At 40.9% G+C, this 72,089-nt stretch overlaps 1 protein-coding gene and 2 pseudogenes across 3 annotated transcripts; 1 reads left to right on the top strand and 2 right to left on the bottom strand.

Annotated features, from left to right (window-relative positions):
• Positions 1 to 20,175: 20,175 nt before the first annotated feature.
• Positions 20,176 to 21,113, bottom strand: LOC148777153 (olfactory receptor 7C2-like; annotated as a pseudogene).
• A 944-nt stretch (positions 21,114 to 22,057) lies between these two features.
• On the top strand, positions 22,058 to 59,074 carry LOC129559288 (uncharacterized). 2 transcript variants are annotated; one of them, XM_055430893.2, is made up of 6 exons: positions 22,059 to 22,442; positions 51,244 to 51,333; positions 51,851 to 51,977; positions 52,588 to 52,668; positions 53,466 to 53,548; positions 54,019 to 59,067. In XM_055430893.2, the coding sequence occupies exons 2-6, from the start codon at positions 51,301 to 51,303 to the stop codon at positions 55,903 to 55,905; spliced, it is 2,211 nt and encodes a 736-aa protein (XP_055286868.2). In that variant the 5' UTR covers positions 22,059 to 22,442; positions 51,244 to 51,300; the 3' UTR covers positions 55,906 to 59,067. The 2 variants fall into 2 exon arrangements, with proteins under 2 accessions (XP_055286866.2, XP_055286868.2); XM_055430891.2 differs by lacking the exon at positions 51,244 to 51,333 and having other exon boundaries at positions 22,058 to 22,442; positions 54,019 to 59,074.
• Positions 59,075 to 59,795: 721 nt separating this feature from the next.
• Positions 59,796 to 67,483, bottom strand: LOC129558841 (olfactory receptor 7D4-like; annotated as a pseudogene). The gene is made up of 2 exons (XR_016038098.1): positions 63,289 to 67,483; positions 59,796 to 59,907 (listed from the first exon to the last, which is right to left on the bottom strand). The product of XR_016038098.1 is annotated as an olfactory receptor 7D4-like (transcript).
• Positions 67,484 to 72,089: the final 4,606 nt, after the last annotated feature.

The following is a 72,089-nucleotide window of genomic DNA, read 5'->3' as shown; positions in this document are numbered from 1 at the left end:
TTGAACGGTTCTATGAAGACCTACAAGACCTTCTAGAACTAACACCCTAAAAAGATTTCCTTTTCATTATAGGGGACTGGAATGCAAAAGAAGGAATTCAAGAAACACATGGAGTAACAGGCAAAATTGGCCTTGGAGTACAGAATGAAACAAGGTGAAAGGTTGTTGCTGAACGAAAAGACGCCGGGATTCTTGGCCTCCAGAGGAGAAGAATTCAATCCAGGGCCAGAGACAAGGCTTGATCGCTCAGAGCTTTTTTGTAATAAAGTTTTATTAAAGTATAAAGGAGATAGAGAAAGCTTCTGACATAGACATCAGAAGGGGGCAGAAAGAGTACCCCCCTGCTAGTCTTCAGCTGGATGTTATATAGTCACTAGCAGTCTGTTCAGAGAAGGCAATGGCACCCCACTCTAGTACTCTTGCCTGGAAAAATCCCATGGACGGAGGAGCGTGGTGGGCTGCAGTCCATGTGGTCGCAACTGATCGACTTCACTTTCATTTTTCACTTTCATGCATTGGAGAAGGAAATGGCAACCCACTCCAGTGTTCTTGCCTGGAGAATCCCAGGGACGGGGGAGCCTGGTGGGCTGCCGTCTATGGGGTCGCACAGAGTCAGACATAACTGAAGCGACTTAGCAGCAGCAGCAGCAGTAGTCTGTTAATGAAAGAAAGGAATGTCTTAAAACTCAGAATGGCACCAGGCCCCTCATCCATAAAGTGTATTATGGGATAATCTTGGCACCAGATGATTCATCCCGGGCCATGAAACGATTGATGTGAATCTTGTAGAAGGGCAGATTACCATACAAATAATTTCATTTGCATAGATTAGGGGAACAACATCTGAGTATAACATACTGGTTTGTCAAGTAGGTTCTGAGTCATTAGGTAGAACCGACTTGAAGACAGAGTTTGAGGTAAATGCATAGTACATTAACATAGCTTAAGACAAACATTTCCATAAGAAAAATGGATTGGTTAACTCAAGGTTTGAGAATAGTTAACTTCAGGTGTTGGGAAGGATTGGAGGCGGGAGGAGAAGGGGATGACAGAGAATGAGATGGCTGGATGGCATCACCGACTCGATGGACATGAGTTTGAGTGAACTCTGGGAGTTGGTTATGGACAGGGAGGCCTGGCTTGCTGTGATTCATAGGGTCGCCAAGAGTCGGTCAAGACTGAGCGACTGAACTGAACTAAACTGAACTGAACTTCAGGTGAAACCAGGTGTCATTATGGCAACACAGTATTTTAAGAGAAACCGCCTTTTAAATTTGTATAGAGAAGGAAAAAAACATTGCTAGTTTGTTTCCTCCTGCCGTTTCAGTTCAGTTCAGTTCAGTTCAGATCAGTCTCTCAGTCGTGTCCGACTCTCCGCGACCCCATGAATCACAGCACTCCAGGCCTCCCTGTCCATCACCAACTCCTGGAGTACACTCAAACTCATGTCCACAGAGTCGGTGATGCCATCCAGCCATTTCATTCTCGGTCGTCCCCTTCTCCTCTCGCCCCCAACCTTTCCCAGCATCAGAGTCTTTTCCAGTGAGTCAACTCGTCGCATGAGGTGGCCAAAGTATTGCAGTTTCAGCTTTAGCATCAGTCCCTCCAATGAACACCCAGGATTGATCTCCCCCAGAATGGACTGGTTGGATCTCCTTGCAGTATAAGGGACTCTCAAGAGTCTTCTCCAACACCACAGTTCAAAAGCATCGATTCTTTGGCGATCAGCTTTCTTCACAGTCCAACTCTCATATCCATACATGACCATGGGAAAAACCATAGCCTTGACTAGACGGACCTTGGTTGGCAAAGTAATGTCTCTGCTTTTTAATATACTATCAAGGTTGGTCATAACTTTCCTTCCAAGGAGCAAGCGTCTTTTAATTTCATGGCTGCAATCAGCATCTGCAGTGATTTTGGAGCCCAAAAAAATAAAGTCTGACACTGTTTCCACTGTTTTTCCATCTATTTCCCATGAAGTGATGGGACCAGATGCCATGATCTTTGTTTTCTGAATGTTGAGCTTCAAGCCAACCTTTTCACTCTCCTCTTTCACTTTCATCAAGAGGTTTTTGAGTTCCTCTTCACTTTCTGCCATAAGGATAGTGTCATCTGCATATCTGAGGTTATTGATATTTCTCCCAGCAATCTTGATTCCAGCTTGTGCTTCTTCCAGCCCAGCGTTCCTCATGATGTACTCTGCATATAAGTTAAATAAGCAAGGTGACAATATACAACCTTGACGTACAACTTTTCCTATTTGGAACCAGTCTGTTGTTCCATGTACAGTTCTAACTGTTGCTTCCTGACCTGCCTGCCATTTAAGAGAGATAAAAATGTCTGACACTTGCAGCCTATTTCCTCCATTTGGAGACCCCTGGCCTTCCTGCCTGTTACCCTCTAAAGGGCAAAGGCTAATAGAGTTTTGCCAAGAGAATGCACTGGTCATAGCAAACAACCTCTTCCACCAACACAAGAGAAGATTACATATGGACATCACCAGATGGTCAACACCAAGATCAGATTGATTATATTCTTTGCAGCCAAAGATGGAGAAGCTCTATGCAGTCAGAAAAAACAAGACAGAGAGCTGACTGTGGTTCAGATCATGAACTCCTTATTACCAAGTTCAGTCTTAAATTGAAGAAAGTAGGGAAAACCACTAGACCATTTGGTATGACCTAAATGAAATCACTTACAATTATACAGTGGAAGTGAGAAATAGATTTAAGGGACTAGATCTGATAGATAGAGTGCCTGATGAACTATGGACAGAGGTTCATGACATTGTACAGGAGACAGAGAGCAAGGTCATCCCCAAGAAAAAGAAATTCAAATAAGCAAAATGGCTGTCTGAGGAGGCCTTACAAATAGCTGTGAAAAGAAGGGAAGCATAAAGCAAAGGAGAAAAGGAAAGATATACCCATTTGAATGCAGAGTTCCAAAGAATAGCAAGGAAAGATAAGAAAACCTTCCTCCTTGATCAGTGCAAAGAAATGGAGGAAAACAATAGAATGGGAAGACTAGAGATCTCTTCAAGAAAATTAGAGATACCAAGGGAAAATTTCATGCAAAGATGGGCTCAATAAATGACAGAAATGATATGGACCTAACAGAAGCAGAAGATATTAAGAAGAGGTGGCAAGAATACACAGAAGAATGATACAAAAAAAATCTTCATGACCTAGATAATCATGATGGTGTGATCACTCACCTAGAGCCAGACATCCTGGAATGTGAAGTCAAGTGGACTTTAGGAAGCATCACTACGAACAAAACTAGTTGAGGTAATGGAATTCCTGTTGAGCTATTTCAAATCCTAAAACATGATGTTGTGAAAGTTCTATACTCAATATGCCAGCAAATTTGGAAAACTCAGCAGTGGCCATCGGACTAGAAAAGTTAAGTTTTTATTCCAATCCCTAAGAAAGGCAATGCCAAAAGATGGTCAAACTACCACACAATTGCACTCATCTCACATGCTAGTAAAGTAATGCTAACAGTACTAGAGGATAGTTAATGGAATATAATAGAATAATCCAGTCACATGAAGAACAAGTTAGACAATGTATTGTGCATAATAAATCTCCAGTGACTAGTTAAATAAAGGATGCAGCATGAGAAATCAAACAGGAGCCTACTGTAGGGAATATGATTTGCACAGGCCTGTACTATAATTAACACCCTCTTTCAACAACACAAGAGAAGACTCTACACATGGACATCACCAGATGGCCAACACCGAAATCAGATTGATTATAATCTTTGCAGCCAAAGATGGAGAAGCTCTATACAGTTAGCAAAAAAAAAGACTGGGAGCTGACTGTGGCTCAGATCATGAACTCGTTATTACCAAAATCAGAATGAAATTGAAGAAAGTAGGGAAAACCACTCGGAGAAGGCAATGGCAAGCCACTCCAGTACTCTTGCCTAGAAAATCCCATGGATGGAGAAGCCTGGTAGGCTGCTGTCCGTGGGGTCACTAAGGGTCGGACACGACTGAGCGACTTCACTTTCACTTTTCACTTTCACACATTGGAGAAGGAAAAGGCAACCCACTCCAGTGTTCTTGCCTGGAGAATCCCTGGGACGGGGGAGCCTGGTGGGCTTCCGTCTATGGGGTCACACAGAGTCAGACACGACTGAAGTGACTTAGCAGCAGTAGCAGCAGGGAAAACCACTAGACCATTCAGGTATGACCTAAATCAAATCCCTTATGATTATAGAGTGGAAGTGAGAAATAGATTTAAAGGACTAGGTCTGATAGAGTGCCTGATGAACTATGGATGGAGGTTCATGACATTGTACAGGAGACAGGGATCAAGACCATCCCCATGGAAAAGAAATGCAAAAAAGCAAAATGCCTGTCTGGCAAGGCCTGACAAATAGCTGTTAAAAGAAGAGAAGTGAAAAGCAAAGGAGAAAAGGAGAGATATAAGCATCTGAATGCAGAGTTCCAAAGAATAGCAAGGAGAGATAAGAAAGTCTTCCTCAGCGATCAATGCAAAGAAATAGAGGAAAACAACAGAATAGGAAAGACAAGAGATCTCTTCAAGAAAATTAGAGATACCAAGGGAACATTTCATGCAAAGATGGCCTCGATCAAGGACAGAAATGGTATGGACCTAACAGAAGCAGAAGATATTAAGAAGAAGTGGCAAGAATACACAGATGAACTGTACAAAAAAGATCTTCACGACCAAGATAATCACAATGGTGTGATCACTCACCTGGAACCAGACATCTTGGAATGTGAAGTCAAGTGGGCCTTAGAGAGCATCACTACGAACAAAGCTAGTGGAGGTGATGGAGTTCCAGTTGAGCTATTTCAAATCCTGAAAGATGATGCTGTGAAAGTGCTGCACTCAATATGCCAGCAAATTTGGAAAACTCAGCAGTGGCCACAGGACTGGAAGAGGTCAGTCTTCATTCCAATCCCAAAGAAAGGCAATGCCAAAGAATGCTCAAACTACCGCACAATCGCACTCATCTCACACACTAGTAAAGTCATGCTCAAAATTCTCCAAGCCAGGCTTCAGCAATATGTGAACCGTGAACTCCCAGATGTTCAAGCAGGTTTTATAAAAGGCAGAGGCACCAGAGATCAAATAGCCAACATCCGCTGGATCATGGAGAAAGCAAGAGAGTTCCAGAAAAACATCTATTTCTGCTTCATTGACTATGCCAAAGCCTTTGACTGTGTGGATCACAATAAACTGTGGAAAATTCTGAAAGAGATTCCCATCATACCAGACCACCTGACCTGCCTCTTGAGAAACCTGTATGCAGGTCAGGAAACAACAGTTAGAACTGCACATGGAACAAACGGGTTCCAAATAGGAAAGGGAGTACATCAAGGCTGTATATTGTCACCCGGCTTATTTAACTTCTATGCAAAGTACATCATGAGGAATGCTGGGCTGGAAGAAGCACAAGCTGGAATCAAGATTGCCAGGAGAAATATCAATAACCTCAGATATGCAGATGACACCACCCTTAGGGCAGAAAGTGAAGAGGAGCTAACAAGCCTCTTGATGAAAGTGAAAGAGAAGAGTGAAAAGATTGGCTTGAAGCTCAACATTCAGAAAACAAAGATCATGGCATCTGGTCCCATCACTTCATGGGAAATAGATGGGGAAACAGTGGAAACAGTGTCAGACTTTATTTTTTGGGGCTCCAAAATAACTGCAGATGGTAACTGCAGCCATGAAATTAAAAGATGCTTACTCCTTGGAAGGAAAGTTATGACCAAACTAGTTAGCATATTAAAAAGCAGAGACATTACTTTGCCAACCAAGCTGCGTCTACTCAAGGCTATGGTTTTTCCCGTGGTCATGTATGGATGTGAGAGTTGGACTGTGAAGAAAGCGATCGCCGAAGAATTGATGCTTTTGAACTGTGGTGCTGGAGAAGACTCTTGAGAGTCCCTTGGACTGCAAGGAGATCCAACCAGTCCATTCTGGGGGAGATCAATCCTGGGTGTTCATTGGAGGGACTGATGCTAAAGCTGAAACTGCAATACTTTGGCCACCTCATGCGACGAGTTGACTCACTGGAAAAGACTCTGATGCTGGGAGGGATTGGGGGCGGGAGGAGATGGGGGGGGAAGACAGAGAATGAGATGGATGGATGGCATTACCAACTCGATGGACATGAGTTTGAGTGAACTCCGGGAGTTGCTGATGGACAGGGAGGCCTGGCGTGCTGTGATTCATGGGGTCGCAAAGAGTCGGACACGACTGAGTGACTGAACTGAACTGAACTGAGGGAAGAGGTGGAGACTCTCTGGAAAAATACTCTTCACTGGAAGAGGCTCTAGATCCAAAGAAGGGAGAGAAAGAAACAGCAAAAACTAGAAAAGACTAATTTCATTTGAAACTAAAGCACCTTAAAAAAACAGGGACTTCAATGTTACAAACCAAGTAAATATGAGACTCTCCCAGTCTCACTATTCTACAAGTCAAGCCAATGAGAATGGACTGTTTACTGCCACATTAGTAAACAAGGATGTCAGAGTCATCAGCAATTGCAGCCTTCCTTCATGAACCTGTGAGCCCTGAGGGAACACAAGAAGAAAAAGTTTACCTGCAATCTAGCAGCTATCTGAGCACAGCCCCTATGCTGAGCCTTAAGGAAACTCAGGATGTGAAAACTTAGGACACTGACCCTCAGTTCAGTTCGGTCTTTAAGTCATGTCCGACTCTTTGTGACCCCATGAATCGCAGCACGCCAGACCTGCCTGTCCACCACCTACTCCCGGAGTTCATTCAAACTCATGTCCATCGAGTCTGTGATGCCATCCAGCCATCTCATCCTCTGTCATCCCCTTCTCCTCCTGCCCCCAATCCCTCCCAGCATCAGGGTCTTTTCCAATGAGTCAACTCTTCGCATGAGGTGGCCAAAGTATTGGAGTTTTAGTTTAGCTCATTCCTTCCAATGAACACCCAGGATTGATCTCCTTTAGGATGAACTGGTTGGATCTCCTTGCGGTTCAAGGGACTCTCAAGAGTCTTCTCCAACACTACCGTTCAAAAGCATCAATTCAACAGCAATCAGCTTTCTTCACAGTCCAACTCTCACATCCATACATGAGCACTAGAAAAACCATAGCCTTGACTAGACAGACTTCTGTTGGCAAAATAATATCTCTGCTTTTTAATATGCTGTCTAGGTTGGTCATAACTTTCCTTCCAAGGAGTAAGCGTCTTTTAATTTCATGGCTGCAATCACCATTTGCAGTGATTTTCATAGCTGTTATGCATATCAAAGGAATGATCTCTGTAAGCCCGGATTCTTGAATCTTCACAGGCATAGAAAATCACTAAATTCCTAAAGTGGCATTTCAAATTTCTTTCATTAACAATAATCTTTTGACATTCAGACTACTTGCCCTTGGTTATGAAACTTCTATATAACCTGGCTGCCCCCCTCCTCACCTTCTCAAAGTAGTTCTCTTAGAATTATTTATTTATTTATTTATTTATTTTACTGGTTTGGTCATTTTTCTTTTTTATTTATTTATTTTTTATTGGAGGCTAATTACTTTACAATTTATATTGGTTGGTTTTGCCATACATTGACATGAATCTGCCTCAGGTGTACATGCGTTCCCCATCTTGAACCCCCCTCTTACCTCCCTCCCCATCCCATTCCTCTGGTTCATCCCAGTGCACCAGCCCCGAGCATCCTGTATCATGCGTCGAGCCTGGACTGGCGATTCATTTCACGTATGATAATATAAACGTTTCATTGCCATTCTCCCAAATCATCCCACCCTCGCCTTCTCCCACACAGTCCCAAAGACTGTTCTATATACCTGTGTCTATTTTGCTGTCTCGTATACAGGGTTAAGGTTACCATCTTTCTAAATTCCATATATATGTGTTAGTATACTGTATTGGTGTTTTTCTTTCTGGCTTACTTCACTCTGTATAATAGGCTCCAGTTTCATCCACCTCATTAGAACTGATTCAAATGTATTCTTTTTAATGGCTGAATAATACTCCATTGTGTATATGTCCCAAAGCTTTCTTATCCATTCGTCTGCAGATGGACAAGAAAGCCTTCGACAAAATTCAACATCCATTTATGATAAAAAAAAAAAACCCTCAAGAAAATTGGAATAGAAGGGACATACCTCAACATAATAAAAGCTATGTATGACAAACCCACAGCAAACATTATCCTCAATGGTGAAAAACTGAAAGCATTTCCCCTAAAGTCAGGAACAAGACAAGGGTGCCCACTATAACCACTACTGTTCATCATAGTTCTGGAAGTTTTGTCCACAGCAATCAGAGCAGAAAAAGACATAAAAGGAATCCATATTGGAAAAGAGGAAGTAAAACTTTCACTGTTTGCTGATGACATGATCCTATACACAGAAAACCCTAAAGACTCTACCAGAAAACTATTAGAGCTAATCAATGAATACAGTAAAGTTGCAGGATATAAAATCAACACAGAGAAATCCCTTGCATTCTTATACACTAATAATGAGAAAATAGAAATAGAAATTAAGGAAACTATTCCATTCACTGTTGCAACGAAAATAATTAAATACTTAGGAATATATCTACCTTATGACCAACGTAGATAGCATATTAAAAAGCAGAGACATTACTTTGCCGGCCAAGGTTCGTCTAGTCAAGGCTATGGTTTTTCCCATGGTCATGTATGGATGTGAGAGTTGGAATGTGAAGAAAGCTGATTGACGAAGAATTGATGCTTTTGAACTGTGGTGCTGGAGAAGACTTGAGAGTCCCTTGGACTGCAAGGAGATCCAAACACTCCATTCTAAAGGAGATCAATCCTGGGTGTTCATTGGAAGGACTGATGCTAAAGCTGAAACTCCAATACTTTGGCCACCTCATGCGATGAGTTGACTCACTGGAAAAGAGTCTGATGCTAGGAGGGATTGGGGGTGGGAGGAGACGGGGACGACACAGAATGAGATGACTGGATGGCATCACCGACTCGAAGGACATGAGTTTGACTGAACTTAGGGAGTTGGTGATGGACAGGGAGGCCTGGCGTGCTGTGATTCATGGGGTCGCGGAGAGTCGGACACGACTGAGCGACTGAACTGAACTGAACTGAAGGAAACAAAAGACTTGTACATAGAAAACTATAAAACACTGCTGAAAGTAATCAAAGAAGACATTGATAGATGGAGAAATATACCATGTTCGTGGATTGGAAGAATAAATATTGTGAAAATGAGTATACTACCCAAAGTAATTTATACATTCAATGCAATCCCTATCAAGCTACCAACGATATTTTTCACAGAGCTAGAACAAATAATCTCACAATTTGTATGGAAATACAAAAAACCTCGAATAGCCAAAGCAATCTTGAGAAAGAAGAATGGAACTGGGGGAATCAACCTGCCGGACTTCAGGCTCTAGTACAAAGCCACAATCATCAAGACAGTATGGTACTGGCATAAAGACAGAACTATAGATCAATGGAACAAAATAGAAAGCCCAGAGATAAATCCTCGCACCTATGGACACCTTATCTTTGACAAAGGAGGCAAGAATATAAAATGGAGAAAAGACAGTCTCTTTACCAAGTGGTGCTGGGAAAATTGGTCAGCCACTTGTAAAAGAATGAAACTAGATCACTTCCTAACACCATACACAAAATGAAACTCAAAATGGATTAAAGATCTAAATGTAAGACCAGAAACTATAAAATTCCTAGAGGACAACATAGGCAAAACACTCTCCGACATAAATCACAGCAGGATCCTCCATGACCTACCTCCCAGAATATTGGAAATAAAAGCAAAAATAAACAAATGGGACCTAATTAAAATTAAAAGCTTCTGCACAGCAAAGGAAACTATAAGCAAGGTGAAAAGACAGCCTTCAGAGTGGGAGGAAATAATAGCAAATGAAACAACTGACAAAGAATTAATCTCCAAAATATACAAGCAGCTCCTACAGCTCAATTCCAGAAAAATAAACGACCCAATCAAAAAATGGGCCAAAGAACTAAACAGACATTTCTCCAAAGAAGACATACAGATGGCTAATAAACACATGAAAAAATGCTCAACATCCCTCATAATCAGAGAAATGCAAATCAAAACCACAATGAGATACCATTTCACACCAGTCAGAATGGCTGCTATCCAAAAGTCTACATGCAATAAATGCTGGAGAGGGTGTGGAGAAAAGGGAACCCTCTTACACTGTTGGTGGGAATGCAAACTAGTACAGCCACTATGGAGAACAGTGTGGAGATTCCTCAAAAAACTGGAAATAGAACTGCCATATGACCCAACAATCACACTTCTAGGCATACACACCGAGGAAACCAGAATTGAAAGAAACACATGTACTCCAATGTTCATTGCAGCACTGTTTATATTAGCAAGGACATAGAATTCCTTTAGATGCTGCCTCCCAGGCTTGAAGTCCTAAAAATTCCTGCTGAATAAAGCACAACTTTGAACTTTTAGGTTGTCAGTATTTTTAAGCCAACACCCAGTACCATCTCTCTATTCCTTCTTATTCCAGCAGCACATCCTGAGGGATACACTCTCTGATGTTTATCACTGAAGCTTTCTGTTCTCCATTGTCTGTTCTTCGGAAGCTCATTTGTGTTTTCACTTGGCTGGAGTCAGAAAATTATAAGAATGGGACAACAGAAGAGTTTTAAAGTCTCCAGCATCTCAGAGGTTGGATCCTCATAGCTCCTCATTAAATAAACTGTTCTATTGTCTTTCAATTTTCCAAACAATTCAACTCTTTGGGGTGCAAAGATAAAAGAATGGAAAATTTTCAGCCAGTGTGGTGTCCTTGCAAGTAGCCTTGGAGGGAGATGGATTTATTTCCTCCAAGGAGAAATTTTTCTTTCTTTGTCTTGACTTAAAATTACAAGGTGTCCCCCAGAGAAACTTTAATTTCTACAGGAACCAACTTTCTATAATGCTCTTCCTTTGATGAATCTTTGGAGGTTTTGTGGATTATTTGGTGTCCACAATATCATGGAGAAAAAAAATGTCCTTTCTGAAGAAAAATAAACTGGTTAATAGTTTTGGTTTTCTTGAAATGACTATCAAAATGAAGACTGAAAAATATCCCCTGGTATTTGCTGATGTCAGGAGACCTTTCTTGCTATTAGAGATGGCTCCATTTATTATCTCTAAAGAGGACAGAAATAACCCAGGTAAAGTGGGTTGAAAAATATTAAGGACATACATGTGGCAAATATAAAATAACTATAAAGAGAAAAAAAGAGGAAGGTACAGTCTAAAAGGAGTATAAAATATAGGAAAGATTAAAATTTTTAATATAAGACGTAGGAAGAGGTTTAATTTCATAAAGAATGATCATGTTTAGTGTAGGCATTTGAACACACAGGGTGTTCTAACTAATTTGCAAAATGCAGTATACACTCTAAGTCAATGACAATCATTATGTGCTGTTATATCTCCATATATCATATATCTTTATATCTCCAACAGAGTACATGGGTCTCTAAATGAAGAATTTGATGTGGGGAAACAGGCTGATGGAACGTAACTCAGAGATCTGCTGGAGAAGGAATAGGCTACCCACTCTAATATTCTTGGGCTTCCTACTGGCTCAGCTGGTAAAGAGGCAGCCTGCAATGCAGAAGACCTGGGTTATTTTTATCACCCCAATAGGAAACTCTGTACCCATTCAGCAATTACTATTTTGCTCTCTCTTCCAGGCCCTGGAGACCACCAATCTGTTTTCTTTCTCTATGGATTTACTTAAGCTGGATATTTCAGATAAAAGGAGTCATACAATGTGAGACCTTTGTAGCTGGCATCTTCCACGGAGTGTGTTCGTGAAATTAGTATTTCATTCCTTAGAAAAAAATTTCTGGCTGTGTAATTTATATTTAATTGCTCCATTCTTTTTTATGACTGAATAATGTTTCACTGTATATGTGTAACACAGTTTGTGTATCCGTTCATCCAGTGATGAGCATTTGGGTTATTTCCATGATTTTTTAATCAGGAGTAGTGCTGTACATATTGGATTGCATGCATATATTGGTTTGGCCAAAAAGTAACATCTTATGGAAAAACTCAGACTTTTTTGCCAACCCAATATATTTGAGTGTTTTCAATGATTTAGGAGTAGAATCGCTGAGTCATATGGTAATTCTGTTTATCCCCAAAACATGCCCCAAAAAGCTTCCTAAAAGTCTGTCCTTGTCTCAGAATCAGCTTTTCAGGGAGCATGACCCACAGTAGTATGAACAGTGTCCGATGAGAACTTATTTGTGCTGCATGGGGTTCTATAGTTGGGAAAGGCTTCTCTTAAGAAGTGACAGCTAAACTGAGAACAAATTCAATGTTTGTTTCTTCATTCCTCCCTTCTTTTCTTCAGAGGAATGACAAAGATTTTTACACAGTATGTACTTTCAAAATTTTGCATTTGAACCCTGAACTTATTGACAAGACAAAAAATATAAGAAGGATGTTAAGTCTCAAATTATTAATATCACAGAAGCATTATAGTGAGAACTTGGATTGGAAACAATTTATCAGTAAAAACTACGTGAGTTTTTTAAAATAACAATTTTGATAGAAAACTTGAAAAATGAGAGTGTATAGAGAGAATATTGGTTATTTGGGAAATTGGAAGCACTTCCCTAGTGGTTCAGTGGTAAAGAATCTGCCTGCAGTGCTCGAAAGGCGGATTCAACCCCTGGGTCAGGAGGATCCCCTGGAGAAGGCAATGGCAACCCACTCCAGTTTTTCTGCCTGGGAAATCCCATGGACAGATGAGCCTGGTGGGCCAGAGTCCATGGGGTCACAAAAGAGTTGAACAAGACTTAGCAACTAAACAACAACATCATAATATTGATGGGTTACACAAATTCTTCCATTTACTTGAACAAAAAAAAGAGTATTAAGTCAACTTGGATTGCTGTAAAAATAAATACCATAAGTGGGGTTGGGGTGGGGGTTGAAAACAACAAAAATGTATTTCTCACAGTTCTACAGGCTGGAACTCTGAGATCTAGGCACCAGCAAAACTGTGAACCTCAGACTGGGACTTGAACCCATTACAATCACTCACCTGGCGTCTGAACTTACTGAGGCTCGGATTCTTTGTGTCTCTGCACAGATGGAATTCAGCAAGAGGCAAAATAGCAGTCATGAAGTTGATCTGTTAATATAGGACACTTGTGAGAGATGCAAGCAGTCCATGTGGAGGGGACTCCACCCCAAGGATTGGTGGTGGTGGTGGTTTAGTTGCTAAGTCATGTCTGAGTCTTGCGACCCCATGGACTGTAAATTGCAGGCTCCTCTGTCCATGGGATTCTCCAGGCAAGAATACTGGAGTGGGTTGCCACTTCCTTCTCCAGGGGATCTTCCTGACCCAGGAATCAAACCCGTGTCTCCTGTGGCTCTTGCATTGCAGGCAAATTCTTTACCTCTGAGCCACTAGGGAAACCCCTCCCCACCCCAAGGATTAAATAAACTATTTTTATAATCAAAAGAGAGTGGGGGAGAAAGAAAAGACTTCTTTCTTCCTTATTCAAGTAGATGTTAAGCTTTAGTCACCAGCTCCCCCTTCATATGGGGCAGAAGACTGTCTGACCCTATCAGGTCAAACTAGGACTATCATAGCACTTATTCACATCATCAGAAGACTGATAACATTTTTTTCTTTCACTTAATGACCTGGGGCATGTCTCATACTTTATACTTAAGGAAGCCTACTTCATTTCATGAGGTTCCGGTAGCCTTCTTGATCATTAACTAACAAAGTTCGCTAGGTTTCTTTCCCTCTGTTTCTGTAATCCCCTACAAGGATTTCAACAACTATCTGTATGACTATCCTGTTCCATCTCTTTCACCAGTATCATCAAGTTATCTTCCGGTTTGCAGACTGTTTCCTTCTCATTGAGTCCTCACAGGGCAGAGGGCAGAGAGAAAAAGCAAGTTCTCTAGTGACTAACAAGGGTACGAATCACATCATAAAGGCTTCATCCTCAATAGAAACGAGAGCTTCTACCAAGGATGTGAAGCACTGCTACAAAGATCAATAGACCATGTGCTTACAGAAAGAACTACTGGACTGGCCGAAAAGATCACTTGTGTTTTTCTGTAAGATATTATGGAAACAATACAATATATAATAAGTTGCTCACAGAATAGATTCATTTGTCTTCCTCAAAACAGTCTCTGATATCAGTGGTCCGTTCCTAGAAATTTATTCTTCCTCAAGGAAATCTGGGTGGCTCAGAGGTTAAAGCGTCTGCCTCCAATGCGGGAGACCCGGGTTTGATCTCTGGGTCGGGAAGATCCCCTGGAGAAGGAAATGGTAACCCACTCCAGTATTCTTGCCTGGAGAATCCCATGGATGGAGAAGCCTGGTAGGCTACAGTCCACGGGGTCGCAAAGAGTCGGACACGACTGAGCAACTGAATGGAACGGAACGGAAGGAAACCTGTACTCTCATCAAAAAATAAGAACAACTAATGATGCTACATGAAAGACACAAAGGACTTCTCCGGCTCTAAGATTTGTTGATTAAACCTGTTAGTCCAAACTTAGTTCCAAAAGGTACCTCAAATATGGTTTCATTCATTTAACAACTTTTGAGAGGCTCACTATGGCATAGACTTGCTATGCACAGACAAAGTTGGCCAGATATATATCTTGACTCCCAGGGAGCAGACAGTCTAGACTTTAGAAAAGAGTAGGGAAGAGAGTGAGTCAGGGAGAAGCAGGACTAGAAGAAACCTAAACAGGAGGCTTCAGATAATTTATCAATATAATCAAAGGTATTTAGGCAAATTAGGTTAATTTTATTTCATCCCTGCAGACCATATACACTTCCTTTGTTTCTGAGAGTGTTAGCTTATGCAGCCCAGACCCCTTTACAGAGGAGGTGAACATTCTCAGTCTTGCTTTCCTTAAGCCTTGTGCAACAATGTGTTTTGCCTGCAATCTGGCCTTTCTTTAGGAGCTAATGATTACACAGCATAATGTCTTACTCATGGAAATGCTTTTCTTTGGCTCTATGTTAATTATTCTAATTGTAACAAATCTTGTCTGGGAACCTGTGTCTCAAGACTTATAGCCCTGATTACACAGTGTAGAACCTAATGTAGAACTTAATGCTCCTGCAATGCATTTTTGCTTATGTACTTTGCTTGCCGCTTGCTGCTTGTAGAACCAAAGTTACTCCATTTTAGATAAGGTTGTTTTAAGTAAAGATTCCTAGAATTGTTTTTGAGTAAGCCTGTGTAAAGATCCCTGGAATTGTTTGTTGAGTAAGGATGAGTGAGGATTCCTAGGAAGACAGCAACCTGAAAAACAAGTTAATCTTAAACACCAGAATGTGGGTGGTTGTGACACAGAGATCAGGCAAATAAGTCAAAGGGCCAGGGTGGGCTTATCTCGTTAAACCACCAGGAGGTGACGCAAGCCAGAGATATACAGCTGTGTGTAGAGTGTGGAAAATTACTGTGTGTAAAAAGATTACTATGTGTGGATGTTTTGAAACTAATATGGTTTGAAAATGCTATATAAACCCTTGGCTTAGAGTGCTCGGGGTCCCTGTTGAAACCCGCTGCATCGGGCAGACACTTGGACCCCAGCTAGCTGGAAATAAACCTCGCTGTGTGTCTTGCATTATCATGAGTGTCCTCTGTTCCTTTGAGGGAAAGGCAACTCTGGACCCTAACAACAGCAACAGTATATCTTGCTCAGAGAGGTTGCCCAGAACCCGTTGTCTCTGGCTAATCTTGTGCCGAAGTTAACTCAGGATGTATGCCTTGGGAAAGGGTCTGATGGAACTCTTTAAACCTTGAGGTATTATTTTTGTTTATTCTCAGCAGCCAGTTGAAAAGTATATAATGCTCCACTTAAACTAGTGATGCGGGCACTCTTGTGCCCCTTCCAGTGATTCTGTTGGAAGCTTTCTCTCTCACTGTTACTTTAATAAACTTTACTGCACAAAGCTCTGAGTGACTGGGACTGCATGTCTTGGTCCCAGGCTGAAATCATCTCTTCTGGGGCCACGAATCTGTTTGACACTGGTCTCAATGCTAAGCTATCAAATCTAAACTTCGTATAGTAAATAAAACTTAAATTTTGAATGACATATATTAATTTTGAAGAGACAGTTTTCCATGAACACGATGTCACTGCTTTATATAATTGGTATTATCTCATTTTTATCTTCTTAAATTAAAAAAATATGTATTTGTTTATTTATTTGACTGCATCAGGTCATAGCTGTGACTAACAGGCTCTTGCATTGTGGCCTGTGGGCTTCTCCCTAGTTGTGGCTTAGCTGTTCCACGGCATGTGGGATCTAGTTCCCTGACCAGGGATTGAACCCATGTCCCCTGCATTGGAAGGTAGATTGTTAACCACTGGGCCACCAGGGAAGCCCTATCTCTTTTTTATTTTATTTGAGGCATAATATAATAACACACAAAAATCTTAAACACATGAAGAGCTTTTCCTAATATATATCTTTATAGCTACTCACCTCGATGAAGATATAAAACACTTCCATCACCTAGAATGTGTCTTTGTGACCTTTATCAGTCAACATTTCCCACATCCTGACTCCTATGTCCATCAATGAGTTTGCCTGCTCCTAGATTTCACAAAAATGGCATCATATAATGTATACACTTTCATGACAATCTAACTTATGTCTGAAGTTTGTCAATGTTGTTGTGCATAAGAGTATTTGTTCTTTTCATATTAATGTGGAATTTTCTATATTTTGGTGTGCCATATTTTGTTTATCCATTCTAGCACTGATGGGCATTTGAATTATTTCCATTGTGGTGCTATCTTTCAAATTGTTGCTGTAAACATTTTCAGACATGTTTTATGAATAAAAGCACTCATCTCAGTCAGGTATATACCTAAGAGCAGGAGGGCTATGACGTAGAATAGGAGTATAATTAGATTTAGTGCAGGTCTCAGTTTCCAAAGTAACTTAATCCATTTATGCTCCAGTATAAATATCCTAGTACACTAGTAGTGTGTGAAAATCCCCATTGCTCCATGTCTTTGCCAGCCCTTGGTATTTTTAATCTTTTGAACTTTAGCCATTCTGGTGGATGAATTGATGATTTTTTTGCAGGGGGAAGAAGGGCACATAGTGTGCCAGGCAGGATCTTATTTCCTTGACCAGGAATCCAATCCAAAGTCCCTGCAGTGGAAGTAGAGAGTCTTAATCACTGGACAACTAGGGAAGGCCCAGTGATTATCTTGATATGCCTAATGCTATACAAAAGAGACCAAGGATAAACATCTTTGCATGAAATGTTCCCTTGGTATCTCTAATTTTCTTGAGGAGATTTCTAGTCTTTCCCATTCTGTTGTTTTCCTCTATTTCTGTGCTCTGATCACTGAGGAAGGCTTTTTTATCTCTCCTTGCTATTCCTTGGAACTCTGCATTCAAATGGGTATATCTTTCCTTTTCAGGAAATGCCTCCTCAGACAGCCACTTTGCTGTTTTGCATTTCTTTTTCTTGGGGATGGTCTTGCTCCCTGTCTCCTGTACAATGTCACAAACCTCCATCCATAGTTCATCAGGCACTCTATCAGATCTAATCCCTTGAATCTATTTCTCACTTCCATTGTATAATCCTAAGGGATTTGATTTAGGTCATACCTGAATGGTCTAGTTGTTTTCGCTGCTGCTGCTGCTGCTGCTGCTGAGTCACTTCAGTCGTGTCCGACTCTGTGTGACCCCCTAGACGGAAGCCCAACAGGCTCCCCCGTCCCTGGGATTCTCCAGGCAAGAACACAGGAGTGGGTTGCCTTTTCCTTCTCCAATGTGTGAAAGCAAAAAGTGAAAGTGAAGTCGCTCAGTCGTGTCCGACCCTTAGCGATCCCACGGACTGCAGCCTACCAGGCTCCTTCATCCATGGGATTTTCTAGGCAAGAGTACTGGAGTGGCTTGCCATTGCCTTCTCCGCTACCTTCTTCAATTTAAGTCTGAAACTATACCAAAAAAGTCTGAAACTATACAAAAAAAATCCTCATCACCCAGATAATCACGATGGTATAATCACTCACCTAAAGCCAGACATCCTGGAATGCGAAGTCAAGTGGGCCATAGGAAGCATCACTATGAACAAAATTAGTGGAGATGATGGAATTCCAGTTGAGCTATTTCAAATCCTAAAAGATGATGCCATGAAACTGCCGCACTCAATATGTCAGCAAATTTAGGAAACTCAGCAGTGGCCACAGGACTGGAAAAGGTCAGTCTTCATTCCAATCCCAAAGAAAGGCGATGCCAAAGAACACTCAAACTACCGCACAATGGCACTCATTTCACATATATGTTAGCAAAGTAATGCTCAAAATTCCCCAATCCAGGCTTTAAAAGTAAGGAGCCATGAACTTCCAGATGTTCAAGCTGGTTTTAGAAAAGGCAGAGGAACCAGAGATCAATTTGCCAACATCTGTTGGATCATAGAAAAAGCAAGAGAGTTCAAAAAAAATCTACTTCTGCTTTATTGACTACCAAAGCCTTTGACTGTGTGGATCACCACAAACTGTGGAAAATTCTTAGAGATGGGAATACCAGACCACCTGACCTGCCTCTTGAGAAACCTATATGCAGGTCAGGAAGCAACAGTTAGAACTGGACATGGAACAACAGACTGGTTCCAAATAGGGAAAGGAGTACATCAAGGCTGTATATTGTCACCCTGCTTATTTAACTTGTATGCAGAGTACATCATGAGAAACTCTGGACTGGATGAAGCACAAACTGGAATCAAGATTGCTGGGAGAAATATCAATAACCTCAGATATACAGATGACACCACCCTTATGGCAGAAAGTGAAGAGGAATTCAAAAGCCTCTTGATGAAAGTGAAAGAGGAGAGTGAAAAAGTTGGCTTGAAGCTCAACATTCAGAAAACAAAGATCATGGCCTCTGGTCCCATCACTTCATGGCAAATAGATGGGGAAACAATGGAAACAGTGACAAACTTTATTTTCTTGGGCTCCAGAATGACTGTAGATGGTGACTGCAGCCATGAAATTGAAAGATGCTTACTCCTTGGGAGAAAAGTTATGACCAACCTAGACAGCATATTAAAAAACAAAGACATTACTTTGCCAACAAAGGTCCATCTAGTCAAGGCTATGGTTTTTTCAGTAGTCATGTATGGATGTGAAAGTTGTACTATAAAGAAAGCTGAGCACTGATGAATTGATGCTTTTGAACTGTAGTGTTGGAGAAGACTCTTGAGAGTCCCTTGGACTGCAAGGAGATCCATCCAGTCCATCCTAAAGGAAATCAGTCCTGAATATTCATTGGAAGGACTGATGCTGAAGCTGAAACTCCAATACTTTGACCACCTGATGTGAAGAACTGACTCATTTGAAAAATCCTGATGCTGGGAAAGATTGACAGAGGGAGAAGGGCTCGACAGAGGATGAGATGGTTCAATGGCATCACCGACTCAATGGACGTGAGTTTGAGTAAACTCCAGGAGTTGGTAATGGACAGGGAGGCCTGGCGTGCTGCATTCCATGAGGTTGCAAAGAGTTGGACACAACTGAGCGACTGAACTGAACTGATGAACATTTCTACACAGGAAAGAGATCATAAATTTCACTGAAGAAAGTTCTTGAGAATCAGTTGCTTTTGTTTTACTTTTTATTACTTTTTTTAATCTTATTTTTAATTATACTGGGTATTCATTGTCACAGGCTGGCTTTCTCTAGTTGTGGTTCGCAGGGGCTGCTTTCCAGCTGTCATTGGATGACTTCCCATTTCAATGGCTTCTTTTGTTATGGCACACAGACTCGAGGTGCACTGACGTCATTGGTTGCAGCACACAGCCTCAGTCACTGCGGCTCATGAGCTCTATATCATGGCCTCAGTAGTTGAGGTGCTTAAGCTTCGTTGCTCCTCAGCATGTGGAATATTCTTGGACCAGGGATCAAACACACGTCCCCTGCATTTGCAGGTGGATTCTTATCCACTAAGCCATCAGAGAAGTCCAAGAATCAGTTGCTTTAGGAAGTGAAAACTTAGAAGAAACACAAGCTATGGTATTTCAGAGAAAGAGGGACAAAGCATACACTCAATGAAGTTGAAGATTTGGTATTTCTGATTGCCAGTGTATTTATATAGGTTATTACAGTGATTCTCCCATCCCAACATCCACGTCTCCTCACAAGGACAAGAAAGACCTGCTGGCAAGTTTCCTCAGGGCCCCATTCATAGCCCTGTTCCTCAAGCTGTAGATGAAGGGGTTCAGCATAGGGATGAGCACGGTGTACCTCACTGAGGCAATTGCCTGCTTTGAGGAGGAGGGGGAGAAGGCAGAACTCAGATACACTCCTAATCCTGTCTCATAGAATAAGTAAATGACTGTTAGGGGAGACCCACAGGTTGAGAAAGCTTTGTACTTCCCCTCCACCGAAGAGATATTCAATATCGAGGAAATAATCTTTGTGTAAGAGAAAAGGATCCCAGCAAGTGGAGGAATTCCCAGCAATCCAGTCACAGAATACAGTGTGATATAATTGCTGAGAGCATCCAAACAGGCAGACTTGAGCACAGCAGCAAATTCACAGAATAAGTTCAGAATTTCCATGTGTGTGGAGAATGAGAGATGCAATACCATCAGACTGTGCAAGAGGCTGACTACGACACTGAGAGACCTAGAGACTAGAGCCAGCAGGGCACACAGGTGGGGACTCATGGTGACTGTTTAGTGCAAGGGGTGGCATATGGCCACATAGTGGTCATTGGCCATCACAGTCAGGAGGAAGTTGTCCAAATACCCAAAACCCAAGGGAAAAAAAAGGATCTGGATGATACAGCCTTCATAGGTGATAACTTTGCTCTGTGTCTGGATATTTGCTAGCATTTTTGGAACTACAGTGGAATTGAAACAAATATCAGAAAGAGACAGGTGGGAGATGAAAAAGTACATTGGAGGTGGAGGTGGGGATGAGAGCTGACAGTGAGGATAATGAGGTTCCCGAGTACCAGGACCAGGTACATGGACAGGAAATGCCTGAAGAGGAGGGGCTGCTGACCTGGATCTTCTGAGAATCCCGAGAAGAGGAATTTTCAGACAACTTTTTGGTTTTCTGCATTCATGTAGCTGATCACTGTGCCAGGTAACCGACAAAGCAAAGCTAACTCAAACAAACAGGAGTTCCCAAATATAAAAAACTTTTTCCTATTAATGAACACCCTCAGATAAATGGACATGAGTTTGAGCAAACTCCAGGAGATAGTGAAGGCTAGGGAAGCCGCAGACAGTTGGACACGACTGAGCGACTGAACTGAACTGAACTGAACTGAGGGAAGCCTGGCATGCTGACGTCCATGAAGTTGCAAGGAGACACAACTGAGTGACTGAACAATCAGAAAAACGAGGGAAAAACCCCACACATTTTGACTAACAATCTAATATTCATTCCCTGAGAGCATGATAAACACCATTATCTTGTACAGATATTATTTTAGGGAAAATTTCTTCCTTCTCCTAACTTTTTCACAAATGACTGACTGCCTTCAAGACCATCAACCTTTGTGGTGTCCAGCTCAGCTTCAGCCTATTTCAGGTGTAGCATGTCAATGGCTTGAACGTTCTTCCTTCTTTGGGGTGGAGTTTTACCTCTTGGATTATTCTGCTTTTTCCAGAATTTCTGTAGTAATCAAGCAGCTCCATGTGTGTTGATGGTGCACTTATCCCACTTTGCTCTGTGGCCCTAGCCCCTGACAACAACGAATTTGATCAGAAAGTGTTGTCTGGCCGAATCTGGCCATCTCAAGGATTGCCAGGTTTGTCAATATGGGAGAATCTAATTTTAAGCGCTCCAGGAATCTGAGAACAGGCAGGCAGAAAAGTCTTTGAGCAGCATTGTTTTGGGTTAATAACTATTGCCAACCTCTCCCTTCTGCCCTCTAAACCCAGAACTGTTACCCGACCCAAAACTCGCCTCCAAAACTATATCCTGGTATGGGCACCGCCTTCTGCTCGCAGCTCCGCCCATAGACTCAGTTCTGGTCTCCACCTCTTCCGCTGGGCCTGCTTCTGCCTGCAGTCCGCGTTCTGAGCTGACCTAGGGGTCCCGCTCCAACGTGACGAAAACTACCGTATCGCTGCTAACAGGGGAACTTGCCAATCAATCGAACTTGAATGGCAGCCAGCGTCCTGGAACCCCGCCCCTCTACAGCCGCCGCAAGAAGCGGAAGTGGCGTCACTGGCTCGCGACCGCATTTTGGTCGGGCTGCTCTATGCCAGGTGGGAAGAGGTAGGCTAGTTGTCCTGTGTTTCACGTTGTTGTGGGTGAGTCTTGCGTGGAGGCAGGGTTCTGGGATGCACCGAGGTCGTTATACAGCATGTTGCGCCTGGCTTCCGAGGGGACTCCTGAGAGTCCCCTCCTTTCGCGTCCGCTGGATCTGAGTCACCGTCGGGTGGTAAGTGCTGTGAGGGCGCGTCTGCGGGGTGTCGACATTCACTGTGCTTCCCTATTCGAAAGCCTCCAATGAGTTCTTTGTGACTTTCATCCACGAGGAAAAGAATTTCCACTGTTCCAGTGTACGTTGCTCCGTCCCCCACGTCCTCCGGGTGTTAAGAACCTGGCTACCCTGCCCTGTTGCTCAGAGTATTGGGGAGAGTTGGTTTAAACGCCTGCTTCTTTTGTATGAAAAATAACGTTTCACCAATTTGAATTTCTCTTTGCGCGTTGTTTTTGAATATTACATAGAGGTACAGATTCCTCGGATATCAAGGCTGCGCATATTACTCTGTTTAAATGTATGTAGATTACAGAACTTGTTTTAGAAACAAACAGAACACACACACACACACACACACCGAGAGCAGTTAACTCATCTGAAATACCTAGGGTCTTAAGATCCCACAGTCAAACACGGGTCTCCAGAAGATATGGTGGAGGCTTTTTGATACAAGTGCAAGAATGAGAAACCATAAATAACTTGTTTGGATTAAATGTGTATTTCCCCACATTATGTGATTGTGTAACGCCTAGAACCTCAATAAAATGTGACCTTCAAGTACAGAGAATGTTCGTTGTCGTAGATTCATTTAGTTTTAGTGTTTTCCATGCTTGTTCTCTCCTCGATTTACAAATACACCGTGGTGAGCTGTTTGAGAATAAGTTGAAAATAAATCGCATACATGGTGACTTGCCTTTTAAATACTTGGTAATACTTCTTCTAAAGGTATGGGCATTATCCTACTAAATATCAGAATTCCATTATTTCACATAAGAAAGGTAAAAATAATAATATTTTGAAGTATCTACTATAATAAGTTAGCCTCTCCACGTGGTTCCAAAATGTGATTTTGGTACTTTGGGTATCTAGAACCCAATCAGGGCTTATATGTGACAACTGTTAATGCCTTTTAGTCTTTTTTAATTGAGATCACTTGCCTTTGTTTGTCTATTAAGTTCATTATATTGACACGTTGAGGAGTCACACATTGTTTAAAAAGTCACAGTTTTTTATTTGTGCTTTTATATTCACAGTATGTTTAAGTTTTCCTTCATGTCGCGTAGTTTCTGTCAGTTGGTAATTGGTTCAGAGCCGTGGTTGGCAAACTTACTGTCTGAAAATGTCCAGATAGTTAGTGTTTGATGTGTGAGGAGCAATAAGGTATGGAATTACTTAACTCTGCCTTCAGTTCAGTCACTCAGTCGTGTCCAACTCTTTGCGACCCCATGAATCACAGCACGCCAGGCCTCCCTGTCCATCACCAACTCCCGGAGTTCACTCAGACTCATGTCCATCGAGTGGGTGATGCCATCCAGCCATCTCATTCTCTGTCGTCCCCTTCTCCTCCTGCCCCCAATCCCTCCCAGCATCAGAGTCTTTTCCAGTGAGTCAACTCGTCGCATGAGGTGGCCAAAGTATTGCAGTTTCAGCTTCAACGTCAGTCCTTCCAAAGAACACCCAGAACTGATCTCTTTAGAATGGACTGGTTGGATCTCCTTGTAGTCCAAGGGGCTCTCAAGAGTCTTCTCCAACACCACAGTTCAAAAGCATCAATTCTTCAGTGATCAGCTTTCTTCACAGTCCAACTCTCACATCCATACATGACCACTGGAAAAACCATAGCCTTGAGTAGACGCACCTTGGTTGGCAAAGTAATGTCTCTGCTTTTTAATATGCTATCTAGGTTGGTCATAACTTTCCTTCCAAGGAGTAAGCGTCTTTTAATTTCATGGCTGCAATCAGCATCCACAGTGATTTTGGAGCCCCAAAAAATAAAGTCTGACACTGTTTCCACTGTTTCCCCATTTATTTCCCATGAAGTGATGGGACCAGATGCCATGATCTTAGTTTTCTGGATGTTGAGCTTCAAGCCAACTTTTTCACTCTCCTTTTTTACTTTCATCAAGAGGCTTTTTAGTTCTCTTTACTGTAGAATAATACTGCCGACTTAGGGAAACAAATGGGCATATCTGTGATCCAAAGAACTTTATTTACAGAAACACCTATGACCAAAATGTGCCAACTCCTGGTATAGAGTATTCTACTGGTTATTTCTTAGACATATTTTGAAGGTGATGTTGTGTACATCAAGTAGGATTCCATCAGGAAATGTAAATTTAGGACATCCCTTGGTTGTGTTGCTAAGTAGGACTACTTGCTTAAGCTAGGAATCCTCAGAGTTTTCTATTTTAAAGGTAGACTTTCCTATAGTAAAGTCCTATGTGCGGTGATATTCTGATCCTCTGAATAACTTGTTTCCCAGCACCTTCTTATAATTCCTTTTAGCATCTATTATTAACTTGTGTGAATAAACCTCTCTGTATATTGTTCCATCTTTTGGGGGTATATTTTGAGGGTCAGCTTCTAGATTGTTTTTCTAGGTCATCAGACAGATATATATTTACTTAAGTGGATATTTAATTCTCTTGCTCAGATATTGTGCCATTCTGTAGTTTCTGATCAACTTTTAAAAGGCATATATGAAACTGATTATGGAGAAATGCAAGGAACAGATTTTAGTTTTGACATCAGGACACTTGTTTTCAAGAAGAATGTCCCAAAAGAATTTTTTCATCTTCAATGAAAAATACACACTTTTTCAGAACTATAGCATTTTGATTTATGTGTTTTTGTTCCGAGATATTTCATGTAAGTCTTTATTTTTAAACTGCAGTTCTGTTTTTTATATTCCCTCAATTGTGTGTACTGTACTAGAACATTTTGTGGAAAGTGGCAAATTGTCTGGCAGTCCACAAGTGATTGTGGAATCCCTTTAATGAGTTAGACTATGTGCCAGGGGCAGAGAAACAGGGGTGATATGTATACCTGTGGCTGATTCATGTTGATACTAACACAATATTGTAAAGCAATTATCTGCCAATTAAAAATAAAAAATAATAAGTCTTGTTGTTCAGTTACTCAGTCATGTCCAACTCTTTGCAACCCCATGGACTACAGCATGCCAAGCTTCCCTATCCTTCACCATCTCCCGGAGCTTGTTCAAACTCATGTCCACTGAGTCGGTAATACCATCCAACCATCTCGTCCTCTGTTATCCACTTCTCCTGCCTTCTATCTTTCCCAGCATCACGGTCTTTTTCAGTGAGTCGGCTGTTCACATCAGGTGGCAAAAGTATTGCAGCTTCAGCATCAGTCCTTCCAGTGAATATTCAGGACTGATTTCCTTTAGGATTGACTGGTTTGATCTCCTTGCAGTCAAGGAGGCTCTCAAGAGTCCTTCTCCAGCACCACAGTTGTAAAACAAATTCTTCGGCACTCATTCTTCTCTATGGTCCAACTCTCACATCCATACACGGCTACTGGAAAAACCATAGCTTTGACTATACAAACTTTTGTTAGCGAAGTAATGTCTCTGCTTTTTAATATGGTGTCTAAGTTTCTCATAGCTTTTCTTCCAATGACCAAGACTGATTTTATGGGTGAAATCACCATGCGCAGTGATTTTGGAGCCCAAGAAAATTAATCTGCCACTGTTTCCATTGTTTCCCCATCTATTTGCTATGAAGTGATGGGACCAGATACCATGATCTTCAGTTTCTGAATGTTGAGTTTTAAGCCAGCTTTTTCAGTCTCCTCTTTCACTTTCAACAAGAGGCTCTTTAGTTCTTTGCTTTCTGCCCTAAGGGTGGTATCATCTGCATATCTGAGGTTATTGATATTTCTCCCAGCAGTCTTGATTCCAGCTTGTGCTTCATCCAGACCAGCATTTCTCATCATGTACTCTGCATATAAGTGAAATAAGCAGGTGACAATATACAGCCTTGACGTACTCCTTTCCCAGTTTTGAACCAATCTGATTTTCCATGTCCAGGTCTCATTGTTGCCTTTTGACCTGCATACAAGTTTCTCAGGAGGCAGGTAAGGTGGTCTGGTTTTTTTAATCTCTTTAAGAATTTTCCAGTTTGTTGTGATCTACAAAATCAAAGGCTTTAGTGTAGTCAGTAAAACAGAAGGTGTTTTTCTGGAATTCCCTTGCTTTTTCTATGATCCAATGGATGTTGACAATTTGATTTCTGGTTCCTCTGCCTTTTCGAAATCCAACTTGTACATATGGAAGTTCTCAGTTCACATACTGTTGAAGTCTAGCTTGAAGGATTTTGAGCATTATCGTGCTGACATGTGAAATGAGTGCAATTGTGTGGCAATTTGAATAATCTTTGGCATTGCCCTTCTTTGGTGTTGAAATGAAAACTGACCTTTGCAGTCCTGTGGCCAATTAAAAATAAAAAATAAGAAATTTAAGACAAAACAACAAAAAAAGTCACATAGCATTTTTCTTATCTGGGAATTCATTTTTTAAGTGAAAATCAGGCCTTTTGTGACATGAGAGAGTGCCTTACTATTGGAAGGGGTTGATATTTAACTTCTGAAGCAAAACATGGGTTGTTGTTGTTTAGTCCCTCAGTCGTGCCTAACTTTTTGAGATCTCATTGACTGCAGGATGCCAGGCTTCCCTGTCCTTCACCATCTCCTGGAGCTTGCTCAAACTCATGTCCTTTGAGTTGGTAATGCCATGCAACCATCTTCTCCTCTTTCATCCCCTTATCCTCCTGCCTTCAGTCTTTATCAGCATCAGGGTCTTTTCTAATGAATCAGCTCTTCACAACAGGTGACCAAAGTATTGGAGCTTCAGCATTAGCATCATTGGAGCTTCCAGTGAATATTCAGTGTTGATTTCCTTTAGGATGGACTGGTTTGATCTCCTTGCAGTCCAAGGGACTCTCAAGAGTTTTCTCCAACACCACAGTTCAAAAGCATCAATTCTTTGGTGCTCAGCCTTCTTTATGGTCCAACTCTCACGTCTATACATGGCTACTGGAAAAACCATACCTTCGACTATACAGACCTTTGTTGGCAAAGTAATGTCTCTGCTTTTTAATATGTTGTCTAGGTTTGTTACAGCTTTTCTTCCAAGCAGCAAGCTCTTTTAATTTCATGGCTGCAGTCACCATCTGCAGTGATTTTGAAACCCAAGAAAATAAAATCTGTCACTGTTTCAATTGTTTCCTCATCAGTTTGCAATAAAGTGATAGGACCAGATGCCATGATTTTTGTTTCTTGAGTGTTGAGTTTTAAGCCAGCTTTTTCACTCTCCTCTTTCACTTTCAACAAGAGGCTCTTTAGTTTCTCTTTGCTTTCTGCCATAAGGGTGGAATCATCTGCATATCTGAGGTTATTTATATTTCTCCCAGCACTCTTGATTACAGCTTGTGCTTCATCCATCCTGACGTTTCACATGATATACTCCGCACATAAGTTAAATAAACATGGTTACAATATGCAGCCTTGACGTTAAGTTAAATAAACAGGGTTATAATATACAGCCTTGTTGTACTCCTTTCCCAACTTTGAAATGGTCCTTTGTTCTATGTCCAGTTCTAACTGTTGCTTTTGACCTACATACAGGTTTCTTGGAAGGCAGGTAAGGTGGTCTGATATTCCCATATCTTAAAGAATTTTCCACAGTTATGATACAGTCAAAAGCTTTAGTGTAGTCAATGAAGCAGAAGTAGATGTTTTTCTGAAATTCTCTTGCTTTGTGATCCAGTGGATGTTGGCAGTATCTATTCAGGTCACTGAGCAATAGTAAGGATTTATAGAGTGGGTAAAAATTGTCAGATGAAGGGAACTTCATAAGTAACATACAGTGTAGTTGAAAGTGCAGTGTATGTTTTACTGAAGAAAGAGTTTGCAGAAGCAGAACAGATAGTAATGATATTTAAAGTGGAAAACAAGGACAGGACCCAGGAAGGAGGTGCTCTGGGCATATTCTTAAGTCCATGTTCATTTTAGAAACATTGAGTCTGTGTACATCTTAAGTGTAACTGACTAACTGCTACTTTGGAAAAAGACTTCAGGGAAGATGAGACCAAAGGCATTGAGTCAAGCTAGAATCTTATGCTGATTAGGTTTTAAAAGACATTCATGTTTATAGCGATGTCATGATTATTATAGAAAATATGGTAAATGTTTTGAGAGTTTTGTAGAAGGTAAAAATGAAGGAATCCAATGATTTCCTATTTCCATTTACTAGATGACATGCCCTACTAAAAGAATGCTTGATTAGCACTCAGTGAAAAAATAAAATCCAGGGCTGTCTTAGAGAGCTTTGGGGAAGGCAACCATGCATTGTGACTAATTGAATAGAGCTCTGGAGCTAAATAGAGGATAGTATTCTTTATCTTTATATGGTAGTAGGTGAAGGAAAGAAGAGAGAGTTGACACTGAAATCATAAAAAGACAAAACATTCAAATTTGACATATGGGAATTGATGGGAGTAGGAGGACAGGAAAACTTTGTGTATTTTGTTGATTCCATTTCTAGGGTGGGACAGTGAAATGCGTGAAGGCTTACCCCCAGTTTTGATGAGACAATTTATTTGACTGGGAAAATTGCTCAGGGAAAAATTTAATTTTCAGTATTTATCTCTCCGGATCAATAAGAAATATCTTTTTTTTTTTCTTTTTTTGCCCAAACCCTGCAGCATGTGTTGTTGTTGTTGTTTTAATTTATTTGGCTAATTCTTAGGATCCATGTAAAATCTCATCCTGATGAAGGCCCTTTATGCAAAATTACATAGTGAAATAAAACTGCATAAATGTAAGTAGTGTGGGAAACCGTTCCATAATTCTTAGAAACTTTGAAGCTATGAAATCTCATAGTGAAGAGAGGCCATTTCCATGTGACAAATGTGGAAAATTCTTTAAAAGTTTTTCATATCTTAAGAGTCACAATAAAATTCACACTGGAACAAAACCATATAAATATGAGGAATGTCGTAAAGCCTTCATCTTGTCTTCTTTACTTACTTTACATATGGAAACATGATAGAAAGTTTTCATGTGAATACTGTGGTGACTTTTTTGTTAGATCTGAGATTAGGACGCATCGAAAATCTCATGTTGGAGAGAGTCCTTTTTTATGTAAGCAATGTGGAAAATACTTTAAATGTTCCTTATGCCTTCAGTGTCACAAAAATATTCACTCTGGATTAAAACCCTACAAATGTGACAAATGTGGGAAAGTCATATTTGTCGATTGGGTTGTTTGTTCTTCTTTTTTGATAGTGAGCTCCATAACCCTTCTGTATTGCTTTCTTAGAAAATTTTTTGCTCCCAATTGAAGGGTTGCCTTTTTATCTTCTCTATAGTATCCTTTGCTTTGAAAAGTCTTTTAAGTTTAATTAGGTCCCATTTGATTTCTTAAATTTTCAGTAATTTACTAGGTAAGTCAAAAAAGATCTTATTGTGACATGTCAAAGAGTGTTTCTCCTATGTTTTCCTCTAAGAATTTTATAGTGTCTCAGCTGATGGTTAGGTCTTTAATCCATTTTGAGTTTATTTTTGTGTAGGGAGTTAGGAAGTGTTCTAATTTCATTCTTTTACATGCAGCTGTCCAGATTTCTCAGCACCACTTATTGAAGAATCTGTTTTTTCTTCATCAGATATTCTTCCCTTTGTCACAGATTAAGTAACCAAAGGTGGGTGTGTTTATCTCTGGGCAAGAATACAGAGAAGAACTATACAAAAAAGGTCTTAATGACCCAGATAACCACGATGGTGTGGTCACTCATCTAGAGCCAGATATCCTGGAATGTGAGGTCAAGTGAGTCTTAGGAAGCATTACAACAAACAAAGCTAGTGGAGGTGATAAAATTCCCGCTGAGCTGTTTAAAATCCTAAAAGGTGATGCTGTTAAAGATTATGATGCTGCACTCAATATACCAGCAAATTTAGAAAACTCAGCTGTGGCCACAGGACTAGAAAAGGTCATTTTTCATTCCAATCCCAAAAAAGGCAATGCAGAGAATGTTCAAACTACAGCACAATTGCAGTCATCTCACACGTTAGTAAAGTCATGCTCAAAGTTCTCCAAGCTAGGCTTCAACAGTATGTGAACTGAGAACTTCCAGATGTTCAAGCTTGTTTAGAAAAGGCAGAGGAATCAGATCAAGTTGCCAGCATCCGTTGGATCATAGAAAAAGCAAGGGAATTCAAGAAAAACATCCACTTCTGCTTTATTGACTACACGGAAGCATTACCTGTGTGGATCACAACAAACTGTGAAAAATTCTTAAAGAGATGGGAATGCCAGACCACCTTACCTGCCTTCTGAGAAATCTGTATGCAGGTCAAGAAGCAACAGTTAGAACTGGACATGGAGCAACGGACTGGTTCCAAATTGGGAAAAGGCTGTATATTTAACTTATATGCAGAGTACCTCACGTGAAATGCTGGACTGGATGAAGCACAAGCTGGAATCAAGATTGCTGGGAGAAATATCAATAATCTCAGATATGCAGATGACACCACCATTATGGCAGAAAGTGAAGAGAAACTAAAGAACCTGTTAATGCAAGTGGAAGAGGAGTGTGAAGAGCTTGCTTAAAAATCAACATTCAGAAAACAAAGATCATGGAATCCGGTCCCATCATTTCATGGCAAATAGATGGGGAAGCAGTGACAGACTTTATTTTCTTGGGCTCCAAAATCACTGTAGATGGTGACTGCAGCCATGAAATTAAAAGACACTTGCTCCTTGGAAGTAAAGCTATGACCAACCTAGACAGCATGTTAATAAGCAGAGACTTTACTGACAAAAGTCCGTGTCATCAAAGCTATGGTTTTTCCGATAGTCATGTATGGATGGATGTGAAAGCTGGACCATAAAGAAAGCTGAGCACTGATGAATTGATGCTTTTGAACTGTGGTGTTGGTGAAGACTCTTGAGAGTCCCTTGGACAGCAAGGAGATCAAACCAGTCAATCCTAAAGGAAATCAGCACTGAATATTCATTGGAAGGACTGATGCTGAAGCTGAAGCTGAAGCTCCCATACTTTGGCCACCTGATGCAAAGAACTGACTCAGTGGAAAAGACCCTGATTCTGGAAAAGATTGAAGGCAAGAGGATAAGGGTTCGACAGAAGATGAGATGGTTAGATGGCATCACTGACTTGATGGACATGAATTTGAGCAAGCTCCAAGAGTTGGTGCTGGACAGGGAGGCCTGGCATGCTGCAATCCATGAGGTCACAGACAGTTGGACAGGACTGAGCAACTGAACTGAACAGTCCACAAAACATTAAGAAATTTTTGGAATTGTAGTTGAGCCATATTAGAGGATAAGCCCTGGAAGAACATCACAGAAAGCCCTTGTTTAGTGTGTATTTCTGTGTTTGTTTATTTGGGGCTTCTCTTGTAACTCGGTAGTAAAGAATCCTCCAAGGCAGCAGACTGGGTTCAATCCCTGGGTCAGGAAGATCCCCTGGAAAAGGAATTGGCAACTCATTCCAGGACTCTTGCCTGCAGAATCCCATGGACAGAGGAGCCTGGTGGCCTACAGTCCATGGGGCTGCAAGTGTCAGACATTACTTAGCCACTAAACCACCACGATCATTTATTTATGTATATTTTTGGCCCCACCATGGTGTATGTGGGATATTATCTCCCAGAGGCGTGCATGATGTTATTACCCCAACAGGAATTGAACCGCTGACCTCTGCAGTGGAAGCTTCCCTGTGCTTCACTATCTGCTTGAGTTTGCTCAAACTTGCATCCATTGAGTCAGTTATACCATCCGACCATCTCATTCTCTGTTGCCCCCTTCTCTTGCCCTCAATCTTTCCCAGCATCAGAATCTTTTCCAGTGAGTCTGAATATTTCACTTTTGAATCTTTTTCTTCCTTTCACGTGTTGATGGACACTTAGATTGCTTCCGTAACTTGCCTGCTGTAAATAATGTTGCTATGAACATTGGGGTGCATGTTTTCAAATTACTTTTCAAATTACTGTTTTCATTTTCTTTGGATATACACCCAAAGGAATGGAATTGCTAGATCCTGGTGTAGTTTCTTGAGGAATCTCCATACAATTTTCCATGGTGGCTGCACCAATTTACATTCCCACCAGCAGAATACCAGTGTTCCCTTTTCTTCACAGTCTGGCCAAGTTTGTTATTTGTGGTCTTTTTGATGACCATTCTGTGTGAAGCAATAGCTCACTGTAGTTTTGATTTGCATTTCTCTAATGATAAATGACCTTGAGAATCTTCGCATGAACCTGTTGGCCATCTGTGTGTGTTCCTTGGGAAAATGTCTTTTCAGGTCTTCTGTTCATTTTTTTAATAGGATTATTTCTGTTTTTTTTTTATCTTAAGTTGTTTGAGCTATTTACATATTTTGTACTTTATTATTGGTCATATTTTCAGATATTTTCTGCCATTCAGTAGATTGTCTTTACTCTTTTTTTTTTGTCTTTACAATTTTTGATTGTTTATTTTGCTTTACAAAAGGTTTTACATCTACTTCAATCTCATTTGTTTATCTTTGCCTCTGTTTTCTTTGCCTTAGGAGACAAAGCCAAAAGCATTCTTCTAATATGTCTGTCTTTTCGCTTCTCTTCTTTTCACAGCTATTTGTAAGGCCTCCTCAGACAGCCATTTTGCTTTTTTCCATTTCTCTTCCATGGGGATGATCTTGGTCCCTGTCTCCTGTACAATGTCACAAACCTCCGTCCAGAGTTCATCAGGCACTCTATCTATCAGATCTAGTCCCTTAAATCTATTTCTCACTTCCACTGTATAATCATAAGGGATTTGATTTAGGTCATATCTGAATGGTCTAGTGGTTTTCCTTACTTTCTTCAATTTAAGTCCGAATTTGGCAATAAGGAGTTCATGATCTGAGCCACAGTCAGCTCCCGGTCTTGTTTTTGCTAACTGTATAGAGCTTCTCCATCTTTGGCTGCAAAGAATATAATCAATCTGATTTCGGTGTTGACCATCTGGTGATGTCCATGTGTAGAGTCTTCTCTTGTGTTGTTGGAAGAGGGTGTTTGCTATGACCAGTGCATTCTCTTGACAAAACTCTATTAGCCTTTGCCCTGCTTCATTCCGTGCTCCAAGGCCAAATTTGCCTGTTACTCCAGGTGTTTCTTGACTTCCTACTTTTGCATTCCAGTCCCCTATGATGAAAAGGACATCTTTTTTGGGTGTTAGTTCTAAAAGGTCTTGTCAAGCAAAGGAGAAAAGGAAAGATATAAGCATCTGAATGCAGAGTTCCAAAGAATAGCAAGGAGAGATAACAAAGCCTTCCTCAGCGATCAATGCAAAGAAATAGAGGAAAACAACAGAATAGGAAAAACAAGAGATCTCTTCAAGAAAATTAGAGATTCCAAGGGAACATTTCATGCAAAGATGGCCTCGATCAAGGACAGAAATGGTATGGACCTAACAGAAGCAGAAGATATTAAGAAGAGGTGGCAAGAATACACAGAAGAACTGTACAAAACTGATCTTCACGACCAAGATAGTCACGATAACGTGATCACTGACCTAGAGCCAGACATCTTGGAATATGAAGTCAAGTGGGCCTTAGAAAGCATCACTATGAACAAAGCTAGTGGAGGTGATGGAATTCCAGTTGAGCTACTTCAAATCTTGAAAGATGATGCTGTGAAAGTGCTGCACTCAATATGCCAGCAAATTTGGAAAACTCAGCAGTGGCCACAGGACTGGAAAAGGTCAGTCTTCATTCCAATCCCAAAGAAAGGCAATGCCAAAGAATGCTCAAACTACCGCACAATCGCACTCATCTCACACGCTAGTAAAGTCATACTCAAAATTCTCCAAGCCAGGCTTCAGCAATATGTGAACCGTGAACTTCCAGATGTTCAAGCAGGTTTTAGAAAAGGCAGAGGCACCAGAGGTCAAATAGCCAACATCCGCTGGATCATGGAGAAAGCAAGAGAGTTCCAGAAAAACATCTATTTCTGCTTCATTGACTATGCCAAAGCCTTTGACTATGTGGATCACAATAAACTGTGGAACATTCTGAAAGAGATGGGAATACCAGACCACCTGACCTGCCTCTTGAGAAATCTGTATGCAGGTCAGGAAGCAATAGTCAGAACTGGACATGGAACAACAGACTGGTTCCAAATAGGAAAAGGAGTACGTCAAGGCTGTATATTGTCACCTTGCTTATTTAATTTATATGCAGAGTACATCATGAGGAACGCTGGGCTGGAAGAAGCACAAGCTGGAATCAAGATTGCTGGGAGAAATATCAATAACCTCAGATATGCAGATGACACCACCCTTATGGCAGAAAGTGAAGAGGAACTCCAAAGCCTCTTGATGAAAGTGAAAGAGGAGAGTGAAAAGGTTGGCTTGAAGCTCAACATTCAGAAAACAAAGATCATGGCATCTGGTCCTATCACTTCATGGGAAATAGATGGAAAAACAGTGGAAACAGTGTCAGACTTTATTTTCTTGGGCTCCAAAATCACTGCAGGTGCTGATTGCAGCCATGAAATTAAAAGACGCTTACTCCTTGGAAGGAAAGTTATGACCAACCTAGATAGTATATTAAAAAGCAGAGACATTACTTTGCCAACCAAGGTGCGTCTACTCAAGGCTATGGTTTTTCCCGTGGTCATGTATGGATGTGAGAGTTGGACTGTGAAGAAAGCTGATCGCTGAAGAATGGATGCTTTTGAATTGTGGTGCTGGAGAAGACTCTTGAGAGTCCCTTGGACTGCAAGGAAATCCAACCAGTCCATTTTAAAGGAGATCAATCCTGGGTGTTCATTGGAAGGACTGATGCTGAAGCTGAAACTGCAATACTTTGGCCACCTCATGCGACAGGTTGACTCACTGGAAAAGACTGATGCTGGGAAAGGTTGGAGGCAGGAGGAGAAGGGGACGACAGAGAATGAGATGGCTGGATGGCATCACTGACTCTATGGACATGAGTTTGAGTGAACTCCGGGAGTTGGTGATGGACAGGGAGGCCTGGCGTGCTGTGATTCATGGGGTCGTGGAGAGTCGGACACGACTGAGTGACTGAACTGAACTGAACTGAATATGTATGTCATAGAGCGTTCTGTGTATGTTTTCTTCTAGGAGTTTTATGGTTTCTGGTGGTGGTTTAGTCACTATGTCATGTCCGACTCTTGCGACCCCACAGACTGTAGCCTGCCAGGCTTCTCTGTCCATGGAATTCTCCAGGCAAGAATAATGGAGTGCCATTTCCTTATCCAGAGTATCTTCCCAACACAGGAATCAAACCCAGGTCTCCTGCCTTGCAGGCAGATTCTTCACTGACTGAGCTACAAGGGAAGCCCAAGTTTCTAGTCTTGTATTTAGGTCTTTAATCCATTTTGAGCTTTTTTTCATACATGGTATGTGAAAATATTCCAATTTTATTCTTTTACATGAGCTGTCCAGTGTTTTCAGCACCATTTATTGGCCATACTGTCTTTTCAACATTGTGTATTTTTGACTGCATTGTAGGAGATTAGTTGACTCTAAGTGTGCGGGTTTATTTTTTGGCTCTTTATACTATTCCATTCGTCTATGAGTCTGTTTTTGTATCAGTTTTATACGGTTTTCATTGCTGTAGCTTTGTAGCGTCGTGTAGAACCTGCCTGCCAGTGAGGGAGACACCAAAGACACAGGTTCGCTCCGTGGGTCGGGAAGATCCCCTGGGGAAGGAAATGGCAACCCACTCCAATATTCTTGCCTGGGATAGCCCATGGACAGAGGAGCCCATGGGGTCGCAGAGTTGAACACGACTGAGTACACATACACACGTAGTGTAGTTCGAAGTCAACGACTGTGATACTCCTAGCTTTGTTCTTTGTTGTCTATACTGCCTTGGCTCTTCAGAGTAATTTAAAATAATTTAAGAATTATTTGTTCTAGTTCTGTGAAAAATATCATGAGTACTTTCTTAGGGGTTACATTAAATTTCTGGTTGCTTTGGGTAGTATGGAATTTTAACTGTATTGATTCTTTCAGTCCATGAGCACAGGATATCTTTCCACTTCTTTATAATATCATCTTTAATTTCCTACACTGTTATATAGTTTTCAGAGTATAGGTCTTTCTTTAGTTAAGTTTATTTCTAGTAATTGAATTATTTTTGATTTGTTTTTCAAAGGAACTTCTTTTTCCTGCTTTCTTTCTCTGGCAATTCATTATTACAGTATAGAAAAGAAACATTTCCTTATATTAATCCTGTATGCTGCCACTATACTGAATTCACTTATTAGTTCTAATAGTTTTTTTTGATGGTGACTTTAGGGGTTTAACTGAACTGAACTGAATATATAGTACCATGTAATCTGCAAAGAGTGGCGATTGTACTTCTTCCTTTCCAATCTGGATGCCTTTTGTTACTTTCTCTCATCTGATACCTATGGCTGGGACATCCAATACTGCATTAAAGAGAAGTGATGAGAGTGGGCATTCTTGTCTTAATTCTGATTTTTTTTTAATTATAAATTTTTATTTAATAAATGGTACAAAGCACAATGCCAAAATCATTAACAGTTAAAATTTCACCAAATGAAAAAATACTATAGAAAACACAGTTGTAAAAAGCTACATTAAGTTATTTTACAACTGCCTCAAGCTGCAAAAAGAAAAAAAAACCCAATGCCATACCTAAGTTATCCCTCTCTCAAAGTAATACCATTTATGTTATAAACCATGAGCACCCCATCAAAAGACAGGAACTGCTTTGATATATATGACTGTATCACTTTGCTATACACCTGAAACAAACACAACACTGTAAATAAAATCAGACCTTTGGGGCTTTACACCGAGTTAGAGTTCCTATCAGAGGGATAACAGCACCACAGCCGTACTGAATCCTCATGAAGGAGGCACACGAATGACTGGATTACAAGAGTTACAGGAGTGAGAGCTGCTCACTTCCCAGAAACTACAGCTCACAGAAAACCAACAAAGGCACAAGATACAGACCATTTACTTATGAGTGTGTAAAACTCAAGAAAGCCCACATTATTCCTACAACATGTTGAAAGTGCTTCAGAATTCACACAATACTAATTACACATTATAGTAATTATACAGAATTCACACATCACTAATACTAAGTGATGAGAGTGGGCATTCTTGTCTTAACTTCTGATTTTAAATGAAAAGCTTTCTGTATTCTATTGAGTATGATGTTAGCTGGGGCTTGTCATAAATGGCCTTCATTATGTTGAGATGTGTTCCCTCCATACCAACTTTGATGAGAGTCTTTATATGAATAGATGGTGAATTTATTCAGTGTTTTTCCTGCATTAATTGAAATTATCTGTGATTTTTCAGTACAGTTCAGTTCAGTCGCTCAGTCGTGTCTGACTCTCCGCGACCCCATGAATCACATCACGCCAGGCCTCCCTGTCCATCACCAACTCCCGGAGTTCACTCAAACTCATGTCCACAGAGTCGGTGATGCCATCCAGCCATCTCATTCTCCGTCGTCCCCTTCTCCTGCCGCCCCCAACCTTTCCCAGCATCAGAGTCTTTTCCAGTGAGTCAACTCGTCTCATGAGGTGGCCAAAGTATTGGAGTTTCAGCTTTAGCATCAGTCCCTCCAATGAACATCCAGGATTGATCTCCTCTAGAATGGACTGGTTGGATCTCCTTGCAGTATAAGGGACTCTCAAGAGTCTTCTCCAACATCACAGTTCAAAAGCATCGATTCTTCGGCGGTCAGCCTTCTTCACAGTCCAACTCTCACATCCATACATGACCACGGGAAAAACCATTGCCTTGACTAGACGGACCTTGGTTGGCAAAGTAATGTCTCTGCTTTTTAATATACTATCAAGGTTGGTCATAACTTTCCTTCCAAGGAGCAAGCGTCTTTTAATTTCATGGCTGCAGTCAGCATCTGCAGTGATTTTGGAGCCCAAAAAAACAAAGTCTGACACTGTTTCCACTGTTTTTCCATCTATTTCCCATGAAGTGATGGGACCAGATGCCATGATCTTTGTTTTCTGAATGTTGAGCTTCAAGCCAACCTTTTCACTCTCCTCTTTCACTTTCATCAAGAGGCTTTTGAGTTCCTCTTCACTTTCTGCCATAAGGGTAGTGTCATCTGCATATCTGAGGTTATTGATATTTCTCCCAGCAATCTTGATTCCAGCTTGTGCTTCTTCCAGCCCAGCGTTCCTCATGATGTACTCTGCATATAAGTTAAATAAGCAAGGTGACAATATACAACCTTGACGTACACCTTTTCCTATTTGGAACCAGTCTGTTGTTCCATGTCCAGTTCTAACAGTTGCTTCCTGACCTGCATACAGGTTTCTCAAGAGGCAGGTCAGGTGGTCTGGGATTCCCATCTCTTTCAGAATGTTCCACAGTTTATTGTTATCAACACAGTCAAAGGCTTTGGCATAGTCAATAAAGCAGAAATAGATGTTTTTCTGAAACTCTCTTGCTTTTTCCATGATCCAGCGGATGTTGGCTATTTGATCTCTGGTGCCTCTGCCTTTTCTAAAACCTGCTTGAACATCTGGGAGTTCACGGTTTACATACTGCTGAAGCCTGGCTTGGAGAATTTTGAGCATGACTTTACTAGCGTGTGAGATGAGTGCAATTGTGCGGTAGTTTGAGCATTCTTTGGCATTGCCTTTCTTTGGGATTGGAATGAAGACTGACCTCTTCCAGTCCTGTGGCCACTGCTGAGTTTTCCAAATCTGCTGGCATATTGAGTGCAGCACTTTCACAGCATCATCTTTCAAGACTTGAAATAGCTCAACTGGAATTCCATCACCTCCACTAGCTTTGTTCGTAGTGATGCTTTCTAAGGCCCACTTGACTTCACATTCCAAGATGTCTGGCTCTAGGTCAGTGATCACGTTATCGTGATTATCTTGGTCGTGAAGATCTTTTTTGTACAGTTCTTCTGTGTATTCCTGCCACCTCTTCTTAATATCTTCTGCTTCTGTTAGGTCCATACCATTTCTGTCCTTTATCGAGCCCATCTTTGCATGAAATGTTCCCTTGGAATCTCTAATTTTCTTGAAGAGATCTCTTGTTTTTCCTATTCTGTTGTTTTCCTCTATTTCTTTGCATTGATCACTGAGGAAGTCTTTCTTATCTCTCCTTGCTATTCTTTGGAACTCTGCATTCAGATGCTTATATCTTTCCTTTTCTCCTTTGCTTTTCGCCTCTCTTCTTTTCACAGCTATTTGTAAGGCCTCCTCAGACAGCCATTTCGCTCTTTTGCATTTCTTTTCCATGGGGATGGTCTTGGTCCCTGTCTCCTGTACAATGTCACGAACCTCCGTCCAGAGTTCGTCAGGCACTCTATCAATCAGATCTAGTCCCTTAAATCTATTTCTCACTTCCACTGTATAATCATAAGGGATTTGATTGAGGTCATATCTGAATGGTCTAGTGGTTTTCCCTACTTTCTTCAATTTAAGTCTGAACTTCGCAATAAGGAGTTCATGATCTGAGCCACAGTCAGCTCCTGGTCTTGTTTTCGCTAACTGTATACAGCTTCTCCATCTTTGGTTGCAAAGAATATAATCAATCTGATTCCGGTGTTGACCATCTGGTGATGTCCATGTGTAGAGTCTTCTCTTGTGTTGTTGGAAGAGGGTGTTTGCTATGACCAGTGCATTCTCTTGACAAAGCTCTATTAGCCTTTGCCCTGCTTCATTCCGTGCTCCAAGGCCAAATTTGCCAGTTACTCCAGGTGTTTCTTGACTTCCTACTTTTGCATTCCAGTCCCCTATGATGAAAAGGACATCTTTTTTGGGTGTTAGTTCTAAAAGGTCTTGTAGGTCTTCATAGAGCCGATTAACTTCGGCTTCTTCAGCATTACTCGTTGGGGCATAGGCCTGGATTACTGTAATATTGAATGGTTTGCCTTGGAAACGAACAGAAATCATCCTGTCATTTTTAAGATTGCATCCAAGTACTGCATTTTGGACTCTTTTGTTGACCATGATGGCTACTCCATTTCTTCTAAGGGATTCCTGCCCACAGTAGTAGATATAATCGTCGTCTGAGTTAAATTCACCCATTCCAGTCCATTTTAATTCACTGATTCCTAGAATGTCAACGTTCACTCTTGCCATCTCCTGTTTGACCACTTCCAATTTGCCTTGATTCATGGACCTAACATTCCAGGTTCCTATGCAATACTGCTCTTTACAGCACAGGACCTTGCTTCTATCACTGGTCACATCCACAACTGGGTATTGGTTTTGCTTTTGCTCCATCCCTTTATTCCTTCTATAGTTATTTCTCCACTGAGCTCCAGTAGCATACTGGGCACCTACTGACCTGGGGAATTCCTCATTCAGTATCCTATCATTTTGCCCTTTGTTACTGTTCATGGGGTTCTCAAGGCAAGTATACTGAAGTGGTTTGCCATTCCCTTCTCCAGTGGACCACATTCGGCTGTGGTCCATGTGATCAGATTGGCTAGTTTCCTGTGATTATGATATCAGTCTGTCCGCCCTCTGGTGCCCCCTAGCAATACCTACCGTCTTATTTGGGTTTCTCTTACCTTGGTCGTGGAAAATCTCTTCACAGCCGCTCCAGCAAAGTGTAGCCGCTGTACCTTACCTTGGGTGAGGGGTGTCTCCTCGAGGCCGCCCCTCCTGACCTTGAACGCGGAGTAGCTCCTCTCGGCCCTCCTGTGCCCGCGCAGCCACCGCCTGTTGGACGTGGGTTAGCTCCTCTCGGCCGCCGGCCCTGGCCTCAGGCGTGGGGTAGCTCCTCACGGCCGCACCTCTTTGCATGGTTCGTTGTGCCGGGGCCGGCGTCTCTCGCGTCGCATCTGCGCCGCCGGGGCCGGCGTCTCTCGCGTCGCGTCTAATGTAGTGTATGGCATTGCTTGATGATCAGATTTTGAACTATTCTTTAATCCCGGGAATAAATCTCACTTAATCATTGTGAATAATCCATTTTATAGACTGTTGATTTCTATTTGCTAATATTTTGCAGAGAATTTTTGTATCTCTATACATAAGAAATATTGTCCTGTAATCTGATTTTTTTTTATACTTCAGGTTTTAGCTTCAGGGTAATCATGGTCTCATAAAAAGAATTTGGGAGTTATTTCCACCTCTTCTGTTTTGGGGAATAGACATTAAGGGACTTCCCTGGTGGTCCAGTGTTTAAGACTGTTTCAATGCAGGGGGCACTGATTCAATCCCTGGTGGTCAGAGAACTGCGATCCCATAAGCTGTGTGGCACAGCATATGTATTCAGCCTTCTTTCTATGTGGGATAGAATTCTCCTGTGCAGCTGCCTTGCCTGGACTTTTAATTTGGGGGAATCTTGATTGCTGATTGAGTTTCAACATTAGTAATCGTCTGCTTAGATTATCCATGGATTCCTATTCAGTTTTCAAAGGTTTTGTAATTCCAGATACATATTTCTTCTAGTTGTTCAATTTATTGATATATAACTGTTTATAGTACACATTCTTTTTTCTCATAGTAGTCCCTTTTGATTATTTCTGTGTGTGTGGAATCAGTTATAATTTCTCCTCTTTCATTATTTATTTTGCTTATTTGGGTCTTCTTTTTTCCTTAATGAGACAGGCTAAAGCCAGCTGAAACTCCAATACTTTGGCCACCTCATGCGACAAGTTGACTCACTGGAAAAGAGTCTGATGCTAGGAGGGATTGGGGGTGGGAGGAGATGGGGACGACAGAGAATGAGATGGCTGGATGGCATCACGGACTCAATGGACATGAGTTTGAGTGAACTCTGGGAGTTGGTGATGGACAGGGAGGCCTGGCGTGCTATGGTTCATGGGGTCACAAAGAGTCGGACACGACTGAGCGACTGAACTGAACTGAAAGCCTTATCAACACTAATTATCTTTTCAAAAGACCTGCTCTTGGGTTCACTGATCTTTTCTAATTTAGGGGGAGTGGGGTTCTCTATTTTCTCTCTGATGTTTATTACTTCTTTCCTTCTCCTAACTTAAGGCTTTGTTCTTCTTTTTCTAATTCCTTTGGATGGTAAATTAGGTTGTTTACTTGAGATTTTTCTTCCATCTTGAGATTGGCCTGTATCATTATAAAATCCCCCATCATGACTACTTCTGCTGCATCCCATCAATTTGGGGACGTTTTGTATCTATTTTCATGTGTCTTGAGGTATTTTCCAATTTCTTCACTGACCCATTCATTTTGTAGTAACATGTTGTTTGGTCTCCACATACTTGTTCTTTTCCCAGTTTTCTTTCTGTAATTGATTTCTTTGTTTCACAGCATTGTGGTCAGAAAAAATATTTGATATTATTTCTGTCCATTAAATTTGTTGAGCAGACATATCATCTGTCTTGGAGAACATTCCATGTGCACTTGTGAAGAATGTTTATGTCTTTGTTTTGGATTGGAATGTCCTATAGGTATCTATTAAGTCCAAGTGGCCAAATGTGTCTTAAAACTACTGTTTTATTCTGGATTTTCTGTCTGGATGATCTGTCCACTGATGCTGCTGCTGCTGCTAAGTCACTTCAGTCATATCTGACTCTGTGCAATCCCATAGATGGCAGCCCACCAGGCTCCCCTGTCCCTGGGGTTCTCCAGGCAAGAACACTGGAGTGGGTTGCCATTTCCTTCTCCAATGCATGAAAGTGAAAATTGAAAGTGAAGTCGCTCAGCCGTGTTCGACTCCCAGCAACCCCATGGACTGCAGCCTACCAGGCTCCTCCATCCATGGTATTTTCCAGGCAAGAGTACTGGAGTGGGTTGCCATTGCCTTCTCTGCCACTGATGCTAGTTGGATGTTAAAATTCCCTATCATCATTGTATTACTCTCAATGTCTCCCTTTATGTCTGTAAATACTTTATTTATTGAGCTTCTCCTGTATTAGATACACATATGTTAACAGCTGTTACATTCTCTTGTGTTAATGCCTTTATCATTACATAATGTCCTTCGTCTTTTATTTAGACTTTGTCTTAAAGTCTACTTTGTCTAATCTGAGTATTGCTACTCCAAATTCTTGTTTGTTTGCCTTTGCATGGACTATCTTTTTTCTATCCTTTCACTCTCAGTCTGTATGTGTGTCTTTAGCTTTACTAATTTGTGGTTACCCTGGGATTCATTTGTTGACCTGTAACTAGATCTGCTTGTTTTAAACTAATAGTGGTCTGCTTGTTTTAAATTAATAGTGATTTAATTTCAAGCACATTCTAAAAGATCTATGTTATTTCTCCCTTATTGCACGTTTTTTGTCTTTAATGTCATATTTCTTGTTTAACACTTAATTGATTGTTGTAGTTATAGTTTCTTTTAATCTTTGTACTTACTTAAATGGTTGTTGCACAGGCTTTACTATATATTTACTTTACTAATGGGTCTTTTCTTTCCTATACATTCTTCTGCTTGTAGCCTTTTCTTTTCCACTTAAGAGAAGACCCTTTACTATTTATCTTAGAGTTGTTTTAGATTTGATGAACTCCTCTAGTTTTTGCTTACCTGAAACTTCTTTGTCTTGCCTTTGATTTTGAATGATAACCTTGCTGGGTAGAGTATCTTTAATTTGTAGGTTTTTCCCTTTTAGCACTTTCAAAATATATGCCCCTCTGTCCTGCAAGGTTTCTGCAGAAAAATCAGTTGATAGCCTTAAGTGGGTCCCTTGTATATGACTCCTTGTTTTTTCTTACTGCCTTTAGAAGTCTCTGTTTACCTTTTGAATTTTAATTATGATATATTTTGGTGTGTGTCTCTAGGTTCATCTTGTTTGAGACTCTGTGCTTTCTGTAGCTGGATATCTGTTTCATTCTTCCATTTTGGGAAATTTTCAGTCATTCTTGTTGCTGTTCAGTTGCTAAGACGTCACTGACTTTCTGATCCTTGGACTGCAGCACGGCAGTCTTCACTATCCTTCAGTATCTCCCAGAGTTTTCTCTGGGAAATTCATGTCTTTGAGTCAGTGATGCTATCTAACTATCTTATCTCTGCCATCCCCTTCTCCTTTTGCCTTCAGTCTTTCCCAGCATCACAGTTTTTCCAGTGAGTCAGCTCTTTGCATCAGGTGGCCAAGGTATTGGAACTTCAGCTTCAGCATCAGTCCTTCCAATGAGTATTCAGGGTTGATTCCTTTAGGATCCACTGGTTTGATCTCCTTGTATTCCAAGGGACTCTCAAAAATCTTCTCCAGAACCACAATTCGAAACCATGAATACTTTGGCACTGACTCTTCTTTATGATCCAACTCGCACATCCATACATGACTACTGGAAAACAACTTTGAATAAATAGACCTTTGTTGGCAAGTGATGTCTCTGCTATTTAATATGTTGTCTGGGTTTGTCATAGGTTGTTTTTTTTTTCCCAAGGAGCAAACATCTTTTAACTTCACGGCTGCAGTCAGCATCCACAGCGATTTTGGAGATAATGAAAATATGGTTTCTGCTTCTACTTTTCTGCCCCTTCTTTTTGCCATGAAGTGATGGGAACAGATGCCATGATTAACTTAGTTTTTTTAACATTGAGTTTTAAGCCAGCTTTTTTACTCTCCTCTTTTACCGTCATCAAGAAGCTCCTTAGTTCTTCTTCACATTCTGTCATTAGAGTGGTATCATCTGCATTTCTGAGGTTGTTGATGATGTCTTCTGGCGGTCTTGCTTCCCACTTGTGATTCATCCCGTCTTGCATTTCAAATGATGTACTCTGCATTGAAATTAAATAAGCAAGGTGACAATATACAGCCTTCTTGTACTCCTTTCTCAACTTTGAACCAGTCACCCTTCCCTGTCCGCTTCACTTGCTTTTTAATCCACATACAGGTTTCTCAAGGAACAATTAAAGTGGTCTGGTATTCTCACTCATTAAGAATTTTCCACAGTTTGTTGTGATCCACCCAAAGACTTTAGCATACTTAATGAAGCAGAAGTAGATGATTTTCTGAAACTCTCTTGCCTTCCTATGGTCCATAAATGTTGGCAATTTGATCTCTGGTTCCTCTGCTTTTTCTAAACCCAGGTTGTACATCAGGAAGTTCTCAGTTCATGTATTGTTGAGGCCTAACTTGAAAGATTTTTGAGCATAGCCTTACTAGCATATGTGCTGCTGCTAAGTCGCTGCAGTCGTGTCCGACTCTGTGCTGTCCACCAGGCTCCTCCATCCACAGGATTGTCTAGGCAAGAATACTGGAGTGGTTGCCATTTTCTTCTCCAGCATATGTGAAATGGGTGCAATTGTACGGAAGTTTGAACATTTTTTGGCATTTCCTTTCTTTGGGATTGGAATGAAAACTGTCCTTTTTCAGGCTTGTGGCTACTGCTGAGTTTTCCAAATTTGCAGGCGTATTGAATGCAGCACTTTAACAGCATCATCTTTTAGGATTTTAAATAGCTCAGCTGGAATTCCATCACCTCCACTAGCTCTGTTTGTAGTAATGCATCCTAAGGCCTACTTGATTTCACATTCCAGGATGTCTGTCTCTAGGTGAGTGAGCATACCATCGTGGTTATCCGTGTCATTAATACTTTTTTAATAGGTCTTCTGTGTATTTTTGCCACCTTTTCTTAATCTTCCCTGGTTCTGTTTGGTCATACCGTTTTGTCTTTTATCATGCCCATCCTTGCATGAACATCCTTCATATGTCCAATTTTCTTGAAGATATGTCTAGTCTTTCCCATTCTGTTGTTTTCCTCTATTAACTTTGCTTTATTCATTTAAATAGGCCTTCTTATCTCTCCTTGCGGTTTTTTGGAATTGTGCGTTCATTTGGGTATATATCTTTCCTCTTCTCTTTTGCCTTTTGTTTCTCTTCTTTGTGCAGCTATTTGTAAAGCTGCATCAGACAGCCACTTTGACTTTTTGCATTTTTTCCTTTGGGATGGTTTTGGTCACTGCCTCCTGTACAGTATTATGAACCTCCATCCATAGTTCTTCAGGCACTCTGTCTACCAGATCTTGAATCTGTTTGTCACCCTCACTTATAGTGGGTATGATTTAGGTCATACCTGAATGGCCTAATGGTTTTCCCTGCTTTCTTCAATTTAAGCCTAAATTTTGCAGTCAGAAACTCATGATCTGAGCTATAGCAAGCTCTGTGTTTTCATATTTTTATCAAATACATTTTTCCCCTCTTTTTCTCTCCTTCTGAGACCCAATTACAAGAATGTTAGAATCATTTATATTAGACCAGAGATTCCTTAACCGGTCTTTTTCTTCCACCACAACACACAGTTTGCAGGATCTTAATTTCTCGATGAGGAATCAAACCCAGGCCCACAGTAGTGAAAGCACTGAGTTCTAACCACTAGTCTGCCAAGGTATTGCCATACTGTTCTCATTTTTAAATTTTGTTTTCTCTTTTTTCTGATTGGGTGATATTTGTTATTCTATCTTCCATATCAGTTGTGCATTCTCCTGTGCCCCCTGATCTGATGTTAATACTTTCTGGCATGTTTTTTATTTCAGTTATTTTATTCTTCACATCCAACTGGTTCTTTTTTATTGTTTTGTTCCTTGTTACTTACAACTTTAACTATGTTCATTCATTCTTTTCTCTAGTTCAGTTAGCATTCTTATTTGTTATTGTTCTTTAGTCACCAAGTCATGTCCAACTCTTTGCGACCCTATGGACTAACAGACTCTTCTGTCCATGACATTTCCCAGGCAAGAATGCTGGAGTGGGTTGGCATTTCCTTTTCCAGGGAATATTCCTGATCAAGGGATCAAACACATGTCCCCTGCATTGGCAGATGGGTTCTTTACCACTGAATGACCTGGAAAGCCCTAGCATTCTTGTGCTTTACATTTTGTGTTGGTTTCTGCCATATAAATGAGAATCAGTCACAAGTTTACATATATGTATGTGTGTATATATGCATATGTATGTATCACTTCCCTCCTGAGTCTCCCTCTTTTTCCCACATCCCACCCCTCCTCTTTGTCATCACAGAGCACCAGATTGGACTCCCTTTTTTATTAAGTAACTTCCCACTAATATTTTACACATGATAGTGTATATATGTCAGTGCTGCTTTCTGATACACATATATATGTATATGTGTATTCTGCTTTCATATATACACATGATAGTGTATATATGTCAGTGTTTCTTCTCTGCCAGGTTCATAAGTACAGTTTTGCTACATTCCATGTATATGTGTTAATATATGATTTTTTTTTTTCTCTTTCTGACTTCACTCTGTATAAGATGGTCTAGGTTCATCCACTATAACTGACTCAGACTTGTTCCTGTTTATGGCTGCATAAAATCCACTGTACTAATGTACCATAATTGCTGTATCCATTCATCTGTCACTGGACATCTAGATTGCTTCCATTTCCTAGCTATTGTAAATATTGCTGCAATAAACACTGTAATTTAGTAGTGAGATTTCTGAGTCATATGGTAGATTTATTCTTAATTTTTAAAGGAATCTCCATATTGTTTTCCATTTGGCTGTATCAGTTTCCTTTTCCACCAGCATTCCCTTGCTGCTTTTAATCATTTTTCTTTGTGTTTAATTTTTGTTAGTTTGAATAATATGTATGTTGGTGTAGTTCTTTTGGGGTTTTTCTATATGAGACACTCTAGGCTTCCTGGACTTGGGTGACTGTTTCCTTTCCCGTCACCCTAAGGAAGTTTCCAACTATAATCTCCTCAAATATTTTCTCATACCCTTTTCCTTTTCTTCTTCTGAAACCCCTGCCATTTGAATATTGGAGCATTTAATTTTGTCCCAGAGTCTTTAAGACTGTCCTCATTTCTTTTCCTTCTTTTTTCTCTATTCTTCTCTGGTTATTTCCACCATTCTACCTTCCAGCTCATTTATCCATTCTTCTGCCTCAGTTATTCTGCTGTTGGTTCCCTCCAGTGTATTTTTATTTCAGTTCTTATGTTGTTCATTGTTGACTGTCTGTTCTTTGTGCTGCTGCTGCTGCTGCTAAGTCACTTCAGTCGTGTCCGACTCTGTGTGACCCCATAGACGGAAGCCCATCAGGCTCCCCTGTCCCTGGGATTCTCCAGGCAAGAACACTGGAGTGGGTTGCCATTTCCTTCTCCAATGTGTGAAAGTGAAAAGTGAAAGTGAAGTCGCTCAGTCGTATCCGACCCTTAGCGACCCCACGGACTGCAGCCTACCAGGCTCCTCCATCCATGGGATTTTCTAGGCAAGAGTACTGGAGTGGCTTGCCATTGCCTTCTCCGGTTCTTTGTGCTAGGTCCTTGTTAAATGTTTCTTGTACATTCTCAATCTGTGCCTCCGTTCTTTATCTGTGCCCACATTTTATTTCCGAGGTCTTGTATCATCTTTAATATCATTACACTGAATTCTTTTTAGGTAGACTGCATTGACTATGCCAAAGCCTTTGACTGTGTGGATCACAATAAACTGTGGAACATTCTGAAAGAGATGGGAATCCCAGACCACCTGACCTGCCTCTTGAGAAACCTGTATGCAGGTCAGGAAGCAACAGTTAGAACCGGTCATGGAACAACAGACTGGTTCCAAATAGGAAAAGGAGTGCGTCAAGGTTGTATATTGTCACCTTGCTTATTTAACTTATATGCAGAGTACATCATGAGGAACGCTGGGCTGGAAGAAGCACAAGCTGGAATCAAGATTGCTGGGAGAAATATCAATAACCTCAGATATGCAGATGACACTACCCTTATGGCAGAAAGTGAAGAGGAACTCAAAAGCCTCTTGATGAAAGTGAAAGAGGAGAGTGAAAAGGTTGGCTTGAAGCTCAACATTCAGAAAACAAAGATCATGGCATCTGGTCCCATCACTTCATGGGAAATAGATGGAAAAACAGTGGAAACAGTGTCAGACTTTGTTTTTTTGGGCTCCAAAATCACTGCAGATGCTGATTGCAGCCATGAAATTAAAAGACGCTTGCTCCTTGGAAGGAAAGTTATGACCAACCTTGATAGTATATTAAAAAGCAGAGACATTACTTTGCCGACCAAGGTCCGTCTAGTCAAGGCAATGGTTTTTCCCGTGGTCATGTATGGATGTGAGAGTTGGACTGTGAAGAAAGCTGATCGCCGAAGAATCGATGCTTTTGAACTGTGGTGTTGGAGAAGACTCTTGAGAGTCCCTTATACTGCAAGGAGATCCAACCAGTCCATTCTAAAGGAGATCAATCCTGGATGTTCATTGGAGGGACTGATGCTAAAACTGAAACTCCAATACTTTGGCCACCTCATGAGACGAGTTGACTCACTGGAAAAGACTCTGATGCTGGGAAAGGTTGGGGGCGGGAGGAGAAGGGGACGACGGAGAATGAGATGGCTGGATGGCATCACCGACTCTGTGGACATGAGTTTGAGTGAACTCCGGGAGTTGGTGATGGACAGGGAGGCCTGGCGTGCTGTGATTCATGGGGTCGCGGAGAGTCGGACACGACTGAGCGACTGAACTGAACTGAACTGAACTGCCTATTTCATCTTCATTTGCTTCATCTGTTGAAGCCCTGGAGTTCTTTTACTAATGCTTAAAACTGATTATTTGGTATATTTTTTATCTGTGTTAAATTAGTTGTTCCATCTATGTTTTATCCTTGTTCTTTTGTTTGAAACAAATTCCTTTGTCTTCTCATTTTGTTTCACTTTCTCTATCTCTGTGAAATTAAGTGAAACATTTACCTATCCCATCTTTGAAGGTATGTCCTTTTGTAGGTCCGTGTGCAGTAGCTTTGGTGGGAGAGCTGGATTTAAGCAGAGAAGAATCTTCCTTGGCAGTCCCTTGATTGAGGCTCCACGTTCCACTACAGTGCTTGATCCCTGGTAGCGGAGCTCAGATCCCACAAACTGTGTGGCATGGGCAAAATTTAAGAAATAAAACTTTAAAAATTAAAATAAAGGGGCTTCCTTGGTGGCTCAGTGGTGAAGAGTCCACCTGCCAATGCAGTGGACATGGGTTCAATCTCTGGTCCAGGAACATCCCACATGCCACAGAGCAACTAAGACTGTGTGCCACAACTATTGAGCCTGTGCTCTAGAGCCTGGGTACTGCAATTACTGAGCCCACATGCTGCAACTACTAATAAGTCCGTTCACCCTAGAGCCTGTGCTCCAGAACAAGAGAAGCCAACCCAATGTAAAGTCCATGCGCAACTACAGAGTAGCCCCAAATCACTGTAACTGAGTATGTCAAAGAAGACCCAGCATAGCCAAAAATAAGTAAATAAATCTTTAAAACAAAAAATAAAACGTGGTCAGCACAGATTATGTCTTTCCTCAGGGCGTCCTTGTTAAGAAGTTGTGCTGGTGATACAATGGCTAGAGCCAGAGCCCTATGTGGGCTGTTTTTCTCCTGTGCACAGTGGCTATCACTACCCTGTCATCAGAAGCAGGAGCCAGGTCTGGTTCCAAGGTCCTGGAAGCAGAAGCCCTGAGTGTTGCCTCTCAGTCAGTTCTGTTCTCTCCATGTTTGTGCTCTCTCTGCTCCCAGCAATGGTGCCTTTGCCTTGGAGGAAGCAACGCTAGAACAGGAGGGTTTTTGCGGGCCAGACACACTGAGACTGTCTAGGAAGCCAGTCAGGTATACAGACAGCTCCTGATCCATCACCTCCATAAGTGCCAGCACTGACCTACCACACCTTATTGTGCATTACTGGGTCCAGATCTGCTGCATACCCTCAAGTGTGCACTCTACTTGACAGCAAACACTAAAACCAGATCAATTCCCTTCCTTTCCTACCTGACTCTGTGGATCATTTGTACAGCCTTGGTTTTGGACATCATTTTTTCTCCAGTTTGTTTTCAGTGGTAAGGGGCTCCAGATAGATGTATTTTTTATATGTTCCTGAGAGGGAGGTGAGCTCAGGGTCCTACTTCACCTGCTTTCCTCTCAGTGTGACATTTTCTGAGTGTGCAGGGATATTTAGGAATTTCTAACTAGAATGGAATGACTTTCACACTGATTGTGGGAATTATGATCATTTCTGAATGCCCATACCTTCTTTCTTTTCTCATAGGTCTTCTTTCTAAGGACCCTTTATGTGATGCTGAGGAAAAGATAGAGGCAAGACAGGATGGTAGCTGAGTGTTTGAGGGATTGTTCTCAGGTAAGAAGACAGGGCATCCTTATACAAAGTGAGCTACTACATGCACCACATGGAAACATTTCCTTCTGGTTAGACCTATGTATACAGCTTCTTTAATAAAGCCAGTCTGAGTCCCTTTTGAATTTCCTCCCCATGTGAAAGGTCTCATATTGATGAGGGATTACTCTGAATAATCTTAGTATTTCAGTAATTACCTTCTGATATTGTGTCATGATTGCTGCTGCGTGTGTTTTATTTTGACTGTTCTGACATGGTACAAAATGAGGGTATATATTTCTTAGTGACCTTATTTATTAGCATGCCCAAGGATGTGTAATTTGTTTAGGATTGTGTTACTGGTTCCATATCAATCACGAGTGGGTGTAGCTAGAAAGGAGAGCTAAGACCATTGTGTCCTGGGAGAGATGATAAGAGACCTTGAGGCTCTCTGTTGATATTGGGGCTCCCTTCCTCATTCTCCACTGTACATTGTTGGAGATCTTACTTTACTGAAACTACTATGTTTGCAATGGTTTAGGACTCAGTGACCTTCGCTGATGTGGCTGTGTACTTCACCCAGGAAGAGTGGACTTTACTGAACCCCTTTCAGAGAAAGCTATATAGAAATGTGATGTTGGAAAACTACAAGAACCTGACCACAGCAGGTAAGGCTGCCATCATTCCAGTACATTCTCAGGGAACGGACAAATATGTGCTGTATCTTCTATGTTCCAAGATGGATGATGCCAATCTGAACACAATGGAAACTAGTAGACACTCGTATCTAAGGCATGAGTTTTACTCCAGTATACTTTCTGTAACAATGTGCTTTTGAGAACTAAAGCATTATCATGACTCTTGTTTGAAATGTGCATTCTCAAGGGTTCACCTTTGGCATAGTGAATGAAACTTTGAAATTTGGGCCCAGTTATCTGTGTTTTAACAGGCAGGGGGCATGAGTCTTGAAACCAACATTTGGCAAGCACTAGTTTAGCAGCTTCTCCATGAGACCAAACATCTCTTTTACATTTACTTCATTTCCCATTTAACAACATTCTCAGTGCTTTGTAAATGTTCACATAGGTCTGAATATGTTTTTCACTGGCCACAGATACAATCTCTTTGACACACAGAGAGAGGAGCTATTTGCCTTTTTATCTCTTTAAAAATTATTGCCACATTCATTCTAATGACTTGATATAGGACCTGATTCATGGGAAGGTTTGTCATGTTTGGCAGGGACTTTTTCATTAATATATCTTTCCTCATGAACAGGATATCAGGCATTCAAACCCACTTTAATCTCTTGGTTGGAACAAGACGTATTAAAAACTGTGGAGAAAGGAATCCTCCAAGGTGAGCAATTATAAAGAACTCCCCATGTCCATTCAATTTTAGTGTGTTTTGAATTTATAGGAAAAAAGCTTACTGAAATGGGCTTTCTCTCAGAAGGCTGAGGACATTGGTTTCTAATGTTCTGTGATTTCTTGAACTTCTCATACATACATACATTTAATCAGACTTTCCTGTGATCTCACACAATAGCCTTTTCTTTCTGTATTTTTTTTTTTTGGAGGGGTCGGAGGGGCTGTATATAGGCTCTTTGTTGCTGCGTGCAGGCTTTCTCTAGTTGCAACAATCAGGGATTACTCTACTTTTGGTGCACAGGCTTCTCATTGGGTAGTTTCTCTTGTTGCAGAGAATGAGCTCTAGGGCCTCCAGACTCACTAGTTGTGTCACTTGGGCTCTACAGTGCAGGCTCAGTTGTAGCACACAGCCTTGGCTCTTCTACAGCACATGCCGCATTAGTTTCAGGACAAGAGATCTCACGTGTGTCCCCTGCATTGGTAGGCAGATTCTTAATCACTGGACCACCAGTAAAGTCCCTTAGTTTTATCATGTTGATGTATATTCTTTGTCCAGAACTTTCCCTAATAATATTATTTTTTCTTCCATTTAATTCTCCATAGACTTGGTTAGTACATACATATATATTCTTGCTTAATTTTTGTCATAGTCAAATTCCTCATGTCCTTGCCTTTTTAAAAGATATGTTAAATTGGAAACTTTTATAGATGAGCCTTATTGTTTTTAACCCCTTTAACATCCACTTCTTTTTGCAAAGTCTTAAATTTGTTATTCTCTTACTTTAGAATGGGAAATGCAATTTATATCCAATGACTTGGGAATTCAGAAGGATATTTTTCCGGAAAAAACATCAAATAGGGTACAAATGGTAAGATCAGTAAGTTTCATTCATAAAAAATACTTATTTTCCTTTTAGTTACTTAGGATTTCCATACAGCATGAACATTAGTGATAGATATTTGAGTGGCATTCACCTCAGATAGCAGTGTCTATCAACAAATTCTGATTATGATCAATTTGGGAATATCCTAACCCAAGGTTCAAAATAGTTCCTTCCCACAAGGAATCATTCCCATGTATATAATTAGACAATGAACTTTAAGAATAATTCAATGAAATTGTAGTGAACAGTTTTACAATTACAGTATATGGCACCTGATTGCGTCAAAAAGATTTCATCATTTAACTTTAAAGAAATCAACAGGGCAGGAAGTGTATGAATGTAACAAAGATGGTAAAAATCATCTTCTCTGTAGTGATGTTTCTGTTTTGAGATGGGTAGGATCAGTTAATGAATCTGAGAGATCTTTGAATCATCATCCATCCATTTCTCCACAGACACAAAGCCACAATGGACAGGAACTGTATGACTGTGAGCACAGCTGGAAAGACTTCAGTGACAGTGACTACTCGTACCTTAGTATACACAGGAGAACTGAAAATGGAGGCAATTCTTATGAATATAATCATTATGGGAAAAGCTTCCTTACTCTGCACAACAAATCCTTTACTGGAGAAAAATGTTCCATGTTTAATCAGTGTGGAAAAGCCATCAGGCTGAGTCCAGATACTGTGTACTGGCAATCTAGCATACAAGAGAAAGCCTTAGAACACAGAGATTGTGGGCGATCCTTTGCTAATGGGTCTTTTCTTCAGGCACAAGTGAGAGCTCAGAAGAAAAAAAGACACGACAATTGGAATGAATGTGGAAGAGCTTCCATTCAGTCAACAAGCTTCCACGCACATGTACCAACTCACACAGCTAACAAACATTACATATATGAGGATTCTGGAAAAGTCTCCGATGCAACCCTAAGCCTTAGACGACATATAAAAACACACACTGGAAAGAAGCCTTTTCAGTGTGACACATGTGGGAAAGCCTTTGGATCATCTTCATACCTACGCATTCACATACGAATTCACACTGGAATAAAACCCTACAAATGTAAGAGATGTGGGAAAGCATTTGTATCCTCCTCATACCTTCAAGTTCACAGTCGAATTCACACTGGAATAAAACCCTACAAATGTAAGGAATGTGGGAAAGACTTCTCTCAATCCTCAAACCTCACTGGACTTATGAAAACTCACACTAGAGACCAGCCCTGTAAGTGTAAGGTATGTGGGAAAGACTTCCATCGACCCTCGGACCTCACTGGACATACGAAAACTCACACTGGAGAGCAGCTGTATAAATGTAGGGAATGTGGGAAAGCCTTTGGGTCATCCTCACACCTTCATGTTCACAGTCAAATTCACACTGGAATAAAACTATACAAATGTCAACAATGTGGGAAAACCTTCACTGGTTCCTCTCGCCTTATTGAACACATGAACACTCACACTGGAGAGAAGCCTTTTAAGTGTGACACATGTGGGAAAACCTTCACTCAATCCTCATGCCTTACTAAACATATGAAAATACACACTGGAGAAAAGCCTCTTAGGTGTGACATATGTGGGACAACTTTTACTCAAACCTCATACCTTACTCAGCATATGAGAACACACACTGGAGAGAAGCCTTTTAAGTGTGACAAATGTGGGAAGGCCTTTGCTGCTTACTCATATCTTAGTAACCATTTCAGAACTCACACTGGAGAGAAGCCTTTTAAGTGTGACACATGTGGGAAAACCTTCGTTCAATCCTCAGGCCTTTCTCAACATAAGAAAACTCACACTGGAGAAAAGCCGTTTAAATGTGACACATGTGGGAAAACCTTCAGTCAATCCTCATACCTTTCTCGGCATATGAGAATACACACTGGAGAGAAGCCTTATAAGTGTGACACTTGTGGGAAAGGCTTTGGGTTTTCTTCTATTCTTCGTAGACATTTACAATCTCATACTGGAGAGAAGACTGCTAAATGTGAAAAATGTGGGAAAACCTTCACTCGAGCCTCAGGCCTTACTCAACATATGACAACACACACTGGAGAGAAGCCTTATAAGTGTGACAAATGTGGGAAGGCCTTTGCTGACTCCTCATGTCTTACTAAACACTTTAGAACTCACACTGGAGAGAAGCCTTTTAAGTGTGACAAGTGTGGGAAGGCCTTTGCTGTTTCCTCTTGTCTTACTAAACATTTTAGAACTCACACTGGAGAGAAGCCTTTTGAGTGCAACATATGTGGGAAAACATTTACCACTCCTTTGTCTGTTACCATGCACAAGCGAAGGCACACTGGAGAGAAACCATATTCTTGTAAGGAACATGGGTAAACCTTTTTATATTCCTCAATACTTACTTCCTATGTACAATGACATTGGGAGAGAAGCCATTGGAACATGATATGTGGGAAAGCCCTTCTGATTACTCCTGTCTCCTGTCTTAACATTTTGTTTTTAATATTTGGCTGCACTGTGCAGCATATGAAACCTTAGTTCTCTGACTGGAGATTTAACACGTGCCCCTTGTATTGGAAGGTAGAGCCTTAACCACTGGAGAACCAAGGAGGTCCCCTACTAAACATTTTCAAAATCAACACAGGAGAGAATCCTTTTGAGGGTAATAAACATGGGAAAGGATTGATTCACCAATTCTTCACCCTTTACCATTCACTAGTGTATTCACAGTGGAGAAACACCATAAACTTCAGGAATATGGGGATCAGTTTTATCATTTGTATCTCAGTAGTAATGGAAAAAGTAAGGAGACTAGTTAAGGATTTCCTTCTGCCTGAATCTATCATGTCTTGTCTCTAGAGCAAAGCCTAGAGTTCTTGATCATAAAACACACACACAGTTCAACCCATGGTGACTCCTGCACACCAGGTTCCTGCAGTGGCATGAAAGACAAGGTGATGCCTTTGCACCAGCCAGGTAGATTGGAGCCCAGATATCTACAAGGGGAGTTCCAGGAGCTACTAGGCTCCCCTGAGCTGGGAATACAGAGCACTGTCTTGTTGGGGCTTCTTCCTTGAAATACTTCTTGCAGGCTGATGTGTGTCAAGACTCACCTTTCTTTTTGTCAACATAATACTATACGTATAAAACTCTGAAGATGCCACCAGAAAATCAGAGCTAATCAGTTAATTTAGCAAAATTGGAATAAATAATGTGTGGAAATCCCTTGCATTCTTGTACACTAACATTGAAAAATAAGAGATACTAAGGAAACAATTCCATCACCATCGCAACACAAAGAATAAAATACCAAGGAATAAATCTACCTAAGCAGACAAAAGATCTCTGTACAGAAAATTATACTGATGAAAGAAATCAAAGGTAACAGAAACAGTTGGAGACATGTATTATGTTGTTATTAGAAGAATCCATATTCTGAAAATGACTGTACTATCCAGTGATATCTACAGATTCAGTGTAATACTGATGACATTTTTCACAGAACTAGAAAAAAAATTATTTTTAATTTGTCTGGAAACACAAAAGACCCCAAATAGCCAAAGCAGTCTTGAGAAAGAGTGGAGGTGGAGCAATCAACCTTCATGACTTCAGACTATACTACAAAGCTACAATCATTAAGACAGTATGGTCCTGGCACAGAAACATAGACTAGTGGTAAAAGATATAAAGCCCAGAGGTAAACCCACACACCTGTGGGCACCTTTTCTTGGACAAAGGCGGCAAGAATATACAATGGAGAAAAGATAGCCTCTTTTAAAAGTGGTACTGGAAAAACTGGACAGCCTCATGTAAAAGAATGAAATTAGAACACTTCCTAACACCATACACACACAAAATTTTTAATGGATTAAAGACCTAAATGTAAGGCCAGAATCTATAATATTCTTAGAGGAAAATATAGACAGAACACTCTTTGACATAAATGACAGCATTCTCTCTTTGACCCACCTCCTAGTGTAATAGAAATAAAAACAAAATAAACAAGTGGGACCTAATTAAATGTTTTAGCACATGAAAGGAAGCTATAAACAAAACGAAAAGACAACCTTCAGAAGGGGAGTGAAACAACTGAAAAAAGGATTAATCTACAGAATATATAAGCAGCTTAGGCAGATCAGATACCAGAGAAACAAACAACCCAGTCAAAAAAAATCAGAAGACCTACACAGACATTCTGTAAAGACATAGAGGTGACCCCCAAACACATGAAAAGATGCTCCACATCACTGATTATGAGTGAAATACAAATGAAATCTACAATGAGGTATCATCTCACATTGGTCAGAATGCCCGTCATCAAAAGATCTAAAAACAGTAAATGCTGGAGAAGGTGTGGAGAAAAGGAAACCTTCTTATATTATTGGTGGGAATGTAAGTTGATACATTCACTATGAAGAACAGTATGGCGATTTCTTTAAAAACTAGGACTAAAACTAACATGACTCAGCATCCCACTGCTGAGCATGTACTATGAGAAAACCATAATTAAAAATGACACATGTACCCCAGTGTTCATTGCAGCACAGTTTGCAGTGAATAGGACAAGGAAGCAAGCTTTATGTTCATTGACGGATGAATGGATAAAGTTGTGGTACATATATACAACTGAATATTAATCACCAATACAAGCAACATTCTTGAGTCAGTTCTGGTGAGTTGGATGAACCTAGAGCCTGTTACACAGAGTGAAGTAAGTCAAAAAGAGAAAAACAAAGATTGCATATTAATACATATGTATGTGGTTTAGTTGTCAAGTCATGTCTGACTCCTGTGAACCCATGGACTGTCACCTGCCCAGCTCTCTGTCCATAGGATTTTCCAGGCAGGAATACTGGAATGGGTTGCCATTTCCTTCTCCAAAAACATACGTATGGAACCTAAAAAATTATATTTATGAACCTATTTGCAGGGAAGCCATAGAAATGCAGACCTGGAGAACAGACTTTTGGACCTAGGCTGAAAGGGAGGAGGTGGGGCAAATTAAGAGAGCGGTATTTAAATCCGCTTGTAACACGGGAGACCTGGGTTTGATCCCTGAGTTGGGAAAATCCCCTGGTGAAGGGAACAACTACCCACTCCAATATCCTTGCCCAGAGAATTCCAGGGACAGAAGAGCCTGGTGGGCCATAGTCCATGGGGTCCCAAAGAGTTGGACACAACTGAGCAACTTGGAAAATCTCTTGGACACTACTGAGCAACTCACTCACTGACATATATACACTACCCTGTGTACAATAGACAGCTAATGGGAAGTTGCTGTACAACACAAGGAGCTCAGCCTGGTTCTGAGGGGTAGGATTGTGTGCTTGGAGGGTCAAGAAGGAGGGTACATAGGTATTCTTATGGCTGATTCATGTTGTATGGCAGAAACCGACACAACATTGTAAAGCAATTACTCTCCAATTTAAAAACCATTTTTTAAATAAAGTTCACCTTTTCCCACCAGCACTTACTGTCAGTGATGTCTGTCCACTACTGTCCTTGCATGACCCACTGCATTTGACCCACCCTCTGGTACCTGCCTATGAACAGGGAATTCCTGTTTTTGTATGACTGAGGCATCTGTACTTGTGAGACTACTGACTTCCCCCAGCAGGCTGCCTACAGAAGTGACCTTGCATGTGGGTATTTTAAAATACTGTTTTGTGTGACTTCCCTGGTGGTCCAGTGGTTAAGAATCCACCTTGCAATGCAGGAGATTCAGGAGACACAGATCCATTCTCTGGGTGGGAAACAAGCATCTCACAGGCAGTGAGGCAACTAAGCTATTGCACCCCAACCGGAGAAAAACCCCTTACAACCTTGAAGTCCCAGTGCATCACACACAAAAAATAATGTTTTGTGTGAGATGTTTTGTTCAGTGTATTAAGTCTTTGAAATAACCAGCTAACCAGTTTCTTTATATTCTCTATTTTCATACTCTACATTTCTCCATTTACAATCTGACTTCAGTTCAGTTCAGTCACTCAGTCGTGTCCGACTCTCCGCAACCCCATGAATCACAGCACGCCAGGCCTCCCTGTCCATCACCAACTCCCGGAGTTCACCCAAACTCATGTCCACAGAGTCGGTGATGCCATCCAGCCATCTCATTCTCAGTCGTCCCCTTCTCCTCCCGCCCCCAACCTTTCCCAGCATGAGTCTTTTCCAGTGAGTCAACTCGTCGCATGAGGTGGCCAAAGTATTGCAGTTTCAGCTTTAGCATCAGTCCTTCCAATGAACACCCAGGATTGATCTCCTTTAGAATGGACTGGTTGGATCTCCTTGCAGTACAAGGGATTCTCAAGAGTCTTCTCCAACACCACAGTTCAAAAGCATCAATTCTTCGGCGATATCAGCCTTCTTCACAGTCCAACTCTGTTTTTTAAAAAAATAACATTTTCTAACAATCTGAGTTTTGGTTTACTAATTCATTTAAAATACCATTTTAGATAAACAGCTGAAGGTCAGTTTTCATTCCAATCCCAAAGAAAGGCAGTGCCAAAGAATGCTCAAACTACCGCACAATTGCACTCATCTCACACGCTAAGTAAAGTAATGCTCAAAATTCTTCAAACCAGGCTTTGGCAATACGTGAACCGTGAACTTCCAGATGTTCAAGCTGGTTTTAGAAAAGGCAGAGGAACCAGAGATCAAGTTGCCAACATCCGCTGGATCATGGAAAAAGCAAGAGAGTTCCAGAAGAATATTTTTCTGCTTTATTTATTATTATATGCCAAAGCCTTTGACTGTGTGGATCACAATAAACTGGAAAATTCTGAAAGAGATGGGAACACCAAACCACTTGACCTGCCTCTTGAGAAACCTATATGCAGGTCAGGAAGAAATGGTTAGAACTGGACATGGAACAACAGACTGGTTCCAAATAGGAAAAGGAGTATGTCAAAGTTGTATATTGTCACCCTGCTTATTTAACATATGCAGAGTACATCATGAGAAATGCTGGGCTGGAAGAAGCACAAGCTGGAATCAAGATTGCTGGGAGAAATATCAATAACCTCAGATAGGCAGATGACACCACCCTTATGGCAGAAAGTGAAGAGGAACTCAAAAGCCTCTTGATGAAAGTGAAAGAGGAGAGAGAAAAAGTTGGCTTGAAGCTCAACATTCAGAAAACAAAGATCATGGCATCTGGTCCCATCACTTCATGGCAAATAGATGGGGAAACAGTGTCAGACTTTATTTGGGGGGGGGGGCTCCAAAATCACTGCAGATGGTGATTGCAGCCATGAAATTAAAAGATGCTTACTCCTTGGAAGGAAAGTTATGACCAACCTAGACAGCAAGATCCCCTGGAGAAGGAAACAGCAACCCACTCCAGTACTCTTGCCTAGAAAATTCCATGGATGGAGGAGCCTGGTGGGCTACAGTCCATGGTGTTGCAAAGAGTCGGACAAGACTGAGCAACTTCACTTCAGACAGCATATTAAAAAGCAGAGACATTACTTTGCCAACCAAGGTCCATCTAGTCAAGGTTTTTCCAGTGGTCATGTATGGTGTGAGAGTTGGACTGTGAAGAAAGCTGATCACCAAAGAATTGATGCTTTTGAACTGTGGTGTTGGAGAAGACTCTTGAGAGTCCCTTGGACTGCAAGGAGATCCAACCAGTCCATCCTAAAGGAGATCAGTCCTGGGTATTCATTGGAAGGACTGACGCTGAAGCTGAAACTCCAATACTTTGGCCACCTCATGCAAAGAGTTGACTCATTGGAAAAGACCCTGATGCTGAGAGGGATTGGGGGCAGGAGGAGAAGGGGACGACAGAGGATGAGATGGCTGGATGGCATCACCGACTGGATGGACATCACTTTGGGTAAACTCCTGGAGTTGGTGATGGACAGGGAGGCGTGCTGTGATTCATGGGACACGACTGAACAACTGAACTGAACTGAACTGAAACCTCTAGCACTTTAGGGTCCTCTGCACAGATATTTTATACAACTGAGTCTCTAAGAGAGGCACTGCCAATCAAGGTGGTTTTAAAACTTTTTTCCCTAGATGTGTTATTTCTGGAGGATCCATTAAATACTAGTTATTAATTCCCTACTCACAATTTTCTACTACTGTAAGATGTACATCATGTAAAATTTACTGTGTTAACCATTGTTAAGTATGCATTCAGTTCAGTTCAGTCGCTCAGTCGTGTCCAACTCTCCGCGACCCCATGAATCACAGCACGCCAGGCCTCCCTGTCCATCACCAACTCCCGGAGTACACTCAAACTCATGTCCACAGAGTCGGTGATGCCATCCAGCCATCTCATTCTCCGTCGTCCCCTTCTCCTCCCGCCCCCAACCTTTCCCAGCATCAGAGTCTTTTCCAGTGAGTCAACTCGTCGCATGAGGTGGCCAAAGTATTACAGTTTCAGCTTTAGCATCAATCCCTCCAATGAACATCCAGGATTGATCTCCTTTAGAATGGACTGGTTGGATCTCCTTGCAGTATAAGGGACTCTCAAGAGTCTTCTCCAACACCACAGTTCAAAAGCATCGATTCTTCGGCGATCAGCTTTCTTCACAGTCCAACTCTCACATCCATACATGACCACAGGAAAAACCATTGCGTTGACTAGATTGACCTTGGTTGGCAAAGTAATGTCTCTGCTTTTTAATATACTATCAAGGTTGGTCATAACTTTCCTTCCAAGGAGCAAGCGTCTTTTAATTTCATGGCTGCAATCACCATCTGCAGTGATTTTGGAGCCCAAGAAAATAAAGTCTGACACTGTTTCCACTGTTTTTCCATCTATTTCCCATGAAGTGATGGGACCAGATGCCATGATCTTTGTTTTCTGAATGTTGAGCTTCAAGCCAACCTTTTCACTCTCCTCTTTCACTTTCATCAAGAGGCTTTTGAGCTCCTCTTCACTTTCTGCCATAAAGGTAGTGTCATCTGCATATCTGAGGTTATTGATATTTCTCCCGGCAATCTTGATTCCAGCTTGTGCTTCTTCCAGCCATTGTTGGGTAGGTGTGGCTGCTATGAGGCTAGTGGAATGTTAGCTCCCCAACTAGAGATTAAACCTGGGCCCTGGGAATGAAAACACAGAGTCCTTACCACTGGACTACCAGGGAATTCCCAAGTATATTCTTATTGTTGTGCAACCATTGCCACCATCCATCTCGAAGTGTTTTTCATCACCCCAAATTGCTACTTGGTACTTATTAAATAATAACTTGTTGTTGTCCCTTACTCTGTTTCTGGTAACCACCGTTGTACTTTCTATCTCGGTCTTTATGAAATAAATTCCTCTAGTTAAGTTATGGAGTTGGAACTATATATTAGACTTGGCCCTTTTGAACACCATGATTTGGAAATGCACAGGGGTGGTATTCATAGGGACTTGGGTAAAAGTACAAATTGGAGTTTTGACCTATGGAAACTCCTTCAGTTGGATATAAAGCCACCAGGGAAGCTCTCTATAGCACTAGAGCATTTTAAATTTATGTTACTGTTTTCTGTGTTTGCCTCTACATGGATGTTTATTACATGCCACAGGGGACTGTATTACATCAAGCAACGTAAGAGTTAGTGATTTTGCAATATTTAGGTATCCTTTGGAGAAGGCAGTGGCACCCCACTCCAGGACTCTTGCCTGGAAAATCCCATGGACAGAGGAGCCTGGTGGGCTGCAGTCCATGGGGTAACTAAGAGTTGGACACGACTGAGCGACTTCCCTCTCACTTTTCACTTTCATGCACTGGAGAAAGAAATGGCAACCCACTCCAGTGTTCTTACCTGGAGAATCCCAGGGATGGGGGAGCCTGGTGGGGTGCCATCTATGGGGTCGCACAGAGTTGGACACAACTGAAGCGACTTAGCAGCAACAGCAGCAGGTATCCTTTAATAATCATGAGAAGATAACCAATGGGAATTTGCTCTATGTCTCAGGAAATTCAAACAGGGTCTCTATATCAACCTAGAGGGGTGGGATGAGGGAGATGGGAGAGAGGTTCAAAAGGGAAGGGATATGGCTGATTCATGTTGAGGTTTGACAGAAAACAAAAATTCTGTAAAGCAATTATCCTTCGATAGAAAAATTTAAAAAAAAAATACTCGTGAGAAGAAATGCAGTATTTGTTAGTCACAAGTCACTGGGTTCCTCTGTGCAAGGTTCTATGCCATTGGTAATCAAAAGATACAGAAAATACCCATGATGTGCAGAAACTCTCAAAAGGAGATCCTAATGAGACAATAGACTTTAAAGCATTTCTACATACAGGATTAATTGGGTAAAACATTCCAGTCCTTCAAAATAGGAAAGGTTAGATGTGTCTCCACTTAATATTTCTATAAGCCATATAAAGGAATGTTTGACAGAAATAAAAGAGACAGTACATTGTTCCATAGGGGGACTTAATCATCTTTCTCCCCATAATGTTTCTCCAAGCAATAGGGGATAATCAGGACATTCGTGACAGTAAGTAAGGGTTTAATACATGTGTACTGAATACTGTCTCTAGTAACTTAGAAAGTGCTTGTCTGGGGATGGAGGTGAGGGGAATGGACTGGAACAGGCAGTTGGTTTCGGGGGAAGATTATGTTCTGTATTTTTTTGTAGCTGGTGTTTACTCAAGTATGTGCAGTTTTCAAAACTCATTGCCTGAATTCTTAAATGAGCATTTCATTGTACATGAAATAAATCTCAACAACAAAAAGTAAACATCCTATGCAGTCAGCAGGAAAATAAACAGATGTCTGACCTTGTTCTGTACAAGGTTTCCCAGTTTGAGGAATGTGGTATTAAACAGAATCTCTACTAGGAAATAGATAGCTGTTTGTGTGTGTCTGTGTGTGACTTCACAGTTAACAAAGGACACACGAAGTCTTTCCAAAAGAATGCAGATCCTAATGCGAGACTCACAGACTTGATGTATATGGTTTCAGGCTTTATACTTCTCATCTGTGGTGTTATCATGATGGTGGGTTTTGTTCACACATAAGAACTATGGAACTTTCCACCTTTGTCATTCTAATACCTTTGGAGATGACCACTTTAGACTGCTCTTTGGTTTTTTATTTTGTTGAAGACTGAATTCCCAGTGGTGGTTCTCTGAGAAGACACACATCTATAGAGACCCATACAATACACAGATTTTGGAGAAAGTCTGACTTGCTACTTCCCATCTACAAAGGTGAGTGGTGAGAGAGCAGACCTATTTCAATTGAATGGTCTCAACCAAAACATTCTTGAAGTTGCCCAGTAGTTAAAATTTATTCAAAGGGTTTTGGGTGGAGGTGAGGGGTCATAACATTGTTTTTCTAATATTTTTTGGTAAAAAGGTATAATATTTATTTTCCTTTTCTGCCATTATTTGCCCCAGAGTACTTTGCCATTGTGCGTGTGTCTCTTTTTTCCTTGCCTGCTTCACTTTTCCCATAACACTTTTGAAATCATTAGTTTATTATCTACCTCCTATATTCCTAACAGATTTGCTTTTAACTTTTTATTGAAATAAACTACTACATACAGAAAGTACACGAGTGTTTACCTCCATACATTTTCACTGTGGAACAGCCTCATGTGACCAGCACACAGACCAAAACAAAGAATGTTACTACCACCCCCATTGTCCCCTACTGTACCCTTCCACACACTCACCTCCCAGAGTTAGAACTTTCCTGACATCTAATAGGACAGAATGAATTTTATGTCTTTGGTATTTGACATTGATGGAAAGTTACAGTGCCACTTTTTTTATTTAAATAACTTCTAATTTTTGAAACAGTTCAGATTTGCCCAAGAAAATAAAAATACAGAAAGTTCCAGTGTACACCACACCAAGTTTTTTCTGTGGGCACAAGGGAACTTTCTAGGGTAATGTTCTAAAACTAGATTGTATTAAAGGTTTCATGATATATAAATGATCCTTCAATAAACCTGTTAAATATATTTTTAAAAAATTTTCTGGACTATCTCCAGGTGAATTGAAAAGTATTACCTTTGTATTCAGCATGCCTTATTACAGAGCAATATTATTATGGCTATTACTGTGTATTGCAAATAGATAGAGGGGAAATGGAAACAGCGACAAACTTTATTTTGTTGGGCTCCAAAATCACTGCAAAGGATCACTGCATCCATGAAATTAAAATGCTTGCTCCTTGGTAGAAAAGCTATGACAAACCTAGACAGCATATTAAAAAGCAGAGACATCACTTTGCTGACCAAGGTCTGTCTAGTCAAAGCTGTGGTTTTTCTAGTAGTCGTGTGGATGTGAGTTGGACCATAAAGAAGGCTGAGCCCCAAAGAATTGATGCTTTTGAACTGTGGTGCTGGAGAAGACTCTTGAGAGTCCCTTGGACAGCAAGACCAAACCAGTCAATCCTAAAGGAAATCAACCTTGAATATTCATTGGAAGGACTGATGATGATGCTCCAATACTTTGACAATCTGATGAGAAGAGATGACTCTAGAAGACACACTGATGCTGGGAAGAGGAGAAGGGAGCAACAGGATGAGATGGTTGGATAGCATCATAACTCAATAAACATGAGTTTAAGCAAACTCTGGAAGATAGTGAAGGACAGGGAAGACTGGTGTGCTGCAGTCCATGGGATCACAAATAATTGGACATGATAAGCAACTGAAAAACAACACATAAAAAAATAAGAACAGTCTTGATGTGTGTAGCTAATTATCAGTATTGTGTGATTTTCATTCCTATTCTTTTACAGAAAAAACAAATTAAGGAGACAAATATCAACATTTGAGAGGATAATTGTGGGGAAACTATGCCACATTTGATGTAAGTGCTTCAGATCTAATGTTGGAAATCACTGGAATGGCTCTAAGAAAGCTGGTTCAGGATAGAAATGTGTGATCTGTAAATAGGAAAGAAAAGAAGGAATTACTGATGAGGGTGTTGAGGAGAAACTGATACAACAACAAATAAATGTCAGGGGCTTTGAGAACAGAAGAAATGAAGCACGTCTTTTAGGGTCAAAAAAGGATGAAGATATTTAACTTCACAGTGTGTCTTTGAGCCTCGTGATGTCCGTTTAGTTCTGAGGCCAGTGACCCAACACAGACAAGGAGCACCTTGGCTGAGGGACCTTCCCAGAGCCCCCTTCACATCCCTGTTCCTCAAGCTGTAGATGAAGGGATTCAGCATAGGGGTGACCACAGTGTACATCACAAAAGCAATAGAGCTTCTCTGGGAAGAATGGGTCATATCAGAACTGAAATAAACCCCAAGGCTTGTCCCATAGTACAAGGAGACCACAGAGAGATGAGACCCACAGGCGGAAAAAGCTTTATGTTTTCCTGCTGCAAAGGACATTCTCATTAAAGAAGAGACGATTTAGGATTCCAGTGAGGGGAAACACACCCAGCAGGGCAGTGACCACATACAAGCAGATGTTATTGATGAAGGTGTTAGAGCAAGCCACCTTGATAATCTGAGCCAGTTCACAGAAGAAATGTGGAATTTCATTGCCAGTACAGAAGGTCACCTCAACAGAATATGAATCAGAGCAACCAGAAAATGATGAACCAACACATCAGAAGAACCAGGAGGCAACAGACACATGGGTTCATGATGACCATCTAGTGCAGGGGTTGGCAGATGGCCACACACCAACCATAGGCCATTCCAGTCAGAAGACCATCCATTCCTGCAAAAATCATTTTAAAAAATAAACCTGAGTGAAACATCCTGTGTAGATGTCTTTGTTCTGTGACTGAATGTTCACAAGCATCTTGGGGACAGTGTTGGAGACATAGCATATGTCAACAAAGGACTGGTGGGAGAGGAAGAAGTACATGAGGGTGTGGAGGTGGGAGTCAGAGCTGATGGCCAGGATGATGAGCAGGTTCCCAAACACAGTGACCAGGTACATGGATGGTAACACTCCAAAGAGGAGGGGCTGGAGTTTAGGATCACCTGAGAGGTCCAGGAGGAGAAACTGATTCTCCCATATGGTTTCCTGCTCCCACGTAGCTGTGTGTCTGCTGGGGAATGAGACAAATGGAAGTTTCACCTAATAGCCAAGTGGCAACTCAGCTAGTTATCAGTTATGATTCCACCTTCTGGTTGATATCCTTTACCCTCTATTAATCCTTCTTGTGATAGTGATTCACTCAGTCAAATGGTAGACATTTTGCATTTAAAATGTTTTTTCAGCTAAAATATTTAGCTGAAAAAATTTTTATCTCCTATCACAAGTTCTAATTCTTTTGTTGTTGTTTTTATTAAAGTATAGTTAATTTATGTTAATATCTGCTATGTGGCAAAGTGAATAAGTGAATTATACATATATATATTCTTTTTCATATTCCTTTCCATTGTGATTTAAGTGATTTATCTCAGGATATTAATTTTAGTTCCCTGTGCTGTACAGCAGGAACTTGTTTAGTCACTGGTTCTAATTCTATATGAAGCTATGAACATAAACTGATTTTTATAATATGACAGTTGCAAAATGTTTAAAGACATTTAATATTGCTAAATGATAATCTTCTTACATCTCTATAGCTCTTTCATTCAAATAGTTTAATAATAGTTTTTAAGACATGGTATCCCAACTCAGACAAAATTAATTCTATGCCTTGATCCTCCCTGTTATTGTGACAGTTAATGCTTAAAATTTTAAAATTTTCTTTTTTTTTTTTAAATAACGGTATGGTTACTCGGGACTTCCTGCTAGTACAGTGGGTAGAATCCACCTGCCAATACAGTGGACACAGGTTCAATCCCTGGTCCAGAAGATTCTGACGCCATGAGGCAACTAAGCCCATGTGCCACAACTACTCAAACCCATGCACCTAGAGCCTGTGCTCTGCAATGAGAGAAGCTACCAGAATGAGAAACCTAAGCACCACAAAAAAGAGTAGTCCCTGCTCACCGCAACTTGAGAAAGCACTATGGGAAGCCACAAGGTCCAGTTTAACCAAAAAAAAAAAGAATGGTTATTACCTTCTTTGTGAGAATTAAAAAGACCCTTGTGGCAGAGGAGGATCCCAGGAAGTGATGGCTGCTGTTATTACTATTACTTTTATGACAGTTATTGATATTTTTGATACGTAACTTTTCAAAGTATAGAGATGTCATTCAGATAATGGGATCTTGAGTGAGAGCTCCTTGAATAGAATTTTGCTTCACCAACTTAAGGTCTGTGTGAACTTGACAAAGTTTCTTAACCTGTCTTAGCTGCAAATACCTCACCCCTACAACAGGAATAATAAATATCCCCTACATTGTAAGACTGTTAATTAAATGAGATGATGCATGTAATTTTTCTAGCATGGTTCTTGTGACAAATAGCAGGCATTTGATAAATGTGAGTGTCTAACAATAAATCTGTCTTGCATGAGTATCACTGATCATTACTCCCCTTAAACAGGGGCAGCCATCAAAGATCGTTCTGGGGATTTCCCTGGTAGTTGAGATTTCACACTTTCAGTGCAGAAGGTTACCAAGAAGGAACCTTGGCAGGGGAGCTAGATCCCATATGCCATAATTTAGAGTTAGCATGTCCCAACTAAAGATCCCAAATGCCACAGCTAATCACCAGTTCAGCCATATTATATACATTATATATATAATATACATAATATATAATATATATCACTATTTAGAAAATTTTGATGTAAAATGTTCAAAGCTTCTATAAAAAAGTCAAACAAGATGATGGCCTAGCATGGTGATCAGTGTCAAACAGATTCGTGGCCTCCAAAGAAGATTTCATTCTGGGACCAAAAGACACAGGCTCAGTCACTCAGAACATCGTGTAGCAAGGTTTATTAAAGTAACAGTGATAGAGAAAGCATCCAGCAAAGACACTGCAAAGGACAGAAGAGTGCCCACGTAATGAATTTTAGCAGAGTTTTATATACCTTTCAGCTGGCTGCTGAGAATAGATATAAAGACTACCTCAAGGTTGTAAAAGTTCTACCAGGCCCTTTCCCAAGGCATGCATCCTGAGGTAACATTAGTACAGTGAGATGAGCCAGAAGGAACAGGTTCCGGGCAAAGGTTCTGGGTGAGATATGATGCTGCTTGAGAACCAGGTTCCCAGGCAAAATAGATTGTGAAAATTAACATAGAAACTAAGAAAAGCATACTTACGAGCTCCTGACAGAAAAAAAAATGCTCAGCACTATTATACCTAGAGAATGCAAGTAACGTCTTTTTAAATAAAGTGGGAATTTACTAAACAATAGTATACTCAGGCGGAGAAGGCAATGGCAAGCCACTCCAGTACTCTCGCCTGGAGAATCCCATGGACAGAGGAGTCTGGTAGGCTGCAGTCCGTGGGGTCGCTGAGGGTCGGACACGACTGAGCGACTTCACTTTCAATTTCCACTTTCACACATTGGAGAAGGAAATGGCAACCCACTCCAGTGTTCTTGCCTGGAGAATCCCAGGGACAGGGAAGCCTGGTGGGCTTCCGTCTATGGGGTCACACAGAGTCGGACACGACTGAAGTGACGTAGCAGCAGCAGTATACTCAGGAGGGAGAATGGGCAGGGTCAGGTGAACAGCTGCCAAGAATACAATTAAGAGAAAAAAAAAAAAGATTGAGAGCAAATTTAGTCTGGAGAGGTGGATAGAAAAAAGACCTCTCTGAAATAAGAATACTGAGCTCTGAGAAGAGGGACAGGTAATTGATAAACAGAGGAAATAAGGGAAGGGCAAGCATTTTGGCCTGAGAGAACAGAATTCACAGTTGCCCTGGGATTGGTGAGCTTGGTAATGGAAGGGATGTGAGCATCCAGTGAGATGAGAACAGGGTGAGGGTGAGGAGGACAGAGTGTGAGGCCCACAAGTCAAGTATCCTGTACTATTCTTGATGTGACTCTCATGTCGCTAATTTTATATTTATTTGTGGGTCAGAGGTTGTGAACATTTTTGCTCATCATTGTGTTTCCAGTGACTTACATGGTGCTGGCACATATAGGTGCTCAACACACGAAAGTGTTAGATATGTAATAAAGGCCAAGACCATTAAGTATCAACTGTAACACACAAAAAGGACCCTTCAAGCCCACTATATAACTGAATATAGACACAGAATAGTAAAATTAGAGTACACTCATACATATATTTTAAAAGAATAATATATCGTGAACAAGTAATCCTTACTCTAGAAATGTAATTCTGCTTATTACTGGGATGTTTGCTATCATAATTTATCCCAAAAATAGGTCAGGGGAGAGCAATCATAGCCATAATTACAGTCTAAAATGTGTTTGAGGGAATGTAAGTGCAATTACTGTGGTTAGCAGCCAGGACAGAGCCTCTCACTAAATAAGGAAGCTAAGGACCAAAGAATAGCAAGGAGAGATAAGAAAGCCTTCCTCAGCAATCAATGCAAAGAAATAGAGGAAAACAACAGAATAGGAAAAACAAGAGATCTTTTCAAGAAAATTAAAGATATCAAGGAAACATTTCATGCAAAGATGAGCTCGATAAAGGACAGAAATGGTATGGACCTAACAAAAGCAGAAAATATTAAGAAGAGGTGGCAAGAATACACAGAAGAACTGTACAAAAAAGATCTTCACGATGAAGATGATCACGATGGCGTGATCACTCACCTGGAGCCAGACATATTGGAATGTGAAGTCAAGTGGGCCTTAGAGAGCATCACTACGAACAAAGCTAGTGGAGGTAATGGAATTCCAATTGAGCTATTTCAAATCCTGAAAGATGATGCTGTGAAAGTGCTGCACTCAATATGCCAGCAAATTTGGAAAACTCAGCAGTGGCCACAGGACTGGAAAAGGTCAGTCTTCATTCCAATCCCAAAGAAAGGCAATGCCAAAGAATGCTCAAACTACCGCACGATTGCACTCATCTTATACGCTAGTAAAGTCATGCTCAAAATTCTCCAAGCCAGGCTTCAGCAATATGTGAACCATGAACTTCCAGATGTTCAAGCAGGTTTTAGAAAAGGCAGAGGAACCAGAGATCAAATAGCCAACATCCACTGGATCACGGAGAAAGCAAGAGAGTTCCAAAAAACATCTATTTCTGCTTCATTGACTATGCCAAAGGCTTTGACTGTGTGGATCACAATAAACTGTGGAACATTCTGAAAGTGATTGGAATTCCAGACCACCTGACCTGCCTCTTGAGAAACCTGTATGCAGGTCAGGAAGCAACAGTTAGAAATGGACATGGAACAACAGACTGGTTCCAAATAGGAAAAGGAGCACGTCAAGGTTGTATATTGTCACCCGGCTTATTTAACTTATATGCAGAGTACATCATGAGGAACGCTGGGCAGGAAGAAGCACCAGCTGACTCAAGATTACCGGAAGAAATATCAATAACCTCAGATATGCACATGACACTACCCTTATGGCAGAAAGTGAAGAGGAGCTCAAAAGCCTCTTGATGAAAGAGGAGAGTGAAAAGTTTGGCTTGAAGTTCAACATTCAGAAAACAAAGATCATGGCATCTGGTCCCATCACTTCATGGGAAATAGATGGGGATACAGGGGAAACAGTGTTGGACTTTTTTTGGGGGGGCTCCAAAATCACTGCAGATGCTGATTGCAACCATGAAATTAAAAGACGCTTACGCCTTGGA

The sequence above is a fragment of the Moschus berezovskii genome, chromosome 8, assembly GCF_049115385.1.
Source record: "Moschus berezovskii isolate FMDL1 chromosome 8, NW_MosBer_1.0, whole genome shotgun sequence".
NCBI lineage: Eukaryota > Metazoa > Chordata > Mammalia > Artiodactyla > Moschidae > Moschus > Moschus berezovskii.
This window is presented reverse-complemented; position numbering and strand designations above follow the sequence as displayed.

Coding starts and splice junctions, on each gene's coding strand:
- LOC129559288 (XM_055430891.2), top strand. CDS start 22,365: ATGTTGCGCCTGGCTTCCGAGGGGACTCCTGAGAGTCCCCTCCTTTCG. Junction 22,443..51,850: donor ATCTGAGTCACCGTCGGGTG/GTAAGTGCTGTG, acceptor GCAATGGTTTAG/GACTCAGTGACCTTCGCTGA. Junction 52,669..53,465: donor GGAGAAAGGAATCCTCCAAG/GTGAGCAATTAT, acceptor CTCTTACTTTAG/AATGGGAAATGCAATTTATA.